General features: G+C 42.3%; 3 protein-coding genes across 3 annotated transcripts; all 3 read right to left on the bottom strand.

Annotated features, from left to right (window-relative positions):
• Positions 1 to 33,496: 33,496 nt before the first annotated feature.
• LOC308285168 (beta-1,3-galactosyltransferase 2-like) lies at positions 33,497 to 47,419 on the bottom strand (the record flags this gene model as incomplete). The annotated part of the gene is made up of 2 exons (XM_080725886.1): positions 33,497 to 34,592; positions 46,419 to 47,419. The coding sequence occupies 2 exons, from the start codon at positions 47,417 to 47,419 to the stop codon at positions 33,497 to 33,499; spliced, it is 2,097 nt and encodes a 698-aa protein (XP_080582012.1).
• A 6,850-nt stretch (positions 47,420 to 54,269) lies between these two features.
• On the bottom strand, positions 54,270 to 61,141 carry LOC308285167 (beta-1,3-galactosyltransferase 2-like; the record flags this gene model as incomplete). The annotated part of the gene is made up of 3 exons (XM_080725885.1): positions 54,270 to 55,391; positions 59,633 to 59,838; positions 60,715 to 61,141. 3 exons carry the CDS (start codon positions 61,139 to 61,141, stop codon positions 54,270 to 54,272), a joined length of 1,755 nt encoding a protein of 584 aa, XP_080582011.1.
• A 4,150-nt stretch (positions 61,142 to 65,291) lies between these two features.
• LOC308285166 (beta-1,3-galactosyltransferase 2-like) lies at positions 65,292 to 66,380 on the bottom strand (the record flags this gene model as incomplete). Its single annotated transcript, XM_080725884.1, has 1 exon — positions 65,292 to 66,380. One exon carries the CDS (start codon positions 66,378 to 66,380, stop codon positions 65,292 to 65,294), a length of 1,089 nt encoding a protein of 362 aa, XP_080582010.1.
• Between the last annotated feature and the right edge of the window lie 5,709 nt (positions 66,381 to 72,089).

The following is a 72,089-nucleotide window of genomic DNA, read 5'->3' as shown; positions in this document are numbered from 1 at the left end:
GCACTGTTTTTCCCCCTCTGTCCAATCGTGTGAATGGAAGGCAGACCGTCCCAAGACTCAAGAAGTAAGAAGTGGTTGTCATTGCTTATTGGGAGAATCCTCTTGGCTGCAAAAACAGTCGGCTGAGCACATATCAGCCGCCAGCCATACTCTTGGTGTGACCGTACCCTAACAGGGTCTTTTTTATATTGCAGTATTGTACTTTTTCCACCAAGGTATTTCACTTGCCCTGCCTCACTCCTCCTCATGAATGGTATTAATAATTAAATAATAACATTCCATCCATATGGACCACATGGCACAGCTCTGATTAAACAGAGACAGATGTAGGCTATTTCAGGCTTAGGGCTCCGCTATTAGCCCTAATGGACTGACAACTACTGTTCCAATCCCAGGAGGGAGGCTGGGGGATTGCAGTGTGTGTGTGTGTGTGCGTGCGTGCATAATATAATATAAAGAAAGACCATGTCAATGTCAGCCACATACCAAATAAGCCCCTTTACACATTATTATTATTGAATGAAATAGAATAATGTTACGCTGCTATATTACCTCCTGTACAGCATAAGCAATGTGACATGCATACAAACTAAAATATCAATTAATTATGTATTTTATATTGAGAGCTACATAAATATTGTTTATTTATTGCGCAGAAACATGATTTTCAATCTAATTTGTATACATTTATATTTGTATCCTTCATAGTAATGCATTCGGGTGCTCGCTCTCACAAGTGTCATATGGACAAAGTCTTTCTACATAGTGGTGTTACTGCTTTTACTTAAAGCCGCCCTCTGTAACTTCCTTGTTCTACAGAGTACAGAGGTCCCTGACATCACTCGCTCAACCCCTGGGTCGCGGAAGTATTTTCTCCAAGGAGAATAACATTGGGTCTTAAAATCGTCTATAAGAATTGTGGTCCAAAAATAAACAAACTGTCTCTGCGATGTCAGAGAGTCGTCACTGTATCGTTTACGACAGTCAGTCACTCATATTCGATACAGTCTGTTTGCGGCAAAAATTTAACTAATTCGGCGCAGTGACATTAGCGTTTTCTCGCCGTCATTTGATGCTTCATATCCATATGAGTCAAAGATAATGTGTTTGTTTTTGGTGTGCTCCTGCTCATAACTCTATATTGAGGCCAGTCGATGTACTTTCCGGCAGACATCCGGGTGCTTCAAACTTAACTGATCAACCTTCATTGAAATGTAATAGTTGGGGGCGGGGCAATCCGTCCTCTAGTTTTTGCAACCGTAGGTCGCATTTGGTAAAACCTGCAGATCATGTCTGTCCGTCCGTCCGTCCGTCCGTCCGTGCATCCGTGCGTCACACGCCTCATGTCACGCTCCATACTGTATATGGCCAAGGTCCCTGATGTCATCAATATTAAGCCCCGCATCTGTTAACCAGTGTGGTTGTCGCGACGCGAGTCACACTCGCAAATGACTTGCGTCCTTGTCCCTTTTATGCCCATACATGGAGGTCCCTGATGCCATCAATATTAAGCCCATATCTGGGAATGGCCATACAGTATAATATACTTTCTGCATGGGCACACTTTTCATTTCCCAAGAATCCATGGGCACACCAACATAATACGGGGGTGTAAATATCGTCACTGTCGGGAAGAAACCTTGTATCTCCAAGTTTCAAATTTGTACGTTTCTTCGCAAAGTATAAAGCCCTGCTTCATCATACAAGGCTGTCGCACAACAGTAGTGAAAACAGCAGATCTACAAGCACACAACGCCTCGCGGTGCGAGGCGTTGTGTGCTTGTAGATCGGCTAGTTTTCACTAGTTTAAATCATTTTTAAAATGATAAATACAATACTGGCTTTCAAGCAGTTTCAAGGGGCACACTTGACCGTTCTCAGGGGCACACCAAAGGTCCCCAGGCACAGTGGTTGAGAAACACTGCAGTATATCGACATATTGTGTCAGTCTCTGTTGTTTCAGCTTCTCGCCCTTAGGGCGTCTTACTGGTTATATAACTATGTTCTGCTGTGCATTTTAGATACCCCTCCCCCCTCCCTCCCCTCCCAAGCAGTGGCGTCAGTTCAGAAAAAGCTAAGGTATGGCAACATGACTGGTGTCTTGCACGCGCGCAAAGGTGCGCGTGCAAGACACCAGTCAAGTTGCCATACCTTAGCAACAGGCATGATACATTTATTTTAAGAAGTACATTTTCCCCCCCGTTTCTACGGCTGGATATGGCAGCCTAGAATGGTTGTTCAAGTGCAGCTAAACTTGGCATGTTAGTAAACGTGCCACACTTAACAACAATGCATTGCACCTGTGCAGCTGACCTGCGGAACCTGGGAATATACCATTTTGTCTAGATGGGGAGAATACAAGTGTGGAGAATATAATTATAATACCTTGTTAAAGTGACCATTTTGTTAAATGTTGCATTTGTAGTTATTTTACTGTAGCCTAATTTAACAACATAATAACCAGCACAGATAGACAAAGAGACGTTCTCCTGCCATACCCAATTGACACCCCTGCTCCCAAGGCCAGTCTGCCTGGCTCGTGTTGTGTTGGCGTGGTATAGAATTGATGCTGACTGCATGGCTGGAGGCTCCACTGCTGCTGCTGCTCAGCATCTATCTATTCACATCATCATCTACTCAGCTCCACACCTGGTCAATACCCTGACGCCGTCCTGCTGTGTCGCATCTACAGCGTTATAGCACTGTAAGATGTGCGAGCTCCAAACCACTGCACGGTAGTGACATCAATAAAAGGCTTGTAAGAGCTGTAACTGAACCCCTGTCCCCTATAGCTGCTGTGTCCAGCACACCTCCTCTCTGAGGCAAATCGTTTGACGTTATCTCTCCCTAACCTTTTCAACTGAACAAAAGCTATTTCTGGTATAGGTTTCATAAAGACCATTCAGCATAAATGTTTCTCAACCTCTCAAAACCCTTTTCCTTAAAAAAAGAAAAATGAATTATTTTTACATTACTCTATCAAGACTAACTAGCTACATTACAAATTATATTTATTAATATATCACTTTTGTTAGCCAACTCCATCATAATTACATCAAAATGTTCCTCTGTGATACACATGCCAAGGTTGAAGTTGTGATATATGCCAGGTATGGACTGGGGACACAGGGGCGGGGACACATGGACAGGGTTCACAGGGCCACATGCAATACTCTGTAGATTTCCTTACAAGAATCACTTCTGCAACAGAGTACAGTATAGTCCAAGACAGCCTGCCTGCACAAACACGGAGGTTGCTATGCAATGTTTGCACTAGATTATTTGTTCAGTCTCATTGTGCTCTTCCTGACATCCTTTGTTATTTCTGATAGTGACAGAAATATTGCAAGCTGTCAGTGTCCGGGCGCCACTGGCCTAGCGGTTAAGGCACAAGACCACATAGTAGCTGTTAGGCTCTAATGCAGCCTGACAGTGAGTCACAGGTTCCATTCCCGAGACTGACCACCTTTGCTGCGTGTCTCTCCCGGTTTCCGGTGGTGGTAGCACTACAATTTTCAGTACTTTTACTTCCACTAAATCTCAGAGGCAAATATTGTACTTTTTACTCCACTACAATTATTTCAAAACTTTAGTTACTAGCAGTTGCTTAGATTAGATAAGTAGATTTGTTTTATTATTACAAAGCATGAACTTTATCCCTATATACTCCCTATAAAACTAGATCGGCTACACACACAGAGAGTAGCCGTTTCGTTTCTTTTGGTATAATAATCGCTTGGTGAACATTGTTCATCTTTTATTCTAACTTGTAGTGCGACTAGCGAGAATTAAACAAATTGATTTTCTAACCAGAACCAACCACGTTTATTATTTTATACTTTAGCTATTGAAAAATGTTGCTATTTTTGAAAATGTGTGGATTATTCTTTGCTGATCTTTGAATATATCTTCAAAGCGAACATTTGTAACTCAAATATTTGCTTCTGGGGGGGTCACTGGAAGAACATATTTTGAGATGGGGGTCCGCGGCCAAATACATGTCATTTTGGGGATGCTTGACATGAAAAGGTTTGAGAACCACTGATTTAGAAGAAGGATTTAGAAGACATTTATAGAATCGGGTCAAAAATATCCGAAGAACTTTCACGATTTAGCAAAAATAGCAGCTCTACAAGCTCACTGTAAGCTTGTATATCTGCTATTTTTCAATAGTTAAAGCATACATTAAAGGTTAACGTAATAATGCAGAATAATTAGAACGAATACCAGGCTTCCCCCCGCTGTGAAATTAAAGTCTGCTGATGCGAGGTTACACACACACACACACACACACACACACACACACACACACACACACACACACACACACACACACACACACACACACACACACACACACTGTATTACAGGTTGTAGCCTACTTATCAATGCCGGGCCTCCATAATATTCACATTTTTATTACTCGAAAATAGAACCGTGCTCTGAAAGACGTAGCTTTTGATGAACCCACTCACTCAGACGTTTCTTGGGTGCGTTTCTGGCCACGAGCGTCTCACGCTTTCCATGTCTAAGGGCCTTTACATTACCTCCCGTTATAGCTCCTGCTGTATTATTATGATATTATATTGTTGCTGTAATGCAGAAAACTCTTATCTCTGTATTTAAACTTTTTGTGTTTTTTTTTTTTTTTTTTTTTATTAATTAACACCCTACTTGATCATACTGTTTACTGGTTACTGTAAATCAAAATGCACTTATTGTACCAAAGAATAAAAGCAGTCATTATGCAGAATGGCCCATTTCGCAAGCATAATCGGATTGTAATTACTAATGCATCAATGTGTAAATCACTTTAACATTACTGCTGGTAAAGGGTATGGGGCTGATTTTAATTACTGTAATTTATGTGCTGCTCGCTAGCTTAACCTATACATACCTCCCTATACATAATCAACACTTAATGTATGTTTTGAATTAACAATCTAAATTTGCAATGTAACTAAAGCTGACAAATTATTATTTGCATCTGAGATGTAGCCTACTGGAGTAGAAGTAAAAGTCCCAGACAAATGGAAATGCTGAAGTAATAATAATGGATTGCATTTTTGTAGAGAATTATTTCATGTCAGTGAATATGACTGCTGTTGAAAACAGATCTATTCGGGTAACCTTTTGGAGAAAGCACACGCAGTGACATCTTTTTTTGTTTTACAGTGCCGTGTACCTAATCAGGAACGCAGTGGTGTAAAGTGCATTTACTTTACTCCATATACATCTCGGATCCAAATATTGTACATTTACTCCACTACATTTATTTGATTATTTGATTTGGACTATTATTACAAAACATACATTAACCACTTCAAGCCTATATACATTTTGGCCATTTGAAAATATCAGATCTACAAGCTCACAATGCATGGCGATGCGACGCATTGTGAGCTTGTAGCTCTGCTATTTTAAAAAGATTTTCATACATATGAAAACTTCAAATCGGACATTCTGCATAACGAGTACTTTCTACTTTTGGTACTTTAAGCACATTTTGATACCAATACTTTTACTCAAGTGAATTTTTAATTCCAGACTTTTACTTGTATTTCTACTGCAGTTTTGATACTTTTACTTAAGTAAAAAATGTGAGTACTTTTTCCACCACTGCAGTAATCGTCCTTTATAGTAAGACTGGGCAATATATTGAAAATGTACCTATATCGAGGTATCAACATGCGAGATATACATATCGACGAAGACGGCTTGAAATGAGGTATTGGTGTATGTGTCAAATTGATTAACAGACACCATATGCATGCAAGTAGCACATGAAAGAAGGAGTCCATCTGTAACAAGGTGTGGTTATTTCAATAAAACCATTGTTGGAAAATGGCAATGAGGCATTTAATATCTTTATTCTATACTGTGCATGTGTGCATGGATGGATATGCTATTCGTTATCTGGGTTAGGCAGGCAGTGGACCTAAAGCAGAAAAACATTAATGCAATTGTTTTTACTAATATCGTGAGTAATATCGATATCGAGGTATTCAACAACGTTATCAAATATTGAAGGTTTTCCTAATATCGCTCAGCCTTACTAAGAATGCCATTTTGATTATGCTTGCACCTCTTGGTTCTACAACATTTCACTGTCACGAAAAACTAAGCTTGACCTCCCGAAACAAACTGATAGGACTGCTTCTCGGCCTGGAGCCAATGACCCACATAATTCCAACACACTTTGCTGATGGCTCACGGTAGAAGACAGTTTAAGCATGCAAATATCAATGGCATTGGTATTTAAGATAAGAATGTAATAATTATTTGTTGATGACATGTATTATTGTGTTAATTTTTGATGCTATGTTGATGAATTGAATACATACCACAATGGAAAAGTCCTCAGGACTTTTTTGTGTTATCCTTTTAGCCTTAATGTCTCATGCTGTTTACATTTCTGATTAATAACGTATTCAATCGATCCAAAAACTAGGTGATAGGAGTCTTCCATGCAAACGAGGCCATCGTTTATCAATTATCAAGTGAGCCCAGCCCATACATCATTTTCTAACGAAAGTTAAAAAGAAAGTTTATGTTTTTACGCCTTGGGGATGATTTAGGAGTTGTATTGAGTAAATTAGAAGGTACAAATCAATAGGAGGCGTTTGTTGTGAGATGTGTTGTACACTCACTAAAGGAGAACTCCCCAGGAAGCAGCATGACGCAGCACAACACCCAGAGTTTGTGGTGTTATCTCATAAAGTAAAGCACTGCTTCATCATATGGCCATCGCACAAAAGTAGTGAAAACAGTAGATCTACAAGCACACAACGCCCTGCGGTGCGAGGCTTTGTGTGGTTGTAGATCGGCTGTTTTCACTAGTTTAAATCATTTAAAAAAAAAAGATAAATACAAAACAAACGGTTTTGGACATACAAGGTTTTCACCCGAAACGACAATATATATTTGAATAAAGTACTTTTATTTTAGAAATAAATTAGCAGTGAAGTGAGCTTGTAGGTATTTAAACTATCTTTTTCGAGCGACCCCAAAGTATAGAATATCGGTGGATAAGTCTAATCGATTTAGTCGATTATAACAATATTTATTCATGTTTTTTCTTTTCTTATTATTATTATTGATTCGCTGTCTGGTGGAAATCTCACATTTCCAAAACTGTTACTTTTCCGAATTCAAAATAGCAAAAGTAGCAGATCTACTGTACTGCAAGCTCAAAAACGTGTCGCTTTGCGCCGCCTTTCGAGCTTGTGGATCTGCTATACTTTTGATGCTTTTGTGTGTTGTACACTGACTGAAGTATACAGTACAGAATACTGTACGCTGGTTTACTCCTCAAGAAGCCAGTGTCGGGTGCAGCATGATGCAGCAGAACCGTGACAGTTTGACAGCTGGTGTAACTGTGACTTTCTGCTCGTTATCTCATACAGAGAGGAGAAAAGGAGTTGGTTTTGTACGGCTGTCTTCCGGTGGTCTGAAGCAGCTCACTGCCTCTGGTAACAACAAAGAAGAGCTTGTTAACCCTGCAAGGTCCAGCGTTGCTTTTTGGCAACGTTTTTTAAATCATTTTTTAAAAAATGTTATAATTAGTTTTCCTGTTCTTTTTTCACATTAACATCACCATTAAATCCTATTGTTTAGTATTACAATGCCATTGGCCACGATATTTGCATATAAATACCCCCCACAGAGACTGACATTCACACCTCCCAGAGAAGTTGAAATTCCAGCATCTGGACGAACAACATCTCACTTTTTAACTGAAGCTATTCCTCACGAAAACATAAGTAAAATGCCTGTAATATTTTTTTTCGTGATCATTAGAATGTCTCGAACACGTGCATATGTTAATATTGTGAAAAATATCCCCAAAATGCAAATTAGAGCATGATTTATGATTTATGGCTATAAAACCTTACAAAAACATTATTACTTTTTTAAAATGACATTTTCCTGTGATTAGGACTCCTACAACACCATCTGATTTATTTATTTATTTTTTGGCCAGTAGAAATTAATTCGGGCCTTGCAGGGTTAAAAGTCATTTCATAACATGACTCTGCCTCATTAATGTCGCCGGCGTCGCGGAGAAACCTTGCATGTCAAAAACATTCAGTTGCTAGAAAAATGTAACCTGTGTTCCCATGGACCTGATATAGTTTATTATTTATTAGACACAATCTTTTGTTAATACTTTTCATTTGTTATATTTATGAAATCCACAGAGACACTAAAACGCTTTCAACCTGTCATCCCTATGTTGAGCATGTAATTCCTTTAAAGAAATCTAAAAATAAAAATAAAAATCGATCTGATCTACCGTTTTTTGTGGATCTTTTGAAAGGTGTATGAGATCTAGAAGCTCACAACGAGCCAACGACCCAATAAAATAGGGGCATTCATTCATGAAGAAAAATAAAACACGTTGTCCATTTCCGGTGGAAACCTCATATGTCCAAAACTGTTACTTTGCAGGATTTAAATAAAAAAAAAATCACACCCGTGTGAACTGAGCGGTGGTCGTGGAGGCTGCGCAACAGCAAAACAAATATATATATCCATCATCCATCCATCCATCCATCCATCCATCCATCCGTGTGTGTGTGTGTGTGTGTGTGTGTGAACAACAGCGCCCCTCCCTTAACATGTGTGGTCAGAAAAGGTACTGCCAGGCTACATACAGACACGGACGGCCGGACGGCCGGACGGACACATACCCACACACACGGCCACGTATAGGAGACGGTGTGACCACCGCTCAAAAAAATAGAAACAGCAGTAGCAGATCTGCTACTTTTGATGCTTTTGTGTGATGCTGCAGTATGATCAGGAAGGGCATTCATTCATTTACGACAAAAACACAAAAAGTTCAAATATGTAGATAAGAGGTTTCTGCCCGACAGCAACGCAATGTGACATACAAGGTTTCTGGGCGACAGTGACGATTATGGAAGTACAGTACAGTACAGTACAGTACAGTACAGTACAGTAGAGGACGAGGCTTTAGTGGGAGAATTGGCAGCCATTGTGGTGGAACAGCTGAAAGGCTCGCGGGACAGAGAGAGAGAGAGAGAGAGAGAGAGAGAGAGAGAGAGAGAGAGAGAGAGAGAGAGAGAGAGAGAGAGAGAGAGAGAGAGAGAGAGAGAGAGAGAGAGAGGGGAGAGAGAGAGGGAGACACAGGACAAAAAGACAGAGATGAATGAATATTCGCTCCATTTTCTCCGTGACAGATGTGAGTGAAGGCAGACGTCAGGGACCACTCATGGGTGGTGAAGCAGCTTGGGAATTATTAAAAGGTCACAAAGTTCCAGAGGTGATTTTACTTTTTTTTTTTCTTTTTTTTTTTTTACTTAAGTCAAAGTTAGGCCAGTCACAAGTATTACTTAATCGCCTGATCGCAATTATTATTGCATAATCGTCATTGTTGAATCCCCACCCCCCCCAAAAAAAGTAGTGGAACTAGTAGATCTACAAGCTCAAAATGCTCCGCGATGTGACGCTTTATGGGCTTATATATTTATTAAATAGCTACGTCAGTCACTTCTTTGGCGTATTTGGGTTATTTGTCATATACTGTATCTGCCCTGTACAACTTCAAAGCCTAAAAGCCAAACAGAAAAGTCATGTTTATATGTTCCAGTGTTGCTCACGACAAAAACACAATTAAATGTAAAATGTCTTGATTGTGACAGCCGTATGAATTCTCAAAACATATCAAAGATTTTCCTTTTCTATATTAGTTTCAAAATCAGGCATAGGTGGTTAAAGTGTCCTTGAGCAAGAACCTTTTAACCAGGGATTGCCACAGTTGTAAAGAATTCTGAGTATATAAATCATGTTTAATCAAACTATCGAGTATGTAAAAACGACATAACATACGATAAGACCTTTACTGATCCCTGTGGGGATATGAAGGTGTTGTTGGAGCAGCAACAACAGTACGTGATGCAAGCATGAAACATGGGTTCAATTTAAGCAGGAATAACATTTAAATAAAATGAATAGACTTTGAATCTTGATGACACTTGATATCTGCACATGGTCAGGCTGAATTAGCATTGCGTTGCTGTCAGGCAGAAACCTCTTATCTCCATATTTCAACTTTTTTAATTAACGCCGCTTTGATCATACTACAGCGTCACACAAAAGCATCAAGAGTAGCAGATCCACAACCTGGCGCGTTTCAAGCTTGTCGATCTGCTACTTTCACTCCTTTTGCAATTGAATCTTGAAAAGAAACGGTTTTGGACAAATGAGGTATTCACACGACAGAGACCATAGCCTTGTATTCTATAAATATGTATGCACATGTGAATGCACATATCTATCACCAGTGAAAATACTGCATGCATGAATATATCAGCAGTTAATATTATGGATGGACCCGGCGTATATCCATATTATTTTAGCGTGGAAACCAGACGAATCTGCTGATTGGATTTCCCTGCCCCCGAAGTTGTGGGGCACCAATCAGGGCCCAGTATGCAAATGTGGGGCAATTTTATCATCCATATATTATACAAATAGCTCAGGCATACAGTACAGTATAAATCTGATTTACCACCAAGTTCTATTATATTGCGAGTGCGTAAAATGTAAGATTATGTTGAAAGAAACCGAGTCACGTTCACGATCATGTTCAATATCCAACAAAGAAGGACCCGCCAGTGATTTCTTTTTGCCAATAGTGTGCAACCATACCGTAGAAAAACCGACGTTCCGTACCCAGATAATAAGGCTCTGAAGAGCTACTGGACGATCCCTTAAGCCAGTAATTAAACATGAATTCCACAGTACAAAGCACCAGAGGGGACAGCTCTCTCCACTAATCCACCCTCTCGAGACAAGCCTCCATATCAACAACAAGGTCAGCGAGGCCCTTTCTTGCTCCTCCTCGCTCGCTCGCGCGCAGCGCTCCCTCCACCACCCCGTGAAATGTTAAACGTCTTGAAGACGTCTGAAATGTTAAACCGCCTTCCGTCGTCCTTCTCTCTCTCCCTTCCTGCTATGCAGGACTTGTTTCAAGACGCCTGTAATGACATGCTTGCATTGCAGGGTTACACCGGGGTTGGTGTCCACGTGAGCACTGTTGTGTGAAGGACAGCCGCACAGTACACACACAGTACACACATACAGGGACGTGCTGGCCATTGGGAAAAGCGGGACAACTCCCGAACGGCCGGTTCATTCCCGGCCGGTCCAGGCCGGCCATTAGGAAAAGATTAAACTGTTTGCACAAAAGTAAAAATGTAACTGTTTGCACAAAAGTAGTGAAAACAGCCGATCTACAAGCGCACAACGCCTCGCACCGCGAGGCGTTGTGTGCTTGTAGATCTGCTGTTTTCACTAGTTTAAATCATTTTTTAAATGATAAATACAAAACAAATGGTTTTGGACATACAAGGTTTCCACCCGACAACAACGAAATATAACTAATGTAATTGGCCCACTGGCTTGTCACTTGTCATGATCTGAAATGGCAAGTCTTTGAGTAGCAGCAGCTACTATATCTCTCTCTATAGCGAGCAATGAGGGCCTCTCCAATTCTTTTTCCCTGGCTGAATCAGGGGCCCAGCACGTCCCTGCACACATAGTACACACATAGTACACGCACGCACACACCGCGCACACACACACACACACACACACACGCAAGCATGCGACCACCTGGGAACCCACTGTCAGGGGAGTATGTTTCACCTCACAACATGTTGTCTTTATTGCGACGACGACGGAGAAGCTGAGAGGGAGACCGTGTAGGAGAGACAGTGTTGTTTTTGACAGCAAATTTTGATTTAGTTTTAGTCATAGTCTTTTGAATGAAATGTCATTTCGTTTTAGTCGTAATTTAGTCACCTGAAAAGTTTTAGTTTTAGTCTAATTTTAGTTGACTAAATATCATAAGATTTTAGGCGACTAAATCTACAGTTGATTTCAGTCAACTGAAATGTATTTTGGCAGGCCTTGATGGCATCGTAATGACTGATTTTACACTTGGTTGTGTGTTGAAAATAGCAGATCTACAAGCTCACAACGTGTCGCGCTGCGACGTGTTGTGAGCTCTGCTATTTTCACCTGAGAGCAACCAAACATAAAATTACTGTCTTCTCCACTAGTCCCTCCCTAACGTTTTAGTCTATTTTTTTATTTTGTTGACGAAATTGTCAATATATTAGTCTTAGTTTTAGTCATCACAGCTTATATTTTTATTTAGTTTTTATTTAGTTTTCGTCAGTGAAAAAAAAAACGCAGTCAACAAACATTTTTCGTCATAGTTTTAGTTGACAAAATCAACACTGGTAGGAGAGACGGAGACAGACAGTAGGGAAGCTGAGAGGGAGACAGTGTAGGAGAGACAGACGGTAGAAAAGCTGAGAGGGAGACAGTGTAGGAGAGTTGGAGAGAAACAGGAGAGAAGGCTGTGGTGTGGATTTACGGGTCTTTTTTAGACGGTAACAAGACAAACAGCTTGTTTGTGTTCATATATATTTTCCGAGCGCCGTACAGGAGGTTGGTGGTGGTGAAATGAGAGAACGGCGGCATAGCTATGAACTGCTAAAAATGTTGGGTTTATGCCTGTGTATTTTAGGGTTGCTCCGATGCAAAACCACTATGGGGATGAGAGAATGAAAATGTATTCATACTGGTACTGTATATGGCCTTCTAAAGCTGATTTATTCTCTGCTGTTGTGGAGCCCATTGCGTCTCTGATTTAAGGCCTTGTAAAAGCAGATGTTCAACACTAGATCATATGGATTTCAGGGTCCATTTCCAACATTAGCTGCAGCATTAATCAACTTGGATGAACTAACCCCTCTGATCAACGATCTCATTTCATTGAATAAACCAATCGTTGTTGTCGGGCAGAAACCTCTCATCTCCATATTCAATTGTTTTTGTGTTTTTGCTAAATAATGCCCGATAATAATACTGCAGCGTCAAGCCATGCTTCCATCTTGTACGGCAGATCTGCAACTTTTGCTACTTTTTTTAGTTTTGTTTTAATTTGAATCCTGAAAAGTACATTTTGGACATATGAGGTTTCCACCCGACAGATTCGAAAATGCCAGTCAGTTGTGCGTTTCTTTTGCATGTTAACACGTTGCACATGCGGCCTGCTACTATTTTGTAATTCATGAACTGAGATTTATTACACATTTCGTGAGCCATGAGGAACAAAAACAAGTGGCGGAAACTTTTAATTACAAAGACCTGTTCATGAAATATAAAAAACAAAATAAAGGAAAGAAAAGTAATGGAAATGAATGAAGCTTCAGCGTTAAGTTTATGCAGGACACAAGACTCTAGCCCCGCTCAGCTTTAGTCAGCTGTCAGTCAGCTCTTTTCCTATTCCTCGTTCACATATCTGCTGGTCATTACGTCAGGGAAGGCTCCTTTACATACGCCTCGTCTTCTCTACCTACGCTTCGTTGCCTCGGACACGCGCTGCTAGCTGTCTCCTCCACCTTTTGATCAGTCTGGCATTGGCTCAAATACTCGTGATTACGTCTGTCGATTCAAGTTATGTGTCTATGTCTTTTGTTCTGCTATTGTATCCCTACAGGGGTTTTTGCTTAGCGTTCCCTGACTTTGCATAGCAAGCTGCTCGAATCAAATTCAGGGAACATCTCCGAACGCGGGGCCCTTTAACGCCAACATTAACAGCATTCCATTTATACAATAAATGGTTCAATCTACTTTGACGTGAGTGCTCCTGACTAAACTAATTGTTTTACGAAATTGCTTCCTCGCCTCTCGTCTTTCTCTTCCTACTCAGACTGACTTCTGTCCTCTGACTCAGAGACTGACACAAGGTTTCCGCAACGTGTTGCAATGTGAGCTTGTAGATCTCTTTTCAGTATCTGACGTACACAACCCAAGTATAGGGTTCATATGATCTTTTGTTTTGGCACATCGAACCCCTTAATGTCAGACGCCGCGGCTTTCCGTGCAAACAAGCAGACTAAGACACGATTAAGTATTTAATTTGAATGAAAACATTCAAGACTATGATATGACTTTATGTTTGAAACCGTTCAAATTAACACAATTTTGGATTGGGATGCACCAATATGTATAGGCCAAATATCGGTATCAGGCGGTATTTGCCGGTATCAGTGTATCAGCAAATAAAGTTTGACAATCACCGATGGCACATTCTGGCCCAAGACCATCTCAAACAATAACATTCTCAACATCAGCCGTGGACAAGATGACATGCACTGCTTGATCAGTATAGATGAAGGTGGACCTGGACCAGTGTTGTTTTTGACAGCACATTTTGATTTAGTTTTAGTCATAGTCTTTTGAATAAAATGTCTTTTAGTTTTAGTCATAATTTAGTCCCCTGAAAAGTTTTAGTTTTAGTTAGTTTTAGTTGACTGAATATCATTCAGATTTTTCGGCGACTAAATCTACAGTTGATTTAGTCAACTGAAATGTATTTTTGGCAGGCCATGATGGCATCATAATGACTGATTTTACACTTGGTTACTGAAAATTGCAGATCTACAAGCTCACAACGCGTCGCAGCGCGACGCGTTGTGAGCTTGTAGATCGGCTATTTTCAGCACGCAACATAGGAGAGCAACCAAACATAAAATGACTCTCTTCTCCCCAACATTTTAGTCCCTCCCCAACATTTTAGTCTAGTTTTAATTTGATTAAAATTGTCAATATATTTAGTCTTAGTTTTAGTCATCACAGCTTAGTTTTTATTTAGTTTTCGTCAGTGAAAAAAACGCAGTCGACAAACATTTTTCATCATAGTTTTAGTCGACAAAATCAACACGGACCTGGACTGGCCGTGTCCTCAAGATGGACATCAACGTGATCCCAAGAGTCGCATTATCAGTGGCGGAAGAAGTAGTTCACATGTTCCAGGCCTACTTCAGTAAAAGTATCAATACTGCAATGCAGAAACACTCTGTTACAAGTTAAAGTCCGGTATTCAAAAATGACTTGAGTAAAAGAACAAAAGTATTGGCATCAAAATGTACTTAAAGAGATATTCCACTTTCAAAAAAACTTTTGGTCACTTTATCATCTAATCAGGCTTTTATGAACACCCTGAACAGTTTTTAATCTACTTCATTCAATATTTAGATATTTGATGTAAATGTTATCTGCCCCCCAGGCTCAGGGCCTCTCCACATACACACCCATTGTAACTTCAAACTATGATAGATTCATTAAAAACACCCATTATTTTTTCTGGTGACTCATACTACCCTCCTGATAAGTGAGCAGGCTTGTGTTTTTTTCATTTTCTCAATATTAAACCTTTTTCATTTATTTTTAATAATTCTTTGGGAAAATGAGAAAAATTAAATACAAAACAAAATTATTAAAAATAAATGAAAAATGTTATCGAAAAAACACGGCCTGCTCACGAGGGTAGTATGAGTCACCAGAAAAAATAATGGTTGTAATGGGTGACCCATGCAAGTTGTTTTTTTTTTGAAAGTGGAATATCCCTTTAAAGTACCAAAAGTAGAAAGAATTCATTATGCATTAAGTTTTCACATATAAAATGTGTAAAAATCACACAAAGGAACATTATTGTCATGAGAAAACATACGTTTACATTGCCATAGCAAGTGTCAAAATATAATAACACACGCACGCACGCACGCACGCACGCACGCACGCACGCACGCACGCACACACACACACACACACACACACACACACACACACACACACGCACACACGCACACACACATCTATAGCATACATCAAAGCCAGGTTGTTTCTGTCTCATCTCCACTTTGTTGTGATTTCAGACGCTGTGCGGCTGTGGGATCAAAGCTTAGCGTGTTCTCCGTCACAGCAGAACAAACACAAGGTCATCTCCATTCTTCTCCATGTTGTTTACCATTACATGTCATGATGATTGTTTCATTTCAATGCAAGTTCAGTCTCAGGCTTTTTCATTCATTCTTCACCCGCTCTGTATGACGGGAGATTGGATCTCAAAATGATGTCCACAGTGATAGATAGATAGATAGATAGATAGATAGATAGATAGATAGATAGATAGATTGTATACAGCAAAAACAAGCTAAAAGAAAACAAATGTAATTGGCTGTGTGTGTGTGTGCGTGTGTGCGTGCGTGCGTGCGTGCGTGCGTGCGTGCGTGCGTGCGTGTGAGTGGGACAGAAGTAGAAAAAGAGATAGAGTCAGAGAGAACATTTTTGAGACCATTTGAACACTAAAGTCTGTCATCACAAGACAAAACCAAAGACATCTTTAGAGAGATCAACAGATGTATAAGCTCGAAACGCGTCACTTCGCGCCATGTTTAGAGCTTGCAGACCTGCCACTTTTGAGGCTTTTGTGTGACGCTGCAGTGCGATCAAGCACGGCGTTAATTTACGAAAACGTAATTTCGCAACGATCTAAAGCCAAGTGTCTTGTTGAGTCAAGGTCAAGTGGAATTTGAGACTACAATATGGTCAATTCCGCTGACCGTCGTCAATCGACAACGGCGCGGCCAGGCCAGGATTAACACCTAAGAGGGCCCCTGGGCACTGAAGCTCCAAGGGCCCCCCTCTATGTAAACGCTACAGGGCTCCAGACTAACTGTTTTCAGCATTTTAAAAAGTAGCTTAATGATAAGCAGCCAGTGAACACACTTAAGACAATAACAGTCTGAGTTAAGAAACAGTGGCAGTGTGGCCACTGACAATCAAAATAAATAACAATGTACTATTATAATAATTATGGTCAAAACAAGCCATATCCTTCCCCAAAAAATGCTGCTGCTGCAGCGCTGATTGTGCGCTGCCATGCAGGCAGGCAGCAGCAGCCGAGCGCTGGTGGCACATTGTACTATACACAATCGCACTAGCAGCAGCATTCTCAACAATAAAACCTCAACAAAAAATCCTCCTTGTTAATTCCAAAACCTTCCATTCACCACACACGTTCCCAAAACTACATTCCACTATTGGTTCCCACAGCCCACACCGACCTAGGCAAAACTGCCTTTGGGTTTAGCGCCCCCCATAGCTGGAATGAGTTACAATGCACTTTAAAACTTGAATCTATGGTTTCATTGGGAAAATTTAAAAATTTGCTGTCTAATCATGTTGTTTTAAATTGTCATTGCTTTCATTAAGATGTGCTATTGTTTATTACTGCTCTTACTGCTTCTTTATTGTACTCACTATATCCTTTGCTTGTTTTTACAAATCATACTCTGTCTTATCTTGTTGTTCTTATCTTGTTATTATTATTGTTGTTGTTGTTGTTTGTAATCTCGGCATCGTTGAAAATGAGGGCTTGCCCTCAATTGTATCCCCGAGAAATTAAATAAAGGTTGAATGAATGAATGAAAAAAAAAACACACAAAATCGGGAGGTTGGGGCATCATTTGATGTATTTCATTCGGATTAGATAACAACTAAATGGCTGGGGGTTTTCTTTCTTTTTTCTTTTTTTTTCCCTTTCTTTTTTTTTGCCACCCTGGAGGGCCCCCTGATGCCAAGGGCCCCTGGGCATGTGCCCAAAGTGCCCATATTGTAGATCCGGCCCTGGGCGCGGCGTGGGGTCAGCAGTGACCCCTAATTTCCCTTCAAGATAATTACAATTCACGCTGCGCCCACGAGTCGCATGCACACGACTCCTCTCCTCATTTGCACAACAGCCAGATTAGATTTCTGTGTGTGTGAAATACTGCCGCCACCGAGTCCCCTTCTATTACTCAGCTGTACGCTGATTGGCTCAAAGGTGATTGACTGCAGATGAAGGCCAAAGCGCCGGGCCCGCCGACCTCTTCTGAAGCACCACACGCACGGACGGACGGACGCACGCACGCACACACACACACACACACACACACACACACTGTATATCAGACGATGGGTATGAGTTCACGGCCAGTGACAGCTGACATAAACAACGGACTGAAGGACTGAACGAAGGACTGAACGAACAGTAGGAAATCTATATGGATCACTTTCTAATGCATCACTCTGTGTCTCCCTCTCTCTCTCTCTCTCTCTCTCTCTCTCTCTCTCTCTCTCTCTCTCTCTCTCTCTCTCTCTCTCTCTCTCTGTTGATCTGTAGAGATTATATTGTTGCTGTCGGGCAGCAGAAACCTCTTATCTCTGTTATTTTAACTTTTTGTCTTTGTTCGTCAATTAATGCTCCGCTTGATCATACTACAGTGTCACACCAAAGCATCAAAAGTAGCAGATCTGCGAACTCGAAACACGGCACGAAGTGACACTTTCTGAAGCTTTGTGCTATGTTGTAGTTATACATAAAATATCTAGTTGCTATTGATGATTTTGCATCACTATTCTTCATGAGATATCTTGTCAGTTGCACATAGCCTGCCGTTTGTAGGCCAACTCTTACTGAAAGTGCACTTCTCTGACCCCCAAAACAAAACAGCCATTAACACCAGCTTTATTGTGGGCTCGTCTGAGAGACTAAAACTTTATAGGTCAAGTTTATTCTCCTCAAAATGATTACTGACAGGGCCTTTAGCCAATGAGGAGCAGCGTTCTTGGTGACATCACCACCACCAAGTGTGACCTCACCTGATATAAATAACAACTACACCCACATGAAATCTTTGGGCTCGCTGAAAGGCGAGACCAGTATGTTCTCTCCAATCTTTATATTTAATCCGAGGCACCCCTACATTATAATTTTCACTCCCAGTACCTTATATTTATAGCATATCGTCGTTGTTGTGTGGAAACCGTTCGTTTTGTATTTATCATCTATAAAATGTACTAAACTAGTGAAAACAGCAGATCTACAAGCACACAACGCCTCGATGCGAGGCGTTGTGTGCTTGTAGATCTGCTGTTTTCACTAGTTTTGTGCAACAGTCTTGTATGATGAAGCAGGGCCTTGCTTTACCAAAAGACGTACGCATTTGAAACATGGAGATACAAGGTTTCTGCCTGACAGTGACGATATTTTAGTGATTATGTTGCGAGGAAAATGTTGAGATAATATTTGGTTAGAACTGACTGAAAATAACTTTGTACTTTAAAATGATACTAAATATATTTTCAAGTGTCCAAATAAATTCCAAATATTATCAAATTATCTCGCGGCACCCCTGGACTACCGTCACGGCACCCCAGGGTGCCCCGTCACCCACTTTGAAAACCCCTGGTCTATAGAGCGGACTCACTCCGCATTATCCACTGCTGTCTGTGGAAAATGCTCCTATATGGTTTGTGGTTGCCAGTGGCCATACTTGTCTGCAGTCTATAGGCTACGGCAGACTCACTCCGCATTATCCACTGATGTCAGTGGAAAATGCCCCTATATTGCAACACTTACAGTAACAAGATCTTTCAATTATTTACCTTAACTACTTTGTCAATGTTAACGTGATCCCTGTGAGTCAAAGGAGCCATGGTTCTGAGGTTTCGCGACAACACTCCCACGTTTCTTCACTTACGTTAACAGCAATACGCGTAAGTGGTTAATTAATATTAAAATGTTTAAAAGATAAAAGATAAAAGAGAGGAACATTTACCAATATAAGCAAGATGGAGTGGCTGAGAGGATGTTTTCCTGTTGTCACCCAGATAGCCTTGTTCTGCATAATTACCAAACCATCTGACACAACCCACATTTCACTGCTGCACACTGTCAATATTTGACTTTAATAACGTCCACATGGACATTTCCTCTCCTGTACACAGAAGACTATCGCCGACGATGTGGCCATGCACATTGTGCTAGGAGTGGACTGTCGTATGGTTGTGACTAGGGCTGCCCATTAACCCAGAATGAAGAGATCCTCTGATTGCGATTTTTTGGGCCGATACCGATGCCCAATCAACTGGAATCAGTATCTGCCGATACCGATATTCCCGATCACAGCGTCAAATCCATACATTCTTCTATTTATTGTGTTATGGTAGCAGCATTTACCGGTATATATTTAATGATTCTTCTTACAAAACATTGACATTGTATATTAAGTATAAACATTAGGAGATTGCAGGCTGAGGTCCTTTAATATCCAATTCAACTTGTAGGAGTTGAAGCTGAGGTTACATTCAGTCCCAAAGATAAATATTATGAAAATAGCTGATCTAGCTAGAACGGCAAAGCCGATACCGATCAAAGCCAATAGGCATTATCGGCCGTTCGCGATCACTCACCGATCAATCGGCACATCTCTACCGGAATGTATCAAAACAGTTAAACGGTTAAAACATACATTATATCTAATATAATGATTCCAAGAATACTGCTCACTCTCAGCTTTCCTACTGTCTGTCTCTCCTACACTGTCTCCATCTCTTAGCTTTCCTACAGTCTGTTTCTCATACTGTCTCCATCACAGCTTTCCAACTGTCTCCCACTCTCAGCTTTCCTACTATCTGTCTCTCCTGCATCGTCTTGTCTCAGTGAAGAAATAATAGGTTTGTGTGTGTGTGCATTCGTGTGTGTGCTTGCGTGCGTGCACGTGGGGGCCTCCTTCAAGGAACACCGAGACTTCAAGGTCCCCCGCATAACACTTCTAAACTGAACCTGTCACTGTGCACTTAACATGTCATCGCAGCTGTCCGACGGCTCTCTATTTACTACAGCGGATCACGTCTCCCTGACTCCCCGCCTGCCGCCACCTGCACTCCGGGCATGCCAGCGTTGTCATTTTCAATTCCACATTTTTGCGACGGGACGTTTTACTTGCCGTGCTCCGCTCCGGAGTGGCAGATATACAGTATGCTGCCAGAGTGCAGCAGCAAGGGCAAGTCGTACGATAAACGCCATTCTCCAAATCACCAACAATATACATACAGTAACAAGCAGAGTCGGGATTCTTTAGGATGTTAATGATCCCACTTATCGACTCCCTCTTAGCGACCCGATTACTTAATGGTTGTCTTTAACGATTACTATATATTACAACATTTTTGCACTGCACCAATGTGTGGCAAAGTATATGAAACGTATATATTTTCAAATATCAAACACGCTTACCTATGTCTTTATACATTACAGTGTGCAGTTTTAAAGAACACTGGCTTCAGGTCTAAGTTGGCTATGGCTATGGCTGTAGCACTACTGTACAAGATAAGCTGTTGAAGAAATGCTTCCTATATCATTAGTTGAGTCTCCCCGGACCTGAGATGGCACTGTACTTTTGCGACTGCTTTTTTGCGACTACGCCAAATCTCATCGGCAAACAAATGCTGATTTACACAATGCGTTGCGAGCCTGTAGATCCGCTAGTTTTTGCTTGATATTCTCCCCAGAATATGGATGCTGAGGTTCAAGTGGTTAAGATTTGTACTTTGCCAGCTAAGGTAGTACGGATGCCTCTGCAGGGACCCCATGACCCCATGGAGGATTTGTCTTGTAACACACTGTGCCATGGCAACTCTATGCTATACATCAGTGGTTCTCAAACTTTTGGGGCTGCGGTACCCCCTTATACTGATTTTTTAAGCCGAGTACCCCTTCCCCTGACTACAGCATCAAAAGTCCAGTTCTCATGCCATTATGTTCAAAACAAAACAACATAATGGCAAATAAACATTGCTTTCTATTCAATAACAGTTGTTCTAGTCAAGGTGTTGATGTAATTTGGTAAACAGATGAGCAGGTTCACACAAAGTATGTCAATGTTTTATCATCGACCATAACACTAAAATACATATTCCCATTTTCCCTTTTTTTAACATACCCCCTGTAGTAACCCTGCATTTCCCTGTAGCACTTTAAACTACTGCAGCACTTTAAACAGCTGCTGGGGATTGTTTCCCGTTGTTTCCTTCTTGTGTGTTTATGGGTGTTCGTACCGGTATATGCTGCTTAGTTTTACGTCTGAGAGTGAACCAAGACAAATTCCTATCAACTATGTTGACATGGCAATAAAGTGATTGAATCTTGAATCTTACTTTCCCTCGAATCTAATTTCTTTAATAATGCAGAGACACTCAAGTTAGTACAGTAATACACGTATGTTTTCAGAGGAGTACATTTTTTCTTTTCTTTTTTTACTGTACCTGTACTGATTATAATTACTGTACCTGTACTGATTATAACCATGTTAATCAATCAATCAATCAATCAATCAATCAATCAATCAATCAATCAAAACTAGTAACTATAAATGCATTATACAGTAAGTAACTTGCCCAGCCTCGGTACAATGATGTAAAGGTTACTGGACCGTCTGATTCTAGTTTTTGCTCTTTTTATATTTCTTAGATAAGCTTGATGTTTTTATGTTGCATTATAAGTGACTGAGGGGGAACAATATTTCATCTTCTGTATGCATGTAAGTAGGCCTATATGGAGAAAGTGACAAATTACTTGTTAACATTTTTACACCCTCTGAGTTAAATGACCACTCAGGATTTCACTGTGTAGTGTTCCAGTTGTCACGGGCAACCAGCGCTAACTCAGCGTATTTCAACATCTTTTTTTATTCATTCCTGGGGGTCATCACCTTGACCTGGCTCTGAAACTCCTGTCACAACACGCACGCACACACACACACACGCACGCACACACACACACACGCACGCACGCACGCACGCACGCACGCACGCACGCACGCACGCACGCACGCATGCACGCACGCACGCACGCATGCACGCGCGCGCGCACACGCACACACGCACACACACAAACTCACACACAGTGTGTGTGAGAGCATGTGTGTGTCTGCACACAGCATATAAACCATCACAGACACACACCCCAAACCTGTCAAGTGAACCATGGAACCTGGCCTGTTATTTTGATTGAATACTTATCATGTCCTTTGTGTGTTTTAATGCCATCGGAGTGAACAACACCGAAGCCACGGGCAAAATTCATTACCGGCGGTTGATAAATTATGCTCCGTTCTGTTCCAGAGGCCTGTCAGATACGAGCCATTCACCTGACATTTTCGTTTTTTAGGAATTATGTCGCAGCTCGTTCAGCAGAACTTGCAATCACTGAGCAGCGAGCAGGGTTTAGGACAGGGTTCCCCAATAGGCGGCCCGTGGGCCATTTGCAGCCCGCGGGGGGCTACTGTCTGGCCCCCACCAACCCCAGTAATAATGGTGGTATAAGAGCAGCAACAACACTAGTATATCGTCATTGTTGGGTGGAAACCTCGTATCTCAAAATGTGTACGTTCTTTCGCAAAGTAAAGCCCTGCTTCATCATACGAGGCCGTCGCACAAAAGTAGTGAAAACAGCAGATCTACAAGCACACAACGCCTCGCGGTGCGAGGCGTTGTGTGCTTGTAGATCGGCTGTTTTCACTAGTTTAAATCGTTTTTAATATGATAAATGCAAAACAAACGGACATACAAGATTTTCACCCGACAACAACGATATCTGAACTGTCGCTGGAGTAGCGGGAACGCCACCGTCGCCCCCTGCAATGTTGTGCCCCTCGGCTTGTTACCCTAGACATAATTCGGCCCTTAGGGAAAACTAATCAGGGACCCCTGTTAGGATGTTGCTCAAGGGCGTGTGGGCAGGACACGTGGCTCCTGCACACAAGTCACCCGCGTGCATGCATGCAGTCAGACTCGGGATTGAACCTATTGGTATCCCAGGGATCTTTAACAGGGGGTCTGGGACCCCTAGGGGGTCCTCAGAGTTACTACAGGTGATGAGACCTTGTTTTTTTTTTTTTTTTTTTTTTACCACTTCCACCCTCCCGATTCGGAGGGTAACACTGGCCTATAAATAGCAGATCTACAAGCCCACAATGACTTGCGCTGGGAGGTGTCGTGGAGCATGTGTGGTCGTTGCTTTACTTAGCTGGACATGAACACGTTTATCTCATCATGGCTAAACAAGGAGAGAGCAAAAAAGCCATGCGCGCTGTGTCGCTGTTCGTGGTGCTGAAATAGCAAACTCAGTCTCTTGCTCTTGCTCTCATTCTGTGTTTCTGCTTGTAATGTTTTTGGGTCCCAATACAGTGGGATTATGTGAGACTACACGGTAATGTTGCGGGATTATGCAGGACTAAACAGCTCTCAGATTTTGGTGGGGTGGCAGGAGAGGTCGGTCAGAAATGAACTGTGAATGGTCAGGAATGAAAGCACTGTGGGGAATGGTCACAAATGAACTGTGAATGGTCAGAAATGAAAACACTGTGGGGAATGGTCACAAATGAACTGTGAATGGTCAGGAATCCAACGGGAGCGGGCAGGAGTAGTGGGACTAAGAAAACAATCCTGCTCAGTGCTTTGCACCAAATGTTTTCGTTGTAAATAGCCAAATTAAGCTCACAATGCGTCTCAATGCGACACGTTGCAAGCTTGTATTATGTGCTATTTTTGCAGAATGTTTGGCTATTATACAGTAACATGCCAAGAGTAGGGAGTGTCTTGAGACAACTTGTGATTTTTGCACTATATAAATAAATCGACTGACTGACTGACTGACTGACTGACTGACTGACTGACTGACTGACTGACTGACTGACTGACTGACTGACTGACTCATTCATTCATTCATTCATTCATTTCGTGTCTGATGCCATTGCTGACACCCACAACCATGCTGACAGAATGATCATAACTGCTTCAGTATGCAACTTGGACAGCACTGAGACGGCAGAAGCAGGCTGACTGCTTACCTGCCTCCTTTTCAGTGTTTTTAACTTGTTTACAGTGTTTTTATTGGCAACCTTGCCTTGTCAATGTCTATTGCAGACTGCCTTAGACTGTCTGCATGTTGTGAGATGAGAAGTGTTAAAAAATGACGTTAAAGTGGCACCATGTAACTTCTTTTTATGAATAAAACGTTTTTTTTTGTCTAATCTGTATAGTAGAGTATGTTAATACAATATAACTTTTGTCGTGTTGCCTCCCTGCCCTTCTATTGAGACGTTTAGATGTGTCAAAGGCCACATCTCACCCAGACACAGGAACTGACACGGATGGATCTTGAACTGAATTTCAAGAAGATTCCCTTAATCCCCATGCAAGCTGGCGGGCTCTATTACTGTAGCTCAATGGTAAAGATGTCAGCACTTGAGCAGGAAACCGGGTTCAAATCCAGGGTAGTAGAGGAAAGTTACATAGTGCAGCTTAAGCTGTCCTGACCAACAGGGACGTGCTGGCCATTGGGAAAAGCGGGACAACTCCCGAACGGCCGGTTCATTCCCAGCCGGTCCAGGCCGGCCATTAGGAAAAAATGTAAAATAAAATGTCGGCCTTCGTTCCATTTTGGGGGCTGGGCGGCCAACAAAGTAAATCGTCACTGTCACTGTCGTCACTGTCCTTTTATCTCCAAGTTTCAAATGTATACATTTTTTCGCAAAGCAAAGCCCTGCTTCATCATACAAGGCTGTTGCACAAAAGTAGTGAAAACAGCCGATCTACAAGCACACAACGCCTCGCGGTGCGAGGCGTTGTGTGCTTGTAGATCGGCTGTTTTCACTAGTTTAAATCATTTTTGGACATACAAGGTTTCCACCCGACAACGACGAAATATAATTCATGTAATTGGCCCACTGGCTTGTCACTTTGTCACAAATATTTGAGTAGCAGCAGCGCTATAGAGAGAGATCTCTCTCTATAGCGCGCAATGAGGGCCTCTCCAACTCTTTTTCCCGGGCTGAATCAGGGGCCCAGCATGTCCCTGCTGACCAAGCAGCCGTATTGTATGTGAACTTTAGGAGTAAGAAATAAGAATGCATTCAAAGTACTGGTTTCAAACCCAGGACCTGAGTATCAGATCTGTTCCACTGTCTCTTATCAGTGTTCCCTGCATGCTCCTCATTTATCATTTTAGTTTTGGCTTCATGAACGCTCTTATAATTGTCCATTTTATACTCCTATGTCATCAAGAAGAAAGATAGTATCATTTTGATTCCCGAGGTAAGGGTGGTTGTTCACTTTGTGTCCTGTGGCAAAATAGTGATTCTTTGCATTTTTTCCCATATAGATTAACTCAAATGCCATCCATCGTCCTCTCACACAACATTATAGCTGGACAAACAAGGCAGTAATTTAAGTCAAGTAAGTAAATATTTGGCTTTGTTCCAGGCCATTTATGAAAAGTCAAAAGAGTCATCAAATGATGGCTTGGTCTTAAAAGAGTATATGTTGAGTGGAATTGCATTTAAAACATATCTTGGATGATTAAAACTCAGGATGAACTTAAACACAAGATGCTCCAGATGAAATAGGGTTGCCGTTTGAAAAGGCTCAAAATACTCCACTGCTAAACACAAGAGAAAACCACGACTGTCCCGGGATGTACAGGCTGTAAACGTGATTTATTGTCCATGGCATGAGGGTGTCAAAGCTTGCCAAAAAACAACTGAGCCAAGCAGTTCTTTTTTGGCGAGCTTCAATGTCCTATCTGTGAATGAGGTTGTACCCTGTTTCAGAGATCTCTCTGTCCAGCGTGGATGATTTGATGCTTTTTTATAACTCAGTCTAAGTCTTAACTAGTTTACCAACTTGAGTATTTCCCATGTTAACTATCACCCTAACCCTAACCCTAACCCTAACCCTAAAGATATGCTATTTTATGATCCCATGCCATCCAGAATCTAATCTACTGTATACTTAGTACAGTGTAGTCGGTTAGAAATAGCATACTAACAGCCTATGCATATAGTAGTAGGCAAATAACTGGGTTAAAATCCAGCTTTGATCCAAATTCAGTATAAACATATGGAAATTTATATAAATAGGTATTTAATAAAGGCTATTTGGAGTGGCCAAAAACATAGTGTTTCCTAAAAAAAAATAGAGCTGCTCGTTGTTCAAAATATATTCGAATGTGGGACATTAAGCCTATACTTTTTGTCTTTTTTTAATTCTTCGTCCTGAATACATGTTTGATAGTTTGTTTTTCCCCACATGAGTGGAGTGCACTCAGTGCAGTGTCAAATATGTCAAATCTTACCTGTACCTGGTACATGCTCAGATGTGGAGTGTAGCGTCACGGGGAGCTGTCCGATAACAACCGGTGCTGAAGTCTGGACTCCAACCGTCACTCTTTATGATGATCTGCTCCAGAACCGCTCTTGTCTGCGGGGTCCCGCGTTGGTCTTTTACACCCCCAACCCGGAACCATGAAGGGAACCGCGGTTATACTACTCTTCTAGGGCTTTATATGTCCCCAAAACATCACCTTTAAACCGTGCTCCCGTTCAATGTAACGCTTGGATATCTGAACTAAAAAAGAAAAAGAAAAACACGGTCCGGTTTGACAGCCGCCACTTATCAAGTCCAACCGGAGAGCAGAGAGCAACGAGAGGAGGTCCCGTTCGCGACCGACCGCATCGGCGCTTCCCTTGTTTTAGCGTTTAGGAACGTATTATTTCATATCCGCTCCAAATGTATTGATGTTAAGGTTGTTATTGCCTGTTCCGTGTTTCAATGACATCGTGCGTCTGTTGTTTGTTGTCTTCTTCTTCTTCTGTGTCGACGGACGGACGGGAACGGAATGAGAACCCAAACGTCCCGTCCCGTGCAGTGTGCATCCCATTCCCATCCATCCATCCCCTCTCCGTGCCTCACGTGCCTCCACTTCCACTAGGCGTAGGGCGTTACGCACGAACTGGTGACATGTGGAATTCTGTGACTCCCCGTGGACATAGCCTACTCATATTATAGGGCTGCTTTAATGTTAATGTTAATTTGTTTCAGTGAATCAACGAATGAATGAATGAATTCGTTAATTAATTAACATATCGAATGTAACTTCGTTGATTGTTATGGCCCGAACCAGACTCTCTAATAAATAAATACATCAATCAATCAATCAATCAATCAATCTATGGACACAGGATATTTCATGTCGAAATAGCGTCAGTGGCGTCAGTTCAGCAAAAGCTAAGGTATGGCAACAGGCATGATGAATTTATTTTAAGAAGTAGACCTAGGCCCTACATTTTTTTCCCCTTCCCTGTAGCCAAGGTTTCCTAACCAGAGTTACCAAGTGTCTTCAGAATGATGTGACAGCTGGCTGGACTGTAACTTAAAAATAAACACCCAAACACCGTAACACCAAACACAATATTGTTTTCAGTTGATTACTTGATTTGATGCCATCCTATCATGTACAGTAAGAGCAACTATAAACTTTTGCCGAAGATGCAAAACAGCGGCCTCTGGCGTCAAAGAATAATATAGGTCACCATTTTCGTCTTAACACCGGTTTGAGCCCGAGAGGCTGACCCTAAGAAACGTGAGAGACACTATCACCACTGGATGGTCTTCAGAAGACGGTACAGCTTGATTAATTAGCTCAGCTGCTGCAGTCATGGCTGTGGAAAACATTTCCCTGGTGAGAGAATGAGGAATTGCAACTAAATAATATATTTTAGAAATGTATTTGATACAATAGAGAGAATTCATAGCACATTTTTATTTTATTTTTTCATTAAAAAGCCCTGACAAAGATCTGTATGTGAAGAAATTGTTGAAACTAGGATATAGCAATAAACCCAATTTTGCTATAGTATGCAGACATTATTTGTATTTAATCAATTGCAACTGCAACTATTTCATTTTGGCAGATACTGTTAATTGTTAGTGAAGTTAAACATGTTGTCAAATGTTCAAATAGATATTTTTGGTCCAGGAACTTTAAAGGAAAAAAAGGGGGTTTGATTGATTGATTGAATGCTTTATTAGTCAATCATGTAAACAGCACGAGGTACAGTCACTTTATGGCTCAAAGGATAACACAAAAAGTCCCAGGGACTTCATTGTGGACATATGTATTCAATTCATCAACATACAGTAGCATAGAAATAACTCAATAATACATTGTTAATAAATAAAAACAAAGGAAATTATGTTGGCAGTGAATTACACCTCCTTTATATTGGGAAGTAGAAGAATGAGAATGTTCCCATGTTGTACCAGATCATTGTCGCTCCCTCTAGTATTGTGGCTGTGGGTGTCACTGACTTTGGAGATGTAGTTAGTCAGGTTATGAGAGGGTATTATTACCTCCACCGGCTGTCTGTCCGTCTGTCCGTCTGTCCCTCCGTCACACGTCACACGTCACACTTTTGCCCTGCTCATATCTCCGCAACCGTTGCCCCGATCCATGCCAAATTTTGCACACGTACTCCTTGCCTGCCAAACCACAACCTCCACCCATCAATTCTCACATGGCCCTCTTCTAGCGCCACTGCCACCATGAGGCCCATTCTTGAAAAACACATTTTTGGACACTGGTCCTACAATTTTTGCCCTAAAATCACGCAAATCGGTACACAGTATGTCTACACTCATCTCATCAACATGGATATGTCCCATTTAGCGCCACCTTCAGGCCGATTTTTTAAAACACATTTTTGGACACTGCTCCTACAAACTTGCTCTACAGTACACTGATGTCATGCCTACAAGTCAGATCACTCTACCTGTACAGCCCTGACAGATATGGTAGACAAATGTTATCTTAGTTATCTTATACTGACAATAAAATGATGGTGGGGGCTGTATTATTAGACTTTAGTGCAGCATTTGATGTTGTAGATCATGGGTTATTGTTAAGGAAACTAACTGCATATGGGTTTAGTCAAACTTCAATCAATTGGATGAACAGTTATTTATCCAACAGGATGCAGTGTGTGTTTTTTAATGGCAGTTTCTCTTCTTTTAAAAGTTTACAGTGTGGCGTCCCCCAGGGGAGTTGCCTTGGCCCTCTACTTTACACAATATTTACAAATGATATGCCTTTTGTTTTAGATAAGAGTTGTTCTACTTTATTTGCAGATGATTCAACTGTTTATTTTGCATCAAACAACTTTCCTGAGTTAAGAGACACACTTCAATCTGAACTGCAATTATTACTTGACTGGATTTGTGAAAATAGACTTGTTTTGAATGTAGCAAAAACCAAAAGTATTGTATTCACTTCTAGACATGCAACTAGGGAGGATAATCAGCTGTGCCTATCACTTAAAAACTCAAATATTGAACAGGTTCAAGAGGCAACTTTGCTTGGTGTCACACTCGATGGACAATTAACATGGGAGAAACACATCGAAAATATTGTCAAAAAAATGGGTAGAGGAATAGCATGCATTAAAAGGTGTTCCTCGTTTTTGACCCCATCTTCTAGAGTGCTAGTGACACAGGCACTAGTACTGTCTCACCTCAATTACTGCTCAACAATATGGTCCGGCGCAGACCAGAAACATCTGTCTAAACTTCAAATAGCTCAGAATAAAGCTGCAAGGCTTGCACTGCACTGTCCATTGGGTGTGCAAAGTACTGAGAGATTGCATGCCAGTCTCTCATGGCTCAGAGTAGAGGAGAGGTTGGCATGTAATTTAGTGAGTTTCTTTTGGAATATTTGTCATAGTAAGCAACCAGTTTGTCTGTACTCACGAATACAATATGTGAGAGATCGTCATAATCATGCTACCAAGCAGGCTACTAGGGGTGACATGGTTAAAGAAAAACCCAGAACAAATGCAGTATGCAGATCTGTAATGTATAGGGCAATATGGAACACGTTACCAAATATGATCACTGAAGCACCCAGTAAGGCTAGTTTTAAGAGACTCCTTAAAAGACATTTGATTAATTATCCTCATTTTAGTTTAAATTAATTGACCTGTAGTTGGTTTCATTGTCTTGAATCTTTTTTTTTTGTAAGACTACATGTTTTTATTGTATTGTGTTGTGTTATGTATTGTATTATGTATTGTTATGTTTTTTGTGGACCCCAGGAAGAGTAGCTGCTACTTTGGTGGCAGCTAATGGGGATCCGTATGAATAAAGAATCAACATGGATCTGTCCCATTTAGCGCCACCTTCAGGCCGATTTTTTCAAACACATTTTTGGACACTACTCCTACAGATTTTGCCCTAAAATCACGCAAATCGCTACACAGCATGTCTACACTCATGTCATCAAAATGGATCTGTCCCATATAGCGCCACCATCAGGCAGATTTTTTCAAACACATTTTTGGCCACTGCTCCTACAGATTTTGCCCTAAAATCACGCAAATCGGTACACAGTATGGCTACACTCATCTCATCAACATGCATCTGTCCCATATAGCGCCACCATTAGGCCGATTTTTACATACACATTTTTCCACACTTCTACACATTTTGGCCTAAAATCACTCTGCGACCTGACGGTCGCTTATCTCCCGAATTAGGGAGTCTTACTGGTAATACCAATCCCATTTTTTAATTGCTTAATGCTGTATTGTACGCTGAGCCATCCCAGACTAGCAAAACGTGTTGGAATTAGGTGGCTTTAGAACGAGAAGTGGTCAAATTAGTTTGTTTTGGTCTCTAGGCAGGGCCGGCGCCAGGAAACAATGGCTTAGGTCGCGTCGTGCCGCCGGGCCTGCCTAAAGGTTATAGTTTTCAGTCACATTAAGATGTCGGAGAACCAAGAGGTGCAAACATAGTAAAAAGTGCATTGAACGAAGGCTCCGACAAGAGTCTTGAGAGTACTTTTGTTAACAAAAGAGACAATTCTGCCCCAAAATCGTGTTCTTTGATTGGCTTTTTTGATCACTTTTGATGCCATTCTTTCACCTATCAGTTTGTTGTCAAGAATACAGCCCAAATAGGTAACCTCTGCTTTGCTTGAGATTACTCAGACCTTGAAATCATTTGCATTTACATTAGGCCTACTAAGGGAATGTTTGGACCCAAAAAGAATGGATTCTGTCTTACCAAGGACGGTCGCAATTACAGTTACTGTCAAAACCTCGACCAGCTGTCTGTCTGTCAGTCTGTCTGTCAGTCTGTCAGTCTTTCTGTCACACGTCACACGTCACACTGTTGCCCTGCTCATATCTCCGCAACCGTTGCCCCGATCCATGCCAAATTTTGCACACATACTCCTTGCCTGCCAAATCACAACCTCCACCCATCAATTCACACATGACCCTCTTCTAGCGCCACCATGAGGCCGATTCTTGCAAAACACATTTTTGGACACTGCTCCTACACATTTTGCCCTAAAATCAGCAAATCGGTACACAGTATGTCTACACTCATGTCATCAACATGGATCTGTCCCATATAGCGCCACCTTCAGGCCGATTTTTTAAAACACATTTTTGGACACTGCTCCTACAGATTTTGTCCTAAAATCACGCAAATCGGTACACAGTATGTCTACACTCATCTCATCAATGTGGATATGTCCCATATAGCGCCACCAACAGGCCAATTTCTTCAAACACATTTTTGGACACTACTCCTACACATTTTGCCTTAAAATCACGCTGCGACCTGACGGTCGCTTATCTCCCGATTAGGGAGTCTTACTGGTATGACAGATTGTGTCGAATTTAGAACTGAGCGCTTCCACAACAAGTTAAAAAGGGTTACGGCCAGTGGTGTGATATGGATTTTAGAAGTGGTGCCCCTCTAAATTCATGACGTCACGTGCACGTCACGTACGCGCGCGCGTGCACGCGCATGTGTGCACGCATGCCTGCCGTGCGGTGCTAGTTGTCTCCACCAGCCGAAGGCTGAGGGAGAGTATGTTTTCCCCTCCGTCCGTCCATCCGTCCGTGCGTCCGTGCGTCCGTCCGTCCGTGCGTCCGTGCGTCCGTGCGTCCTCGCAGTTTGTGAACAGCTAATCTCAGTCACCGTTGGCCCGATCGCTGCCAAACTGAGCACACACACTCCCTGGATGCCAATCTAGAACCTCTGCCCCACATTTTTCAAATCAGCCTCATGGTGGCGCTATAACAGGCCGATTTGTGTGGCCTGGTTGTTACCAGCTAATCTCCGGCGCCGTTGGCCCGATCGCTGCCAAACTGAGCACACACACTCCCTGGATGCTAATTCAGAACCTCTGCCCCACATTTTTTAAATCAGCCTCATGGTGGCGCTATAACAGGCCGATTTGTGTGGCCTGGTGGAGACCTGTGCTCGTTGAAATACTGTATTCAACATCACAACATTTTTAATGTAGCCTAATTATATTTCTTATTATTTAGTTACATTGTTAATTTGTTTCAATTAATGTGTTTCAATGAATGTATTTTTTTATATAAAATATAAAATAACTTTACATATTACATATAGACTTTACTTTACAATCATAGACACTTTCAGAACTCTCCCTCCGCTATGCATGCAGCTCTGACAAAACAACACACTGCTTAGTTTTTCTTCCACTTTGTGAAGTAAACAGATGAGATGTTCACAAAAGGTAAGACGTTTTTGCTTTTCTCGGAGCTGCATAGCGGAGGGAGAGGTTCTGAAAGGAGCTAAATGTCTGCAAAGAATGCAAGGCGAACGTGCTGCTGGCCGTGTACAAGTGTAAATGAGGATGTAGGTGAGAACTGCCTACCCGAGTATTGTTATGCAAAGCAGCTAGCCAGGTAGGGGGACTGAAGTGTTCGTGCTGACCGCGGCATCACACAACTTGACGACATGCGTGCACGCGCGTGTCGTGTGTGCGTGCATGTGGGGCGTGCGTACGTGCAGCTTGAAAAAAAGAAGTCTGGGCTCACCGAGCCCAACCGAGCCCATGGCATCTCACCCCTGGTTACGGCCCATGGTATGCATCATAACCGTGGTGAAGTGGTTATTGATCCAAACCCTAGCAGGTGCTGTTTCTCTGCAGCTCGTGCCAACACTCCAGCAGCTCACTAGGTTGAAACTCGTGGACTGTGATCAGAATTCTGTACCTGCAGCTGGAGAAGGGCACTCGCCAGCGGTTGAACAGGGACTTAATGGGTGGCAGTGTAGGCTCGATCCATAGCTTGTCCAGGCAGATGCCCACGTACACATCCTCCAAATGCAGGCGGCGAATGCTCAGAGAGGCTCGGTAGATTTTCGCCGCTAAGTCACCGGAGAACACGTAACCGGTCCCGGAGCAGAAGGTGGGGTACTTCTCGCTCGGGTACTGCTCCGGGGACACGTACCACTTACTGTTTTTGTCTCTGACCGGTGCGTATCCCCACATGACATCTCCTGTGAAGTAGTTCTTCTTGGGATTCAGCTGGGGTCTGAGCAGCTTGTGGATGAGGTAATCGGTGTTGACGAACATGTCACTGTCAGTTTTCATAACGTAGCTGGCCCGTGGACAATGCTCGGCCACCCAGTTCATCCCCATCAGTGTCTTTATAGTCAGGTTGTTGTAGGTGTCCAAGAAGTCCTGCTGAAGGATATCGTGGTGCCTCAGGCTCTCGGACTCCAAGGTCCTCTGCTGTAGGCGCCCCAGCTCGCCTTCATTCGCCCCCAGAAGGAACAGACGGATGATTCCTAGGCCTGGAGCGAGGCTCTCGTTGCCCCACGTCTGCCGTATGGCGTCCCGTGCCTCTACTTGGCGAGCCTCGGTGGCGATCAGCAACACCAGGAATGGTTGTGGTTTCCCCTCTGGGCATTTGTTTGCCTCGTTAATGATGTAGGAGTACGGACCGGGGGACAGCATGCCACTTGGACCACCCTCTTCACTTTGGCTGGCATTCGCTGCCAGGGAGTTCTCCAGATCTGCCTCCCCCCGAGGAGAGGAGTCGTCTGCATCTTGCCGGGAGTTGGCGTTATTGGTGTGCTGTTTCCACTGCCAGTGCTGTTGCTGGTGGCTCTGGTAGTGGACCAGGAAGACCACGACCCCCAGGAGCCAGAGGAGATACAGGAGCCCAGCGATGTGCGTACAGTGGCGTCTCCTCCACGGCATGGCGTCCAGCGGCTGTCTTTAATCCACTTGGACCGCAGTCGTTGGTCAGGGAAGTCGCAAGCAGCCTCTCATAGCTGCATAAAGCGTGGAACTAATGTGACAGAAGCTCTCTGGAGGGAAATGACTGCAGAACAGGAAGCCTGCAACAAGATTAAATACAAGTCTTTAAAATAAGCTACTGAGTCATCATATTATGACTACAATAGCAGTTACAATAAATAGATTTGTAACTATGAGAATTGCACTGAGAGTAGTTTTCTGCCTACTGTCTAACACACACACACACACACACACACACACACACACACACACACACACACACACACACACACACACACACACACACACACACACACACACACACACAGACAGACACACACACAGACACAATATAAAGGCCTGGGTTGTGCAGTCATCCCATGCCACATTCTACAAATTAATTTGTTCACAAAGGATGCGACCAACATGAAACAGGCTGGGTAAAAAGTCCACAGAGGAGACCCTAACAGTTAATAATGTATATAATTATATTATGCCTTTAGTAGCCTAATTATGATATATACTGTATAATACAGTTCTAAAAAAAAGTCTTACTTACTTTGTCCAATAGCTGATGTGCTATATTAGTCTTCACTATGTTGAATAGTTTCTGAGCTTCTGTATAGCCTGACTTAAACACTGTCAACCTGAGAAAGTACTTGTGGTAGGGTGAAGCCGGATGTTTGGGTGCGGACGTGTTGGAATCGAAGTCTTCACTGTTGAGCCTGCCACTCTCACATCCGTCCTTGATAGGCGGATATGAAAAAATAACACCTTACCCCCCAAAAAATGTCACACCCACTGAAAGAACCTTTCAGTGGGTGTGACCCGTTTCAAGTTACCTAATGTAATACCGGTATGTATGAAATACCACCTAGCTATTTATGTTTTTACTTGAACAAGACAAACAGCTACACAAGACAACATTTTCAGCAATTCAGAAGGTGGTGGCAGATAATATTGACAGTTGATAGATAGTATACTGGTCCCAAGTGACCCTCGTGTGGGGTCATGATAGCTCCTACTGTATGCCCAAGATACCGTAGGCCCTTGGGTGAACACGTAGATAATGAGAAAGGCCGGTTCCCAGTGTTACCACCACGTAGTGCATGACCGTGTGTCAGGCAGACGGGGGTGTCCTTATGCTGGTTGTTTGGTATTTTTCTAAGACCAGTAATATTACCAGGAGCCACCGGAAACTTAAGTAACTTATCAGTGTGACCCAGAAGGTCTTGGGCTGCTGTTCCCCTCTCCAGTTAAAAAGCACTCTATGCAGAAAGCAAAGCGTGTCTGTCAGAAGCTGTCCGATTTCCCCTCCTACTGTTAAAATGCTCAGATTTTCAGAAATGTTCAGATTTTGGTAGACTTTTGATATCAAACATATAATTTTCCAAATGTCTGTCTGTCTGTCTGTCTGTCTGTCTGTCTGTCTGAGTGTCTGTCTGTCTGTCTGAGTGAGTGTCTGTAACAGCGTTTCTCCTCAGTGGCTGGAGCAATTGATCTGAAATCGCATCACCATTTGCATATGAACACACCTGACATAACTGTGAAGCCCGTTTGTCACTTTCTCAAATCATATGCTGTATATTAGCATTTTTATGGTGTATCTATATCTATTCTGCATCTAGCTTGAGGCATATCTATTCTGCATCTAGCATGAGGCAACATGTTTAACCTGTGTGTGTGGGTGTGGGTGTGGGTGTGGGTGTGGGTGTGTGTGTGGGGGCGGGCGGCGCGGGGGGGGGGCGGTTGTCTGGCCCTGTTACAGATTTTGTCCAAAATCATGCAGATCAGTACACAGTATCTCTGTAGCCATTAAACGAAACGGGTATTTCTTACATTGATGCTCCTACATATTATCATGCAAGCACCAGTTAAAGTTACTTTCCGTCCCTCATATACTGTGTGCACAGTGCACATCCCATAACCCACACACTGCATTTCATCATTTCGGAGCTCATATCTTTGAACGGGGTGTGTGTGTGTGTGTGTGTGTGTGTGTGTGTGTGTGTGTGTGTGTGTGTGTGTGTGTGTGTGTGTGTGTGTGTGTGTGTGTGCAGGCGGGCGGGCGGGGGGGGGGGGGGGGGGGGGGGGTCTGTTGTCTGGCCCTGTTACAGATTTTGTCCAAAAATCATGCAGATCGGTACACAGTATCTCTGTAGCCATTAAACGAAACAGGTATTTCTTACATTGATGCTCCTACATATTATCATGCAAGCACCAGTTAAAGTTACTTTCCATCCCTCATATACTGTGTGCACAGTGCACATCCCATAACCCACACACTGCACATCATTTCAGAGCTCATATCTTTGAACGGGTAAGGACTAGTGTTATTAAAGGACCAGTTCACCTCTGGGACAACCAGATCTTATTTTATTGTTTTTTGGGACAAGATCAACACAATCCTGAGTTATTTTTTGTGTTCAATCTGTGTTTTGAGATATTTTTGTATTTCAGTATGAATGATATATGACGCAGCATGCTGCATCATATGATTAAAGTACACCTGATATACAATAAACCATTGTGAAACCTTTTGTTGCAATATGTTTTTGGGTCAAACCGTATCTGCACCCGCCTATGAATATATCACAACCAAAAGTGAGCAAAACTTTTCATAATCTTTTCTTTTCTAAGAGATCTAAATAACAAACAAATGCCTAAATAAATGTACACTGCAGCAGGAAATGTATGGATGTAATTGCTTGATTCATTCAAATTCTCCATATAAAATGAATAAATAAACAAACAAACAAAATGCATAAGCAAAGACAAACATGTTGTACAGCGTGTTGTCTTACAGCCTACAGCAGGGTTCCCCAATTAGTTTTCCACAAGGGCCGAATAATGTCTAGGGTACCAAGCCGAGGGCCACAACATTGCAGGGGGCGACAGTGGCGTTCCCGCTACTCCAGCAACAGTTCAGATATTGTCGTTGTCGGGTGAAAATCTTGTATGTCCAAAACCGTTCGTTTTGCATTTGTCATTTTAAAAATGATTTAAACTAGTGAAAACAACCGATCTACAAGCACACAACGCCTCGCACCGCGAGGCGTTGTGTGCTTGTAGATCTGCTGTTTTCACTACTCTTGTGCGATGGCCTTTATGATTTGCAAAAGAACGTACAAATTTGGAGAAACAAGCTTTCCACCCGACAAAGACGATATACTAGTGTTGTTGCTGCTCTTATACCACCATTATTACTGGGGTTGGTGTGGGCCAGACAGTAGCCCCCCGCGGGCCGCAAATGGCCCGCGGGCTGCCTATTGGGGAACCCTGCCCTACAGTAAGAGTCATGCATCTTCAATAACAAATGACTGCTAAGAAGGTTAACAAAATAAACATTAAAAAGGCATAATGACAGTTTCTGACCTGCTTTATGCTGACATGCATAAAGACCACATCCTGTTGAAGATGACAAGTTGTACTTCCTCTTCTTAGAAAGTATTTCACTCCATATCCAGTATATACATAGACCCAAAAGACAGATTGGATTATACATTGTGCAGTGTGTACAGTATTTTTTGTTCTTTATTTGACTGTTTATATGTTTTACTGCAATTTTTTGCTGCGTTGTTTTTGATGCAATGTCTAGGAGCTGATACCTAATAAATGTACTCTTATAATGGGACGTGACAATAATCTTGAATCCACATGAGCCCCAGCGTCCCTATTCATGCAGGGTCATATGTAATAAGGTGAACATTCGTCAAACATAGTGCATCAGCATCTACAAGCTCACAACACATAGCGCTGCAGCATGTTGTGAGCTTGTAGTTCCACTATTTCATCAAAGACATTTGTTTTAGAAGAGAAAAAGGAGGGCAAAAATCCACTCGTCCGAGACAGTTTGCCCTCCTGGCCCCCAAGTTGTGGAATAAACTCCCTGTCGCACTTAGAACAACGGACTCACTCGCTAGCTTTCGCCGTGGACTGAAGACTCACCTTTTCAGACTCCACCTAAACCCTTAGCACTACAGAAAAAATCAATGACCATACATGAAGCTAGTTAGCATTTGTTTTTGTTTTTAGGTTTTTAGAACTTTGATTATATTGTGTTTTTTCTAGATAGATATCCATTTGCATTTGTTATATTGTTGATGATGTACTGACATATTATCTTGTTTATTATTGTGATGTTATCTGCTTATTGTAAGTCGCTTTGGATTAAAAGCGTCTGCTAAATGCCTAAACTGTAAACTGATGGGACCAAATACAGACTATAATTTGGGGGGAACAAGGGGGAACAAGATCCCCCACCTCTTTGATTGGATCCGGCACCTATTTGATTGGATCCGGGACCTTCCCTGTCAATCAAAATAGTGCTGTTTGGTCATTTACATTTTCAACCTTCCAAATAGAGACCTTTTTGGCTGCAGCATTTTCCTTTACAGTACTTTATATTTTCATATTTTTGTTCAATTCCTTGTAATTATTCTGATGTGGTGCTACATAGGTGACAGTGACACACACTTAGACAAGCTATAGACACACTAAGGTGTCATAGAATTTTGTTAACATTAAAAAGATATATATCTTTTTAAATGCCAGTTATTCAGAATCATTCCAAATATATTAGATTTGGAATCTGATGGGCCACAGTGCCAAATGTTGCTGCTAATGTTATACTGGGTGTGTACATTTTAGGGCAAAAAGATTAAACAAAAAAGAAAAGAAATAAAAGAAAAGAAAAAAGAAAAAAGAAAAAACAGGCGGGCGTGACAATCCGGCACCTATTCCTTGACAAATTAAAGGGATATTCCACTTTCAAAAAAGTTTTGGTCATGTTATTGTCTAATAAGGATTTTATGAACACTCTGAACAGTTTTTAATTTGCTTGATTCAATATTTAGATATTTGATGTAAATGTTATCAGGCCCTCCAGGCCCAGGGCCTCTCTCTATACACATTCATTGTAACTTCAAACTCCATTTTAATTAAAAACACCCATTATTATTATTTATTTCTGGTGACTCATACTACCCTCCTAATACGTGAGCAGGCCGTGTTTTTTCAATAACTTTTTTTCAATCAAAATGACCAAAAGCTTTTTTGAAAGTGAAATATCCCTTTAAGCACTGGCTTTAAAGGAGTAGTTCACCCCCAACATGACTTTTTCTCTATTGATTACTCACGCCATGGAGACTTGAGTTGAATAATATTTTTTTGTTGTTTTGTTGTTTTTTGTTTTGCATTCCTAAGAAAAAAGATTGATTATAGTAAATTTACCCCCATTGTTTCCGTATGATCCGGAATCAATGGGGGTACATTTATTGTAATAAAATGATTGTCTTAGGAATGCGACAAAAACCTAAAAATATGATTCAACTCAAGTCTTCATGGCGTGAGTAATCAATAGAAAAAAAGTCATTTTGTGGGTGAACTACTCCTTTAAGTGGTTAATACTTCACTCACACACTGCAGAGGAAAAATGTGAACCATTGGCGTCAAGGTAACCAGAATTATCCTCTAATGTCAGTTTTCATTCCTTTAATGTCTGCAGCTTCAGCACACGGCTTGAACGAGAATAGAACATTATCAACAAAATGTCGCCCATGCAGGCCCAGCTCATTTCTCTTCTGCTTGTAACTTGGACTACCAAGCAGTAAAGTATCTTTCATTGAACATGCCAGTATATACTGTAGGTCCAAATAATGTCACACAAATACATGAATATGATTTATTATTATTATTTCTATGCAGGCCTACTTGTTTCCTTTTTTGAATGTATTTAGTATAGTATACTTGAAAAGTGAAAACAGATGATTCAAGTCTATCTCAACAACAACAAAAACCTACATAAAAATGGGGACCCCCCCCCCCCCCCACTCCCCATCTACATCTATGCTTGTAAAAGTAGAATACTGTACATGTGTGTGAATAATAGATAAATATTTGAAGCAACAAAAACTCAAGTCTCATTCCCAAAGAGACAAAAGAATTGATCACACTGAAAATAAGACGCGCAATTCCACACACTGGCAAAAATAAATGCTCCACTGTTTATTGCAAGTTTCAATCACACACGGATCAGAATTTCTTTATTTAAAAAATCCCTGACAAAGATGTGTATGTGGTCAGATTGTTGAAACTAGGCTATAGCAATAAACTTATTTTTGCTAGTATGCAGACATTATTTTTATTTCATCAATTGCAACTGCAACAATTTAATTTCAGCAGATACTGTTAATTAATAAATTAATAATTAATAATTAAAGTTAACCATGTTGTCAAACGTTCAAATAGATATTTTTGGTCCAGAAGCTTGGAGGGAAAATTCAAAGGTTTTTGATTGATTGATTGAATACTTTATTGAGATGTCAGAGAACCAAGAGATGCAAACATAGTAAGAGGCATTGAATGAGGGCTTTTGTTGACAAAAGAGAACATTCTGCCCCAAAATCTTGTTCTTTGATTGACTTTTTGATCACTTTTGATCAGTTTGTTGTCAAGAATACAGCCCAAATAGGTAACATCTTCTTTGCTTGAGATTACTCTAACCTTGAAATCATTTGCATTTACATTATTAAAGGACCTACACCATGAATTTTCACTTTTTCTATTTTAAAACCTTTTTTTGGGGTCCCACTGGCACCTTCTATCCTCACAAAGTCCTATTTCTGACCGTTGTGTCTTTCTCTGGTTTTGGGCAGACAGAGATGAAAAGCTTTCCACGGGTTCTCAGAACAGTGCTGTTCTGAGAGTTGACGAGAGTGACGTCACTCTCGGATTCCCGTTTTTTTTTCAGAGTCAAAAAAATAATAATTTCAAAAAAAAAAATTTTTTTCAAAAATTTTTTTTTCAAAACTTTTGAAAAAAAAAAAATTTCAATTTTTTTTTTTTACTTTTTCAAAAAAAATGTTTCAAAAAAACTTTTTCTAAAAAAAATTTTTTCAAAAAAATTTTTTTTTTCAAAAAACTTTTTTTTTCAAAAAACTTTTTTTTTTCAAAAAACTTTTTTTTTTTCAAAAAACTTTTTCTTTTTCAAAAAACTTCTTTTTTTTCTGGAAAAACCCCACTAGATGCGCCCCTGAGCAAACAGAGGCCGTTTTGGTATTGCAGCTGGAGAGCCTCATTATAGTAGAGCTAGAACAAACAAAAAGAATGGTCAGAGTGTTTTTTGAGGGTTAAAACCTGTCTAAGACTCAATTTTGAGCATATATTTATACAAAAAATATAGTTTTAAAAGCATGGTGTAGGCCCTTTAAGGGAATGTTTGGACCCAAAAAGAATGGATTCTGTCCAAGGTGTAATGACAGATTGTTATCAGAAGGCCAAGTACATATAAGTCTGAAAATCAGGAGTCCACTGTTACAAAATGTGAGGACTTTTTGGGGAATTTACCGATCACTAAGCTTTCCACAGAAGAAAAAAACAACCTTGAGACCGATATATCGAAGGAAGAAATCATCAGAGCTATTAACTCATTGCAGTCGGGCAAAGCGCCTGGCCCTGATGGCCTACCGGCCGAATTTTATAAACAGTTTTTAAATAAATTAATTCACCCATTTATAGAAATGCTCAAAGACAGCATCAAAAATGGAAAGCTTCCACCAACCCTAGAATTGGCAACAATTAATGTACTTCCAAAGCCCTCTAAGGATAAACAACTATGTGATTCCTATAGGCCCCTGTCAATGCTAAATGTGGATTACAAAATATTTTCTAAAGTGCTAGCACTTAGGATGGAGTCAGTGATGTCATTTCTAATTCACAAAGACCAAACAGGTTTTATTCATCAGCGACAGGGATCAGACAATATCAGAAAACTTTTTCATATTATTGAGCTTTCCAAACAAGCAGAAGACCCAAGATTTGTAATTTCAATGGATGCTCGAAAAGCTTTCGATACCATTGAGTTTGAATACCTATTTTTCACTCTAAGACAGATGAATTTTGGTGACGCTTTCATTAAATATATTAAGATGTTGTATTGCTCCCCTAAAGCCCAAGTGCTGACAAATGGTGTACTGTCCAAACCTTTCCAATTGGGACGTGGAGTAAGACAGGGCTGCCCACTCTCTGTTTACCTGTTCGCCGCGGCCATAGAGCCGTTGGCGGTAGCAATTCGGACCAACACCAATATAAGTGGCATAACGACTGGAACAAATGAAACCAAACTCTCACTATATTGTGATGATTTACTAATCTATATTACTCGCCCAGACAAAATACTGGACGCATATAGTGCAATATCTGGCTACAAGATAAATTATGACAAGAGTGAAATAATGCCTCTAAATCAGGTAACCACCCATAATGCCCACCCATCAGTTTCCCATTTTAAATGGGCACCAAAATGTTTTAAATACTTGGGCATCCAAATATCCAATGACTTGAACCAAACATACCAAAATAATTACTTGCCCATTATGGAAAAAATTAAGACAGACCTATTCAAATGGAAAGACCTACCAATATCATTAATTGGACGTGTCAATGTGGTCAAGATGAATGTACTGCCCAAATTAATGTATTTGTTCCAGTCAATACCACTTAGTTGCCCACCAAGCCTGTTCACATCATTGAATAAAATTATATCAACCTTTTTATGGTCCCAGAAACGGGCTAGGATTAGGTTAACAGCATTACAGTCCCCCCTGAATAAAGGGGGACTAGATCTCCCCAACTTTAGGCTCTACTACCTGGCCTGCCAATCACGTGTCGTTTGGTGTTGGCTCAACAGTGAGAGGGTGTCCACGCCAGCATGGGTTGAATTGGAAAAAAATATAATTCACCCCACTCCAATACAGGTAATCCCTTATATAGACACACAAACAAATCTTAAAGCTATCACCAACAACCAGATCATACAACATACCTTTGAGTGTTGGAAAGAGGCTGTAAAACTCTTTGGTCAAAATACCTTGTTAATGAGCATGCCTTTGTGGAACAATCCTTGTGTCCCTAAAGTTATTAGAGACGGGACTACAGCAAACTGGAGATCCAAAGGAACCGGAGAGATAAGAGATCTGTATAACCAAAATGTATTTGCAAATTTTAATTTTTTGAGAGAGAAATTTAATTTACCATCTTCTGATCTTTTCAAATATTTTCAGCTACGAAATTGGGTTAAGAATAACAGCAACAGCTATCCTTATATAACCGAAACCCCAATGGAGAAGCTGTTTATTGGTTCTAAATCAACTAAGGGACTTGTATCCAAGATGTACACACTATTGAATAGCCAGCTGAAAGATGACAAAATGTTACAACTTAAAAATAAATGGGAAAAAGACATCCAACATGAATACACTCTGAAGGAATGGCAGTCACTATTGCAAACAACCCAAACAACTCTGACAAATACCAAACACAGGTTAATCCAATTTAATGTACTACATAGAACTTACTACACACCTCACCGCTTATATCAATTTAGCCATGAGACATCACCCAAGTGTCTTAGATGCCAGCATTTAAAGGGAGATCTGATCCATACATTTTGGAATTGTCAAAAACTAAATCATTATTGGAAATTTATATTTGAACAGCTATCCAAAATTCTTCAAAAAAGTCTGATTTCCGATCCCCGTATAGCCATCTTGGGTGACGTCCAGGGGCGGGCTGGCCATCTGGCATACAGGGCATTTGCCCGGTGGGCTGGTAGGCTAGGGGGCTGGGGGGGCTGGTGTAAAAAAAAAAGAAAGAAAGAAAATAGACAAGTTCTGACACATTTTGGCACTAATCATGTTCATACTCCTCTGTTTGGTGGTGAGAACTGTATGTTATACAATTTATGGATTGTGTAGTTGTGTAGTTATCATTTGTTGTCTGTAAAAGTTGTGGTATTAAACACTTGTGTATTTATATGTGCCGCCCTCGACCGGTAGAGTACCTTCGCGCCCGTTGGTTGTGGGGGCTGGTCTGGCCAAGATGCCAGGGCTGAATTTTAGTCCCAGTCCGTCCCTGGTGACGTCACAATGTTAAGTGGTTTTGATGCCTTTGAAAAGAAATTCAGTTTGCTAGCAATGGCTGCTGCAAAAAAGTGTATACTGTGTCATTGGAAATCTGAAGCCCCTCCCCCGTTTAAACAATGGTGGTCAGAGCTACTATCTTATTGTACACCAGAAAAAATCATGTACCAGGTGAAAGGAAAACCTGTCCACTTCCAAAAGATATGGGGTAGGGCAGTGGAGTACATCCCAAGCATGGGAAGAGAATTGGAGACAATTAATTAAACACCAGCATCCGCATTTATTACTATTATTAATATTATTATTATTATTTTTTTCTCCTCTCTTTTTTTTTTTTTTTTTTTTTTTAAACATGTGTACAGTGGTATGTGGCCTACATTACGTCATTATGTCATGTTCACTTAAGTCCAATAATTATGTCTAATAATCATGTCTAATAATAATTATGTCTAATCATGTTCAAATGTGTTATGTACAGTATGTCTTATGGTAATAGAAAAGGGAATCATGCATTGTGGGAATTTTGTACTGGTATAGGGTAGGGTAGGGGTTTTTGATAACTATGCATTTTGTAATAGTGTTGTAATGATTTTAAAGCAATATTTTGTAACATGGATGAAATGTTTAAAAGTTAATAAAAATAATTATAAATAAAGGTGGAAAATACTGTTCCTGAGGACAAAAAGAAGGCCAAGTACAGATTTTATTGAGTTTAGAACTGAGAGCTTCCGCAACTTGCATTTTGTCCTCACCCGAGACCAGGAGTGCTGAATCATCAGCGAACAAAAACAACTTGCATTTACAGTACAGGCTGCTTTCATTCACTGCATTAGTATCACTATATGTCAGCCCTGGTGATATTAAAGCCTCAATGTTCAACTTTCTTTAGGTAATACATTTTAATTTAGTCCTGTATGGCTGAATATACTGATACCCACGTATCATTGGGGAGGTCTCTGCTGCTCTTCTATTGAGACATTTAGATCATGTCAAACTTAAAGTTGTACTATGTAACTTTTTTTATAAAACAAATCTTAAAATTCTCCTAACTATTAAATCACAAAAGTTTTAGAAGATCCGCGCCGTGAATTTCAGCCTGTAAAGCCTTCTCTGTATGTAAACTGAGATCCTTGCCGTGGACCGGATCTCGCGCCAAAATTGCGTCATCACACTACCGGCCAATCACAGCGAGGGTTATACAACTGCCGGCCAATCACAGCGCATCTTGAAGTGGGGTCGCTATGGCAGCCATATTTGTTGTCGCCCGTTTGTACCATCCCTTCTCTAGGTAATTTCGCTACCAGGCAGGGTGAAGGAGTCCGTATCTCTGGAATTACTGAACGCACAGGAACAAGGGACCCCTTAAAAGATAGATCTCAGCGAGGTGGAGGCAGACGCGGGGGTCTGAAGGTACGAAAAACGTCCGAAAGACGCGGACGCGACCGCGGTTTGCTATAGGGCTAATGACCACTAGTTGGGCATCTTACACAGTATGGCTTTAAGGTTATGTCTCACCTAGACACATGATCTGACACCAATTTTTTACCTGATGGTCAAGATTTCAATTTATCCCCTGAGGAAGCAGGTCGGCTCTATTAAGCTCATTGGTACACAGGAAAGAAGAATCAAAATCCAGGATAGAGGAGGAAAGTTACATACAGTAGTGCTGCTTCAACTATTGTATTTATGGTAAGCTCCTGTAATAGCAAAAATTGAATAAAAGAAAGTAAGGTTCCGGCCCACGGTATGCATCATAACTGCAATGAAGTGCTTATTGATCCCAGCCCTAGGCGTTGGTGCAGGTGCTGTTACTGTGCAGCTGGTGCCAACACTCCAGCAGCTCACTAGGTTGAAACGTGTGGGCCGTGATCAGGATTCTGTACCTGCAGCTGGAGAAGGGCACTCGCCAGGCGTTGAACAGGGACTTGGGCGGCAGTGTGGGCTCGATCCATAGCTTGTCCAGGCAGATGCCCACGTACACATCCTCCAAATGCAGGCGGCGAATGCTCAGAGAGGCTCGGTAGATTTTCGCCGCTAAGTCTCCGGAGAACACGTAACCGGTCCCGGAGCAGAAGGTGGGGTACTTCTCGCCTGGGTACTCCTCCGGGGACATGTACCACTTACTGTTTTTGTCTCGGATCGGTGCATTTCCCCACCTGACATCTCCTGTGAAGTAGTTCTTCTTGGGATTCAGTTGGGGTCTGAGCAGCTTGTGGATGAGGTAATCGGTGTTGACGAACATGTCACTGTCAGTTTTCATAACGTAGCTGGCCCGTGGACAATGCACGGCCACCCAGTTCATCCCCATCAGTGTCTTTATAGTCAGGTTGTTGTAGGTGTCCAAGAAGTCCTGCTGAAGGATATCGTGGTGCCTCAGGCTCTCGGACTCCAAGGTCCTCTGCTGTAGGCACCCCAGCTCGCCTTCATTCGCCCCCAGCAGGAACAGACGGATGATTCCTAGGCCTGGAGCGAGGCTCTCGTTACCCCATGTCTGCCGTATGGCGTCCCGTGCCTCTACTTGGCGAGCCTCAGTGGTGATCAGCAACACCAGGAATGGTTGTGGCTTTCCCTCTGGGCATTTGTTTGCCTCGTTAATGATGTAATGGTACGGCCCGGGGGATAGCATGCCACTTGGACCACCCTTGGCGTTGTTGGTGTTCTGTTTCCACTGCCAGTGCTGTTGCTGGTGGCTCTGATTTCCTGTTGCCTTATTGGTGGAGTGTGGCCTGCTGCCTCCATAGTCCACGGGATGTTTTCTCCACCACGGAGAACCCGCAAGGCCCGGCAGCCAGTCCCGATGGACCAGTAAGACCACGACCCCCAGGAGCGAGAGGAGATACAGGAGCCCAGCGATGTGCGTACAGTGGCGTCTCCTCCACTGCATGGCGTCCAGCGGCTGCCTGGGACCTTTAATCCACTTGGACCACAGTCGTTGGTCAGGAAAGACACAAGCAGCCTCTCATAGCTGCATAAAGCATGGAGCTAAAAAGGCAGCTCTCCTGAGAGAGAAATGACTGCAACAGCCCGCAACACCCCAGATTAAATAAAAGTCTTTAAGGTGCACTGCTCGACAGTAACATGAAAGTGAGCAAATAGCCAGCACACAATTAATATCACATTCCTGTTCTGCTATTTCCTCACAGGCAAACCCCGGAGACAGCCCTGCCTATCTAATTCTCACGACAAAGTTATGTTTAATATGTAACTTGTTAAATACCAGTCAGTTGGCCTTATCAATCAATCAATATTTATTAGCGGACTCAGGTCCATAAAACAGGGTACACGACATAAAACAGTGTACAAGACATAAAAGAAACACAACAGGCAATAAAAATCAATAACAAAATGTAAAATAAATTGTACATAACTTAGCCCACAGGAAAAACACACAGGCATTTTAGCCAGTGTACCCTTAGTCTGGATGTATAGCGTGAACTGCTCATAAGGCTCATAAGCACCACAATGATGCCGTTAGTAGATACATCCAAACGTTTCATGAATTTGACCATTTAGTTTCTTAAAAGTGCTCTAAAAGTCCTCACTCCAGAAGTGACAAACATCTCACTAGCACTGCCCCCTCTGGTTCTTTTAAGGAGTATTCTCATAGCATCATTATAATTATCAAAGCGCAAAACCTCCTATCTGAAAAAATCACTTTGTTGGGAAAATTAAAAAGAAAATGTGTGTTTAACATTAAAATCTATCTACCATTTCTAGTCACATGACATTTTTGGCAAAATGAGGGGCAGAACAATCTTGCAGACAGACTGACCATGTGCAGCATAGCCTGTTGTCCCCATTTCCAGTGAAATCCAAAAATCATGAAATTTGCAGATAGGTGGTTTTGCGCTTTGGCCATTGCAACTTGCAGCCTATGCATACTAGATTTCTTATAAGATGACCATAGGTGAGCAGTATAGAGCGCTACACACCCTGCTAACACACATACACTGCCATGCAGTATTATCTCCACCAGGCCGACGGGCTATCTATGACCCCTGATCTCGACATGTTGTGATAACAATACAATAATGATAATGAAATAATGAAAGTAATGCAATGAAAATCACAATAAAATAAATAGTGGATCATTTGCAACTGCAGAGGAAGGGTAGTGCATGCACATCCAAGTGCAGAAAACAACGCAACATGAAATAAAGATAAGGTCCACACACTGGCAAAATAAATGCTCCACTGTTAAATGCAAGTTTCAATGTTTCAAACCCACACAGATCAGGATTTTTTAATTTTATTTAAAAAAAATCCCTGACAAAGATGTGTATGTGGTCAAATTATTGAAACTATAGGCTATAGCAATAAACTTATTTTTGCTAGTATGCAGACATTATTTGTATTCCATCAATTGCAACTGCAACTATTTAATTTCAGCAGATGCTGTTAATTGTTATTAAAGTTAACCATGTTGTCAAATGTTCACATAGATATTTTAACACAGCCCATCCTGGAGCTAGAGGAAATAAATGAGAGTGAGGTCAAAAAGATTCTCAAAGGGGGTGGAATTGGAGTATGTGTCACATTTCAAGTATCTCGGTGTGATCTTGGACTCCAATCTTACCTTCAAGAAGCACATAAGAAAAGTAACTAATACCATTAATTACAATCTGCGAAACTTCAAACAAATTCGACCCTATCTTATATATACATTCCTCCTATTGCCGCATCCCACTTCCAAGCCCATTCACTCATAGGTAGTCGTCTAGAACGTAAGGAATACCGCCCATAACGCTATCATTCGCCCCCCGTCGCCATGGTGACCGCCGTCCATTGGCTCATTCCCAGCTATGGGACCGGCGGATCCAATTTCAACCGAGGGGGGCGTAGCCACACACACACACACACACACACGCACACACGCACGCACGCACACACACACACACACACACACAGCCCCTAGAGAGCGCAGCCCCTCCGAGAGTGCAGAAGCGCGCCTGGAGAGAGAGAGAGAGAGAAAGAGAGAGAGAGAGAGAGAGAGAGAGAGAGAGAGAGGCACGTGCCCCTCACAGGCACAGTCAGTGAGGGGAGGATGGGGGGGTGGAGAGTAGAGAGAGTAGAGAGAGTGAGCGGAGGGCAGTGTATCGAATTACAACAGAGGGAGGTGTGTCGTGTTTTCCACCGAACGTGAAGCCAGTTACACAACATTTGGTTACCCGTCAAATTATGTTCCACCTCTGCCTGGATCCTGCTATGCATTCACAGAGCTTTTCCTGTTAACAACGTGGCGAGGGGGGATAGACAGGAGCGCCGCTTGCGGCGCGACTTTCTAGTACCTAACAATAGAAGCAGCCAAAACGTACCTTCATTGCATGATTTTCTCTCACATGGAATACTGTTTTACAAACTGGTCTTTTGCTAATACAACAACCATCAAACCCATTGAACAGGTATTTAAAAGGGCTATTAAAATTCTAGACAAAAAAACAAACTCCAATCACCACTGTAACATCCTAGAAAAGTATCACCTTCTCAGCTTTGAAAATTTTAGGAAATTTAAAAATGCATGTCTAATATACCCCCAGATGTAAAAAATGACCAAATGTGCTCACACGTCACACTTTTTCCCTGCTTATATCTCCGCACCCGTTGACCCGATCCATGCCAGATTTTACACACACACTCCTTGCCTGCCAAACTACAACCTCCAAGGACCCCCGGAGCCCCAGGGACCCCCAGGTCCCTGGGGGACCCCCAGATGTAAAAAATGACCAAATGTGCAAAAATGACCAAATGACCACCCCAACGGGGCTGCTCACGGGGAATTCCCGGGGACCACCGACTCCTGCTGCTCCAGAACGGATGCAAAAGTGGTGGCGCCCCCAGTGGAGGACCCCCTGCCACTGCAGCGCACATAAAATGCCGTAACTCGGGCTAGGAGCGTCCGGGAGAGCCGGGGCCGGTACCTATTCGTCCGCCAAGGCAACGCGGAGACCCCACCCCTCATTTCTCACATGGCCCTATTCTAGCGCCACCTTCAGGCCGATTTTTAAAACACATTTTTGGACACTGCTCCTACAGTTTTTGCCCTAAAATCACGAATATCACTACACAGCATGTCTACACTCATGTCATCAACATGAATCAGGAAGATTTGGGAAAAACACATTTTTGCCCTATTTGTGGAGATAAGCCACCTACGGTCGCTTATCTCCCGATTAGGGAGTCTTACTGGTATATAAATGCCTTAAAGGGCCTACACCATGCTTTTAAAACTATATTTTTTGTATAAATATATGCTCAAAATTGAGTCTTAGACAGGTTTTAACCCTCAAAAAACACTCTGACCATTATCTTTGTTTGTTCTAGCTCTACTATAATGAGGCTCTCCAGCTGCAATACCAAAACGGCCTCTGTTTGCTCAGGGGCGCATCTAGTGGGGTTTTTCCAGAAAAAAAAGAAGTTTTTTGAAAAAGAAAACGTTTTTTGAAAAAAAAAAAGTTTAAAAAAAAAAAAAAGTTTTTGAAAAAAAAAAGTTTTCTGAAAAAAAAGTTTTTGAAAAAAAAAGTTTTTTGAAAAAAAAAAGTTTTTGGAAAAAAAAAGTTTTTTGAAAAAAAGTTTTTGAAAAAAAAAGTTTTTGAAAAAAAAAATTTTTGAAATTTTTTTTTTTAAGTTTTGAAAAAAAAATGTTTGAAAAAAATTTTTTTTTGAATAAATTTTTTTTTTGACTGCATTGCATTTTTTTGAAGAAAAAAAAAAGTTTTGAAAAAAAAAAGTTTTGAAAAAAACATTTTTTTTTAATTTTTTTTTTTTTTTACTCTGAAAAAAAAAACGGGAATCCGAGAGTGACGTCACTCTCGTCAACTCTCAGAACAGCACTGTTCTGAGAACCCGTGGAAAGCTTTTCATCTCTGTCTGCCCAAAACCAGAGAAAGACACAACGGTCAGAAATAGGACTTTGTGAGGATAGAAGGTGCCAGTGGGACCCCAAAAAAAGGTTTTAAAATAGAAAAAGTGAAAATTCATGGTGTAGGTCCTTTAATGATCTGGCTCCCCCTCCTCTTATGGAATTCATCCATAAGAAGAGGGATATTGGACGCAGTACTAGGTCAACATCCAGTGGAGACTGTGAAATTGATTTTAGAAAAACTACTTTTAGTAAAAACGTTCTCTCCATAAATGGATGCCAATATTGGAACCAGATCCCTACCTCAATTAGAGAGATCCCCACATTCGGTGCCTTTAAAGGGCAGTTGAAGCAATGGTTAAAACGATCACAAACATAACCACCTATAAGAACTATTTGATGCCGGTACGAATTACTCTGCCAGGCTAGTTTCTCCTATATGGTTTTTAGCTTACTTCTGGCACTAAGCACTTTGTCGCACTAAGCACTCTGTTGCGCCTTGCACCTTGTTCTTGTTGTGCTTTGTTCGCCCTGTACTGTTCTGTTATTGTTATTGTTAGTCTTGTTTTGTTTCTTGTTTTATGTGAGGACAACGGATGAAATTTAGCTCTAAGCTAACTGCGGCTGGTTTACACTGAGATTTTTGTATGTTTGTATTTATTATGCAACATGTCAATGTCAATGTGTCCATTAACTGGTACTGTCCTGTCCAAATAAATAAATAAAGTAAAGTAAAGTCATATTTTTGGTCCAGAAGCTTGGAGGGAAAAATGTAAAGGTTTTTGATTGATTCATTGAATATTTTATTGAGATGTCAGAGAACCAAGAGGTGCACACATAGTAAAAGTGGCATTGAATGAGGGCTCCAACACGAGTCTTGAGAGCACTTTTGTTGACAAAAGAGAACATTCTGCCCCAAAATCTTGTTATTTGATTGAGTTTTCTTTTATCACTTATCTTTTTCACCTATCAGTTTGTTGTCAAGAATACAGCCCCCAAATACTGTAGGTAACCTCTTCTTATAGCTTGAGATTACTCTGACCTTGAAATCATTTGCATTTACATTACTATGGGAATGTTTGGCCCAAAAAGAATGGATTCTGTCTTACCAAGGTGTTATATGACAGATTGTTATCAGAAGGCCAAGTACAGATTTTATTGAGTTTAGAACTGAGAGCTTCCACAACTTGCATTTTGTCCTCACCCGAGACCAGGAGTGCAGAATCATCAGCGAACAAAAACAACTTGCATTTACAGTACAGGCTGCTTTGATTCATTGCGTTAGTATCACTTTACTGTATGTCAGCCCTGGTGATATTAAAGCCTCGATGTTCAACTTTCTTTAGGTAATACATTTTAATTTAGTCCTGCATAGTTGAATATATTGATACCCACATATCATTGGGGAGGTCTCTGCTGCTCTTCTATTGAGACATTTAGATCATGTCAAACTTAAGGTCATGTCTCACCTAGACACAGGATCTGACACAAATTTGGACCTGATGGTCAAGATTCAATTTATCCCCTGAGGAAGGCGGTCGGCTCTATTAAGCTCATTGGTACACAGAAAGAAGAATTAAAATCCAGGATAGAGGAGGAAAGTTACATACAGTAGTGCTGCTTTAAAGGACAACTTTAGTTTTTTACAACAAGGGTTCATATTTTAGATTGTAATTAAAGAATATAAAAGATGAGTGTTCAAATTATTTCATTTACTTCTTTCTATTGTTTTAGAGTTTCTTATTACAGTGTTTGGGGGCATGCGTACAAGTGGCTAAATATGTCATTTTACACAGAATAAGCCCATTCCCAAGATACAACGCAACCTTTCATGGTTGGATGTGACTTATGGGGGCTAGAAGTGTTACTGAAAATAGCAATAAAGAAACTGCTGGCTTATTGTGTCTAAAAAGACATATTTAGCCACTTGTACGCATGCTCCAATAGGCTAGTCAATCTAAGGTTTGACCCAAAAGAAATTGCAATAGTAATGGTTCAAGGTTTTTTATGATCCTTAGGGTCATCCAAATAACATATTAAAAATTGTGAATTATATATTTAGTGGATCAAGGTAAATTCAGGGGGTTCATGTTTGAGTCCATTCACTTACTATACAGGAAAAAAGACCCCCCAAAAAATCTTCTTTAAGTAGCATGTGAGGGGTCTAACTAGGGGTTTTTCATGATCCTGAATCCATCGCAAGCATTTGTTTTGCACAAAAAACATTCGTCAGGTTAAAAGCGGACACCACAAAAAGGAGCTGGCCCCAGAAAAGCGATGACTCATCACTAATCCATAGTTTTGTAGTGTCCGTTTCTAGACCAAGGAATGTTTTTCGTGCAAAACAAATGCTTGCAATGGATTCAGACCCCTCACATGCTACTTAAAGAAGATTTTTTGGGGGGTCTTTTTTCCTGTATAGTAAGTGAATGGACTCAAACATGAACCCCCTGAATTTACCTTGATCCACTAAATATATAATTCACAACTTTTAATATGTTATTTGGATGACCCTAAGGATCATAAGAAACCTTGAACCATTACTATTGCAATTTCTTTTGGGTCAGGCCCTTTTTTAGCTTAGATTGACTGGCCTTGCGTACACATGCCCCACATTTTAGCACGGTAAACGCGATAAAACAATAGAACGAAGCAAACACTCACTTTTTCTTTTCTCTAATTACAATCTAAAATATGAACCCTGGTTGTAAAAAAACAAAATTGTCCTTTAACTATTGTGTGTAAGCTTAGCAATGCATATCACACACCATGCACTCCTGTAACTTACCAGCAAAAATCGAAAAAGAAAAGAAATATATGGTTGCAGCCCACGGTATGCATCATAACCGCGGTGAAGTGTTTTTTGATCCCAGCCCTATGCGTTGGTGCAGGTGCTGTTACTGTGCAGCTGGTGCCAACACTCCAGCAGCTCACTAGGTTGAAACGTGTGGGCCGTGATCAGGATTCTGTACCTGCAGCTGGAGAAGGGCACTCGCCAGGCGTTGAACAGGGACTTGGGCGGCAGTGTGGGCTCGATCCATAGCTTGTTCAGGCAGATGCCCACGTACACATCCTCCAAATGCAGGCGGCGAATGCTCAGAGAGGCTCTGTAGATTTTCGCCGCTAAGTCTCCGGAGAACACGTAACCGGACCCGGAGCAGAAGGTGGGGTACTTCTCGCCTGGGTACTCCTCCGGGGACACGTACCACTTACTGTTTTTGTTTCGGATCGGTGCATTTCCCCACCTGACATCTCCTGTGAAGTAGTTCTTCTTGGGATTCAGTTGGGGTCTGAGCAGCTTGTGGATGAGGTAATCGGTGTTGACGAACATGTCACTGTCAGTTTTCATAACGTAGCTGGCCCGTGGACAATGCACGGCCACCCAGTTCATCCCCATCAGTGTCTTTATAGTCAGGTTGTTGTAGGTGTCCAAGAAGTCCTGCTGAAGGATATCGTGGTGCCTCAGGCTCTCGGACTCCAAGGTCCTCTGCTGTAGGCACCCCAGCTCGCCTTCATTCACCCCCAGCAGGAACAGACGGATGATTCCTAGGCCTGGAGCGAGGCTCTCGTTGCCCCACGTCTGCCGTATGGCGTCCCGTGCCTCTACTTGGCGAGCCTCGGTGGTGATCAGCAACACCAGGAATGGTTGTGGCTTTCCCTCTGGGCATTTGTTTGCCTCGTTAATGATGTAGGGGTACGGCCCGGGGGATAGCATGCCACTTGGACCACCCTTGGCGTTGTTGGTGTTCTGTTTCCACTGCCAGTGCTGTTGCTGGTGGCTCTGATTTCCTGTTGCCTTATTGGTGGAGTGTGGCTCGCTGCCTCCATAGTCCACGGGATGTTTTCTCCACCACGGCAGCCAGTCCCGATGGACCAGTAAGACCACGACCCCCAGGAGCAAGAGGAGATACAGGAGCCCAGCGATGTGCGTACAGGAGTGGCGTCTCCTCCACTGCATGGCCTCCAGCGGCTGCCTGGGACTTTTAATCCACTTGGACTGCAGTCGTTGGTCAGGGAAGACACAAGCAGCCTCTCATAGCTGCATAAAGCGTGGAGCTAATGTGACGGCAGCTCTCCTGAGAGAAATGACTGCAACAGCCCGCAACACTCCAGATTAAATAAAAGTGAGGCAAATCAATCTTTATTGGCGGACTCAGGTCAATAAAACAAGGTATAAGACATAAAACAGTGTGTGCTGTTACACCCAATGTGACTCTGTGTCATATACTGGACAATCACAGCCAGCTAAACTCTCCCTTGTAATTCCCCTCCAAGGAACAGGCAGGTGTTGTATATGGACTGGGTTTATTACAAGAAAGTGTAAAACTGCAACATAAGAAATACAGAAGGCACATATTAACATAAAGTAAATACAAACAGCTTGTTACAGGCAGGAATAACAAGCTATAGTCCATGGGCCATACAAGTTGTCGGTATCAAAAAGGTGGCAAAGGTTACCATGCATTTTTGAAAAGCTCTATATCTGTAGATTATATTTTGGTATGATAACCCTTTCTTAGACCCAGCTAAATTGGTGTTATCAGCCGCTAGAGTTGGTGTCCCATTAACTTTACATTACAGGGAAGAAAAGCTAAAAATTAATCTGCTTTAAGTAGCATAAGAGGGGTCAAACTAGGTGTTTTTCATGATGCTGAATCCATTGCAAGCATCAGTTTTGCACGAAAAACATCCGTGGGGCTAAAACGCCCCCCACAAAAGTGTAAAAAGTGATGACTCATCACTTTTCATCACTAAAGCATCGTCTTGTGGGACAGTTTTTAGCCCAAGGAATGTTTTTTGTGCAAAACAGATGCTTGCAATGGATTCAGCATCATGAAAAAACCCTAGTTTGACCCCTCATATGCTACTTAAAGCAGATTCATTTTTTGCTTTTTTTCCTGTAATGTAAAGTTAATGGGACAACAAATCTAGCGGCTGATAACACCAATTTAGCTGTGTCTAAGCAAGGGTTATCATACCAAAATATAATCTACAGATATAGAGCTTTTATAAAATGCATGGTAACCTTTGCCACCTTTTTGATACCGACAACTCGTATGGCCCATGGACTACTAAGTATTGACAGTAAGTGTAGACAAAACAGGTATCTAGTAACTAGTAAGACACCTCAGGGTGACATGCGACCTCGCCCTAAAGGGCGAGGTCGCGCCAATTCTTGACTATCTGGCCAACCACAGTGTTTCTCTGACGATTCTAGTTGTTATCATTCTGGGGGGAGTTTGTTCATGTTTTTGTGAGGGTATCAACCCTAGGAGACACGGGGAGAACATGCAAACTCCACACAGAAAGGCCCTATCGCCAACCCCACCGAGGGTGTGAGCGATGGGGCCTAAACATGGAAATGTGGAGAACACTATATATGGAGATAGTCCAGTCCATCATGTCATAATGGGACTACCGTCATAGACAGTAGCCATTGTTAGGCCGGAGTCAATGGCTGTGTCTATGACGGTAGTTCCATATGACATATTGGACTAGACTATCTCCATATATAGTGTTATCCACATCTCCATGTTAGGACTCATATATGGGCATAAAAAGTATGTCATGTGACATCACTTCCTGTACAGACAGTCAGCCATTGACTCCGGATTAACAATGGCTACTGTCTATGACGGTAGTCCCATATGACATATTGGACTAGACTATCTCCATATATAGTGTTATCCACATCTCCATGTTTAGACAGCCAATGACTCCGGCCTAACAATGGCTACTTTCTATGACGGTAGTCCCATATGACATGATGGACTGGACTATCTCCATATATAGTGTTATCCACATTTCGTGTAGCCGCCCTGTACAGGAAGTGATGTCACAACTCGCTGACATCACACTGACATCACAGAGGATACGGAAGGACGGTCACAAGGATACGGAAGGAAGGAAGGAAGGAAGGAAGGACACTCAAGCGACACGATTCTTCAGAGTATATGCGACCTTCGGTCGCAACAATCAATGGGACTACCGTCATAGACAGTAGCCATTGTTAGGCCGGAGTCAATGGCTGTGTCTATGACGGTAGTTCCATATGACATATTGGACTAGACTATCTCCATATATAGTGTTATCCACATCTCCATGTTAGGACTCATATATGGGCATAAAAAGTATGTCATGTGACATCACTTCCTGTACAGACAGTCAGCCTTTGACTCCGGATTAACAATGGCTACTGTCTGACGGTAGTCCCATATGACATATTGGACTAGACTATCTCCATATATAGTGTTATCCACATCTCCATGTTTAGACAGCCAATGACTCCGGCCTAACAATGGCTACTTTCTATGACGGTAGTCCCATATGACATGATGGACTGGACTATCTCCATATATAGTGTTATCCACATTTCGTGTAGCCGCCCTGTACAGGAAGTGATGTCACAACTCGCTGACATCACACTGACATCACAGAGGATACGGAAGGACGGTCACAAGGATACGGAAGGAAGGAAGGAAGGAAGGAAGGACACTCAAGCGACACGATTCTTCAGAGTATATGCGACCTTCGGTCGCAACAATCAATTCTACTATAAAGTAAACAGCAGGTACAGGTAAGAAATAATTAAACTGGCTACCACATCACAAACTTCAGCAGTAGGCCCAAGTCTGATCTTCCAAACACTACATGCAAAATATCACAAAAGAGCATACAAAGTTAGAAATATCTCTCAATAAGTCAAGTACACATTATCACAATGTTGATTACTTACTTATTTTGCCACTCAAAGGGGTGCAAACAAACTGATGGCATAGGATTGTAACACTCTCAAAAAACGATCTTTTGTTGTCATTCTTTCAAGGAGAAAGGTCAAACTGAATCACTTCCTGTGGCATAAGAGCTGCAGCAGAACAGTATAAACAGCGCCCCCTGGAGACAGGGAGGTACTAAACTGGTAGAAAATGAAGGAACAGTGCCCCCAAGTGGCAGTAAAGTTAAGTAAGAAACATGTTCCATTACACTCCCCGCCTTGGCATATTTTAAGATGCCAACATAATTTAATCTAATCTTCTGGAGAACTTTCCTCCCCGCCATGCTCTTGAGGGGAAGAGGGGGGATTGGATATCTGAGAGGGTGAGCCAAGATGAAGAGCTGCCAAGTGTCTCTCACTGCCGCACTCCACACACTTGATGGTGACGTCGCAGTCTCTAGCCTATGGTGACTGGTGGAAGCAAGACAATGGTAGCAGATGTCATTGTCTTTGATGCACTTCTTTCTGTCTTCCAGAAGCATAGACCTGAAACCCTTACACCTTGTCAGTGGGTGGGGCTTGTGATGTATGGGACATTGCTTGCTTAAATCTTCAGCTGCACCTTCCGCATTCGTGGTTACATCTTCTGACACATCTGTTTTGTGCACCATAACTGTTGGCCTTGTGTTATAATTTCCTGGAGGCTTTTCCGTCTTGATGATGGAGGAGAGATAAGCAGTGGTAAAGCTTGGGTCATTCCTTGTTCTAGCCTCTTTCCTCAGAAACTCAGAAAACACGTAGAAAGGTGGAAAGGAAACTCTGTGTACTTCTTTAAATCTTGAGCCAGCTGCTGCCCATTTCTCTTGGAGATTAAAGGGTAGCTTCTCCACAATTGGATTTACTCCCCTGGCTGTGTCATAGTAACATAAACCAGGCAGATAACCTTCTAGCTTGGCAGCTTCCAGTTCACAGAGCAAGTCTGATAACTCCCGGAGCTTGTGAGGTTCTTTGCTGGAGAGCTTGGGGAAATTGTCTATTCTTGTGGACAAGGGTTGTTCTATTGCCTCTGCTGAGCCATAGCATTCCTGGAGTCTTGTCCAAATCATGCTCAAACCAGCAGATGGGTGACGTATGTTGACTGCTTTGACCCTTTTAGCGTGTTCTGCAGATTCTGGGCCCAGCCACTTGATGAGGAGGTTTACTTCTTCGCTAGCAGTGAGACCAATGTGTGCTATGGTACTCTGAAACGTAGCCTTCCAGCTGAGATAATTCTCTGGCTTGTCATCAAACTTAGACAGTCCTCCAGTCACCAGCTGACTCTTTGCTAGGAACCTGGCGAGGTCACTGGTCACATGGTCAGTAGCTGTAAGGTTTGGGCTACACATCTGCTGTGGTTGTGACTGCATATAGGAATGACATTGTGGTGTATCTCTTTGTAGGGTTGGGTTGCTGTCATATGGTGGTGAGTGGTAGTATTGGTTTTGTTCTTCTCTGAAGTGATGATGACGTAGTGAAGGGTTCACGTGTCTTTGCTGACCGGCAAGGTCTTTATGTTGAGTGTGCATACAGGTGGTGTCATGATGCTTAGTGGGCGTTTGGGTGCTGTCGTCACGGTGAGTTGGAAGGTTGGTGATGTCCTCGTGGCGAGCAGGCACGTTGGTGTAGTCCCCGTGGCGAGCAGGCAGGTAGGTGGTGTCCCCTTGGCGAGCAAGCAGGTAGGTGGTGTCCCCTTGGCGATCAGGCAGGTAGGTGGTGTCCCCGTGGCGAGAAGGCAGGTAGGTGGTGTCCCCGTGGCGAGCAGGCAGGTAGGTGGTGTCCCCGTGGCGAGAAGGCAGGTAGGTGGTGTCCCCGTGGCGAGAAGGCAGGTAGGTGGTGTCCCCGTGGCGAGAAGGCAGGTAGGTGGTGTCCCCGTGGCGAGAAGGCAGGTAGGTGGTGTCCCCGTGGCGAGAAGGCAGGTAGGTGGTGTCCCCGTGGCGAGAAGGCAGGTAGGTGGTGTCCTTGTGGCGATCAGGCAGGTAGGTGGTGTCCCCGTGGCGAGAAGGCAGGTAGGTGGTGTCCCCGTGGCGAGAAGGCAGGTAGGTGGTGTCCTTGTGGCGATCAGGCAGGTAGGTGGTGTCCTTGTGGCGAGCAGGCAGGTAGGTGGTGTCCTTGTGGCGATCAGGCAGGTAGGTGGTGTCCTTGTGGCGAGCAGGCAGGTAGGTGGTGTCCTTGTGGCGATCAGGCAGGTAGGTGGTGTCCTTGTGGCGAGCAGGCAGGTAGGTGGTGTCCTTGTGGCGAGCAGGCAGGTAGGTGGTGTCCTTGTGGCGATCAGGCAGGTAGGTGGTGTCCTTGTGGCGATCAGGCAGGTAGGTGGTGTCCTTGTGGCGATCAGGCAGGTAGGTGGTGTCCTTGTGGCGATCAGGCAGGTAGGTGGTGTCCTTGTGGCGATCAGGCAGGTAGGTGGTGTCCTTGTGGCGAGCAGGCAGGTAGGTGGTGTCCTTGTGGCGAGCAGGCGGGTAGGTGGTGTCCTTGTGGCGATCAGGCAGGTAGGTGGTGTCCTTGTGGCGAGCAGGCAGGTAGGTGGTGTCCTTGTGGCGAGCAGGCAGGTAGGTGGTGTCCTTGTGGCGATCAGGGAGGTAGGTGGTGTCCTTGTGGCGAGCAGGCAGGTAGGTGGTGTCCCCGTGGCGAGCAGGAAAGTAGGTGTTGTCGTTGCGGTGAGTTGACAGGTGGGTGCTGTCGTCAAGGTGGTGGGCGGTGTCATCTCTGTGATGGGCGGCGTCGTCATGGTGATGGGTGGCGTCGTTATTGTGAGAGGGCATCTCCCTTTTAGTTTCAGTGAGTTCAGTGTAGTTATTGGAATGTTTCTTTATGTACTCACTCACTTTTTGTACTGGGGTTGCTTGAATAGGCAAGAACTCCAAATCTTCATCTATCTCCTTAATGTCAAACTGGGCAGCAACAGACTCCAATACTTCTGCTTTGGCCAAAGCGGCGTCAGCTTCTTTGTGGAGTTGTAGTGCTTCACTGGCTGCATCCAAACGGGCCTTTTCCATAATTGCAGTAGCTTCTATTTGAGCCATGTTTGATTCTATTTGAGCCCTCTCCAACCTAATGTTGGATTCTATTTGAGCCCTCTCCAATTTAATGTTTGATTCTTTATCAGCATAGGCTGCTCTAACTTTAGCAGCCTGTGCTTCAGCCAACGCCAATGCTGCTGCCATACTCGCTGTAGTTGATGTAGATGATCTTGCTGATGATCTGACAGACAGCTTCTCTATTGAGTGAGTGGAGAGTGATTTGGTCTCCTCTTTGTTTTGACCGTTCATCATGTCGACTGTTTGTTGAAATCCCTCGTAGAGTGCAATAGTTTTACTGTGCTGTTACACCCAATGTGACTCTGTGTCGCATACTGGGCAATCACAGCCAGCTAAACTCTCCCTTGTAATTCCCCTCCAAGGAACAGGCAGGTGTTGTATATGGACTGGGTTTATTACAAGAAAGTGTAAAACTGCAACATAAGAAATACAGAAGGCACATATTAACATAAAGTAAATACAAACAGCTTGTTACAGCCAGGAATAACAAGCTAAGTATTGACAGTAAGTGTAGACCAAACAGGTATCTAGTAATCAATTCTACTATAAAGTAAACAGCAGGTACAGTTAAGAAATAATTAAACTGGCTACCACATCACAAACTTCAGCAGTAGGCCCAAGCCTGATCTTCCAAACACTACATGCAAAATATCACAAAGGAGCATACAAAGTTAGAAATATCTCTCAATAAGTCAAGCACACATTATCACAATGTTGATTACTTACTTATTTTGCCACTCAAAGGGGTGCAAACAAACTGATGGCATAGGATTGTAACACTCTCAAAAAACGATATTTTGTTGTCATTCTTACAAGGAGAAAGGTCAAACTGAATCACTTCCTGTGGCATAAGAGCTGCAGCAGAACAGTATAAACAGCGCCCCCTGGAGACAGGGAGGTACTAAACTGGTAGAAAATGAAGGAACTGTGCCCCCAAGTGGCAGTAAAGTTAAGTAAGAAACATGTTCCAATACACAGTGTACAAGACATAAAAGAAACACAACAGGCAATAAAAATCAATAAGAAAATGTAAAATAAATAGTACATAACTTAGCCCACAGGAAAAACACACAGGCATTTTAGCCAGTGTACCCTTAGTCTGGATGTATAGCGTGAACTGCTCATAAGGGGGCTTGAAAGCACCACAATGATGCCGTTAGTAGATACATCCAAACGTTTCATGAATTTGAACATTAAGTTTCTTAAAAGTCCTCACTCCAGCAGTGACAAACATCTCACTAGCACTGCCACCTCTGGGTTTTTTAAGGAGTATTCTCACAGCATCATTATATGCAACTTGCAGCCTATGCATAGGCCTACTAGATTTCTTATAAGATGACCATAATAGGTGAGCAGTATAGAGCGCTACACACCCTGCTAACACACATACACTGCCATGCAGTATTATCTCCATCAGGCCGACGGGCAATCTATGACCCCTGATCTCGACACGTTGTGATAACAATACAATAATGATAATGAAATAATGAAAGTAACCAGTAAGACTCCCTAATCGGGAGATAAGCGAACGTCAGGTCGCAGCGTGATTTTAGGCCAAAATGTGTAGAAGTGTGGAAAAATGTGTATGTAAAAATCGGCCTGATGGTGGCGCTATATGGGACAGATGCATGTTGATGAGATGAGTGTAGCCATGCTGTGTAGCGATTTGCGTGATTTTAGGGCAAAATCTGTAGGAGCAGTGTCCAAAAATGTGTTTGAAAAAATGTGCCTGATGGTGGCGCTAAATGGGACAGATCCATGTTGATGACATGAGTGTAGAGCAAGTGTGTACCGATTTGCGTGATTTTAGGGCAACATTTGTAGGAGCAGTGTCCAAAAATGTGTTTTAAAAAATCGGCCTGAAGGTGGCGCTAAATGGGACATATCCATGTTGATGAGATGAGGGTAGACATACTGTGTACCGATTTGCGTGATTTTAGGGCAAAAATTGTAGGAGCAGTGTCCAAAAATGTGTATGTAAAAATCGGCCTCATGGTGGCGCTAGAAGAGGGCCATGTGAGAATTGATGGGTGGAGGTTGTGGTTTGGCAGGCAAGGAGTATGTGTGCAAAATTTGGCATGGATCGGGGCAACGGTTGCAGAGATATGAGCAGGGCAAAAGTGTGACGTGTGACGTGTGACGGAGGGACAGACAGACAGACAGACAGACAGCCGGTGGAGGTTTTGGTAGTAAGTGCGACCTGACGGTCGCAATGAAATGAAAATCACAATAAAAGAAATAGTGGATCATTTGCAACTGCAGAGGAAGGGTAGTGCCATGCACATCCAAGTGCAGAAAACAACGCACCATGAAATAAAGATAAGGTCCACACACTGGCAAAAATAAATGCTCCACTGTTTAACCACCCATTCCCAGCCAACTGAAAATATGGATGTGCGCTAATAACAACAGGAAATATTAATATTTTAATGTGATCAATTGTATGAGTTTGAACAGAGAGATGAAAATCCGACCTACTGAAGCGGCGTTATGGATGTTGTTAGTATGTTAGCAGGCTAACGGCTGGGAGCTGCCACTTACACAGACAAGAACTGAATACCAGTGACGTCATCAGCTTATCCTTTTTTTTCCACGGTCTATCGTCACAGCCAGTACAAGGTAGGGGAAACCGTTTGCGCCGCTAATACATCGAAAAAATTGCTTTTATATAAAAGTCGATCTGAGAGTCGATCGGCAGGGACGTCCATAATAACAACGTCGATTTAGGAGTCGATCGGCGCTAAGTGAGTTAATGCAAGTTTCAATGTTTCAAACACACACAGATCAGGATTTTTTATTTTATTTTAAAAATCAAATTATTGAAACTATAGGCTATAGCAATAAACTTTTTTTGCTAGTATGCAGACATTATTTGTATTCCATCAATTGCAACTGCAACTATGCTGTTAATTTTTATTAAAGTTAACCATGTTGTCAAATGTTCACATAGATATTTTTGGTCCAGAAGCTTGGAGGAAAAATGTAAAGGTTTTTGATTGATTCATTGAATATTTTATTGAGATGTCAGAGAACCAAGAGGTGCAAACATAGTAAAAGTGGAATTGAATGAGGGCTCCAACAAGAGTCTTGAGAGTACTTGACAAAAGAGAACATTCTGCCCCAAAATCTTTTTATTTGATTGAGTTTTTCTTTTATCACTTATCTTTTTCACCTATCAGTTTGTTGTCAAGAATACAGCCCCCAAATACTGTAGGTAACCTCTTCTTATAGCTTGAGATTACTCCGACCTTGAACTCATTTGCATTTACATTACTATGGGAATGTTTGGCCCAAAAAGAATGGATTCTGTCTTACCAAGGTGTTATACTGTATGACAGATTGTTATCAGAAGGCCAAGTACAGATTTTATTGAGTTTAGAACTGAGAGCTTCCACAACTTGCATTTTGTCCTCACCCGAGACCAGGAGTGAGAATCATCAGCGAACAAAAACAACTTGCATTTACAGTACAGGCTGCTTTCATTCACTGCGTTATTATCACTATACTGTATGTCAGCCCTGGTGATATTAAAGCCTCGATGTTCAACTTTCTTTAAGTAATACAGTCATGTATGGTTGAATATATTGATACCCACATATCATTGCATGGGGAGGTCTCTGCTGCTCTTCTGTTGAGACATTTAGATCATGTCAAACTTAAGGTCATGTCTCACCTAGACACAGGATCTGACACAAATTTTGACCTGATGGTCAAGATTCAATTTATCCCCTGAGGAAGGCGGTCGGCTCTATTAAGCTCATTGGTACACAGGAAATAATAATTAAAATCCAGGATAGAGGATGAAAGTTACATACAGTAGTGCTGCTTTAACTATTGTGTGTAAGCTTAGCAATGTATATCACACACCATGCACTCCTGTAACTTAAAGACATATTACCTGGGCACTTCAAAAATGACTACCCAGATAAAAAAGATGGAGCACTCAACTGGTCTGCACGTTCATTTATTTGAGCGACAGGGTGACTGACGTTTCGACTTTTCTCTCCTGTAACTTACCAGCAAAAATACAAAAAATAAAAATAAAATACGGTTGTGGCCCACGGTATGCATCATCATAACCGCGGTGAAGTGTTTTTTGATCCCAGCCCTAGGCGTTGGTGCAGGTGCTGTTACTGTGCAGCTGGTGCCAACACTCCAGCACCTCACTAGGTTGAAACCTGTGGACTGTGATCAGGATTCTGTACCTGCAGCTGGAGAAGGGCACTCGCAAGTGGTTGAACAGGGACTTGTTGGGCGGCAGTGTGGGCTCGATCCATAGCTTGTCCAGGCAGATGCCCACGTACACATCCTCCAAATGCAGGCGGCGAATGCTCAGAGAGGCTCGGTAGATTTTCGCTGCTAAGTCACCGGAGAACACGTAACCGGTCCCGGCGCAGAAGGTGGGGTACTTCTCGCCTGGGTACTGCTCCGGGGACACGTACCACTTACTGTTTTTGTCTCGGATCGGTGCTTTTCCCCACATGACATCTCCTGTGAAGTAATTCTTCTTGGGATTCAGCTGGGGTCTGAGCAGCTTGTGGATGAGGTAATCGGTGTTGACGAACATGTCACTGTCAGTTTTCATAACGTAGCTGGCCCGTGGACAATGCACGGCCACCCAGTTCATCCCCATCAGTGTCTTTATAGTCAGGTTGTTGTAGGTGTCCAAGAAGTCCTGCTGAAGGATATCGTGGTGCCTCAGGCTCTCGGACTCCAAGGTCCTCTGCTGTAGGCGCCCCAGCTCGCCTTCATTCGCCCCCAGCAGGAAGAGCCGGATGATTCCTAGGCCTGGAGCGAGACTCTCGTTGCCCCACGTCTGCCGTATGGCGTCCCGTGCCTCTACTTGGCGAGCCTCGGTGGTGATCAGCAACACCAGGAATGGTTGTGGCTTTCCCTCTGGGCATTTGTTTGCCTCGTTAATGATGTAATGGTACGGCCCGGGGGACAGCATGCCACTTGGACCACCCTTGGCGTTGTTGGTGTTCTGTTTCCACTGCCAGTGCTGTTGCTGGTGGCTCTGATTTCCTGTTGCCTTATTGGTGGAGTGTGGCCTGCTGCCTCCATAGTCCACGGGATGTTTTCTCCACCACGGCAGCCAGTCCCGATGGACCAGTAAGAGTAAGACCACGACCCCCAGGAGCGAGAGGAGATACAGGAGCCCAGCGATGTGCGTACAGTGGCGTCTCCTCCACTGCATGGCCTCCAGCGGCTGCCTGGGACTTTTAATCCACTTGGACTGCAGTCGTTGGTCAGGGAAGACGCAAGCAGCTTCTCATAGCTGCATAAAGTGTGGAGCTAATGTGACGGCAGCTCTCCTGAGAGAGAAATGACTGCAACAGCCCGCAACACTCCAGATTAAATAAAGGTCTTTAAGGTGCACTGCTCAATAGTAACAGGAAATTGTGCAAGCCAGCACACAATTAATGTCACAATAAAGAACATTCCTTGTTTGCTGGCTTCCTGCATTCCATTTCCTCCTAGGACAACCCCGAAGACGTGTTTATATAATTATAGTGTTTATTCTCTGGGCGTCACCAGAATATACAAAGCACTGGCGGGATTTGCTAATCTAATTCTGAAAAAGGACAAAGTTATGTTTAATACGTAACTTGTTAAATACATGTCAGTTGACCAGACCATGACTCGCCCATACTGAGGCAACACAGAGTGTGCACAAGGCACAGTTGAGTGGCTGGAGCTTAACTAAATAGTTCTACGAGGTCACATTGTTATTGATATTTCTGAGGATATACTGTACTATGAATATGTACTGATTCACTTCTTAACTGCATAGAGGCACACTTACTGCCATGATCACGGTCACACCTTGAATCAGGACACTGATGACTATGGTGAGAGATCCATCTGTAGTGGCCTTCTCTGCTATGACACACCATTCAGGCAAGAGTATTGTATGGGTACTGTATTATACAGAATACAGTCATATGAGAATTTAACTGAAAACAGGAATAGAAATTGTATTTCCTTTTCAACCTCCACAGCAGCGGTTTGGGTTGATCGAAACAGCAGTGGCATTGAAACAGACCAGATCAATTAAAGACCAGTTTATGAATGAAGAGCTAAAAAAAAAAGCCTGAATGAGCAAATGAATGAGAAAAACCGAAGAGATGTTAAAGCGCTTCACAGTCTCTAACCCAGAGGAGATGGGTCAATCCTGTTGCTAATTTGTTCAAACAAGAGGAGGAAACAGCTTGATTAAGACCAGCGAACTGAGAAATTAACTTTCTCTACTCTGACAAGTCACCTGGGGATTCTAGCGCACTGATTTACAACATCTGTGTGTGTGTGTGTGTGTGTGTGTGTGTGTGTGTGTGTGTGTGTGTGTGTGTGTGCGCGCGCGCGCGTGCGTGCGTGTGGTGAGGACTATCTGCCTGCCTGCCTGCCTGCCTGCCTGCCTGCCTGCCTGCCTGCCAGTCAATGAATGCTTTAATTAAATAACATTATTATCACATAATGGAAAAGACCCCGCTGTTGTTTATAGCAGTCTGGCGCAGCAAGATGAAAAAGTACCTCGGGTCCTGATGAACATATATTGACATCGAAACGTTGTCATGTTATTTGCCTGCAACTCTGTAAATAAAACAAGGCTTTAATTGTCTGAGTTTGCTCCTGTGTCTTCCTTCTTCTACCTCACATCCTTGTCTATAGGGGTTCAAAGAGAGGAGACAGGCATCTATCTGTGTCTATATAAATAGATCATGGTCTGGACAGAGACATAGGAGTTTAAAATGAAAAGAGTTTTGTTCACTCTGCCATTGCGGCAATAAAGGTGGATTACTGTAAGTGATATCTTCGTTTTGTTAAAAAGGTAAAAGCTTTTTGATACCAAGAATAGCAGCAAGAGAGAGTTTGTTCAGTAACAGGGCAAGATATCCTCACTACAGTATCAAAGTACTTCTCTCCAGCTCTTTAGAAAACAGAAAATACAATTTAATGTTTAGATAATAGATACCAATTGTAACAGGAGAGAGAGAGATAAATAAATACATAAATACATAAAATAAAACAAAACATATTCCATCACTTCCACTTGCACTATAGTTTATCTGGTATCCCTGACCTGAAAATGTATTTTCTGTTTTACTATAGTTGTGGAGATAGGGAGACCCCTGAACTGAACAAAGACTCTATATGCTATAAATATCACTTCTTACACTTTTATTGCTGCGATGGCAGGGTGGACAAAACTCCCTCTAAAGCGAGCTCTTTTTCACTTGAGAAATTATGCTGTCGGAATACAGAACGTGGCTGTATCACACATTTGTTATTCAGATTTGACATTTGGGGAATCGTTCATTTCAGTGGAGAGATTTGATATTTTATTTGAACCTCTCTTTCAATGGATTAACATAATTGGGCTCAGAGAGTGGTTCTCCAACTACCTAAAATATGAAGGTCATTACCCTGACGCTCTGCCTGTTTTGCAAGGGTGCTCCACAGGGCTCTGTGCTTGTCCCACTTCTGTTTACCCTTTGCTGTACATCAGGGTTCCCCAAATAGTTTTCCCCAAGGTCCGAATTATGTCTAGGGTACCAAGCAGAGGGCCACAACATTGCAGGGGGCGACGGTGGCGTTTCCGCTTCTCCAGCAACAGTTCAGATATCGTCACTGTCGGGCAGAAACCTTGTATCTCCAAATTTCAAATGTGGACGTTATTTGGTAAAGCAAAGACCTGCTTCATCATACAAGATCGTCGCACAAAACTTGTGAAAACAGCAGATCTACAAGCACACAACGCCTCGCGATGCGAGGCGTTGTGTGCTTGTAGATCGGCTGTTTTCACTAGTTTTGTCCAAAACGAACGGTTTTGGACATAGAAGGTTTCCACCCAACAACGACGATATACTAGTGTTGTTGCTGCTCTTATACTACCATTACTACTGGGGTTGGTGGGGGCCAGACAGCAGTCCCCCACGGGCCGCAAATGGCCCGCGGGCCGCCTATTGGGGAACCCTGCTGTACATGAATGACCTGGAGATCAGGAGATGTGACATATGCTCATTACAATGTTTCTGCTGATGAGATGGTTATTTACTGCTGTGCGTCAACCCTCGCTGAAGCTGCTGACCACACCAGAAGTGCTTTTTAATGTTGTCCAGAAGACCTTGTCTCACATAAAACATGTTCTCGATGCTGATAAGATATTTTCTAAAGCAGGGGATAGACTAGACTGCTAGAATAGAGCACTAGACACTGATTTCCCCTGAATACAGCATTTTGCTTATCAAAAGCTCATCAAAAGTCCAGTTCCTATGCCAATATGTTTAAAAAACAGCATAATGGCAAATAAACATTGCTTTCTATTCAATAACAATAATAATTGTACTAGTCCAGTTATTGATGTCATTTGGTTTCACAATTTACAGATGAGCAGATTCACACAAAGACTGGCAATGTTTTGTCATTACACATAACAGTAAAATACATATTCCCATTTTCCTGTACCCCCTGCAGTACCCCCGCGTACCCCATTTGAGAAACACTGGACTATAGAGCATGCAGTGGTCCCCGGTTTTGGACCTTTCCACCTGACAGGCTATGCCAGGGGTCATCAATATGTCCTTACTACACTGACAAATGTGTCCGTGGCAAAGACTTGGGCAAGTTTTAGATATTCTTGTTTTAGACACCATTATAATGTTCTTATTTTGATCGTAATAGCCAATTACTGAATGTCAGTCTTCAGGTTTTCTTCAGAATAGGCTATGTCTGACACTGATTTACTGCGACACTGGCATATTAGGAGTCCAACTAGTACTAGCGGTTCACAAATATCTTATTTGCAAGGACCAGATTAACTCTGAGAGTGTACACATGGAACCAAATCATTTGGTTCCATTTGAACACTCTCAGAGTTACAGACCTGTTATGGTCATTCAGGGATAGATTTTTATGTGATTCTGGTTGCTAAACATTTGACAATAATCTCTCCCACAAACCAGCATGGCCCCTTGGCGTACATACAGTATATGCCCCTGTTCATGCATTGCATATTCATACAGCTTCCCTTAGAATGACTGACTCACCACTGCTTTATTCCCATGAGGAGGGCCAGTCCTAGCCTCGTACCCGCCCTCTTCCGGAAACCATTTAATTTGTTTGGAGAACGGAAGTTGGTCGTTTACTATAGGCTAGGCCAGTCCCATGTTTGCTTGTCCATTTCTTTGTGTCATCATTTCCAAATTTGCATACAGGATAAACAAGTCTTAGATCCTGTGTGAGTTCTCCCTGATTGGATAAAATGTATATCCCTATAGTACCTGAAAATGCATTCTCTGTTTACTAAAGAAAACTGGAGAGACAGAAGGGACTCCTGTTACTGAACAAACACTCTAAATGCAATTAGTAGACCATCAGAATATAGAGCTATTTAAGTCTTATCTGACCCCTTAACACAGCAGCCATTTGGCTGTACCTAAACCTATTTACTCCGTATAAATCATGCCTGCAGAAAAATGCATACGTACAGAGTTATGTAACTCTGTGGTGCCACTGCCAAGAGGTAAACTAAATTACTATGAGCTCAATTTTTCACTTAAAAGGGTGCCAGTGTCACGTAAAAATAGCAGCGTATAGTTCCAGTATGTGTGTTTGCTCAGCTGAAATAAAGTCAAATGTTGCTGACATCATTTAGAGAAATATGACTTACTTTACCTTACTTTACTTTTTTTTGTGCGTGCGTGCGTGAGGTTTTGCTGGCTGCTGTGGGCGTACGACAAGAAGGACTCACACAAGCACTTATTTTATGTTGAGGATATTTCCATAAAGAAATAAAACATTGGGGGATAGTGAGTGTGCACAGTAATTGTATTACATTATAATGAAGAGAGTCAGCCCAGCTCCTCATCCAGACATCAATCATATCAAAACTTCTCACTGGTCTCCCGGCATGCGCACTTAAGCCTCTCCAACTAATCCAAAATGCCGTGGCACGATTGGTCTTCAACCAGCCAAAATTCTCACATGTCTCCCCGCTCCTCCGCTCCCTTCACTGGCTCGCATGCGGCTGTTACCATGATGGCAACACTGTTTAGTATCAGTGAAGTCAGCACGCTCATCTCCAAATGTGGACATTGTTTCAGCATGCAGCTGTTACCATGCGGTGGCAACACTGTTTAGTATCAGTGATGTCAGCATGCAGACATGACGGTCAGACGGCAGACGGCGGACGGACAGACATTCAGTAAATTAGTAGTTATAGATATGTTCCACCCCAACATCCAGAAATCATCCAGTTGAGTAGTTTTGTTATGTCAGCTTAAGAAGTCCTCCCTCCTCAAACTCTCTATTAACAAATACAAGGACACACTTAAACTTTTTTACTCGAAAAAGTGTTCAATGGTTCTATATGGTTCCATGCTTACTGTAATCTGGTTTTAAATGCATATTGACATTTAGGTCAATATTACAGTCAATACTGTACAACTTACTGTGAGCTTGCTATTTTTGCTATATTAAATGTTGTTGAGAATTTAGAATGACATTGCTGAAAAGGGGCTGACTGAAAGTGGTTAAACTCAGGGGGTGTAAATTCAAACCGACCGGCTGGCCCTCTGTGATGTTTCACGTTGTTTCAAAGTCAAAGAAGGCAAGCTTCTCTCTCTCTCTCTCTCTCTCTTTCTCTCTCTTTCTCTCTCTCTCTCTCTCTCTCTCTCTCTCTCTCTCTCTCTCTCTCTCTCTCTCTTTTCCAGCTGGGCATCTCCCTCTAGGATCTTAGAATATCATAATTATTATCAGGTCATTAGTAATCCTAATTCAGGCTCCATCCTACAACGGAATGGACGCGTCAGAAATTACAGCTCTGCAAGCTCACGATGTGAGCTACGGTGCTGAGCTTGTGGGCTATTTCTGCCGCACAACACTGTCATGCGAACAAAACGTATAA

The sequence above is a fragment of the Nannobrachium achirus genome (genome assembly GCF_963921795.1).
Source record: "Nannobrachium achirus genome assembly, chromosome: 5".
NCBI lineage: Eukaryota > Metazoa > Chordata > Actinopteri > Myctophiformes > Myctophidae > Nannobrachium > Nannobrachium achirus.
Note: the sequence above shows the minus strand (reverse complement) of the source record. Positions and strands in the feature narration are given on the sequence as shown.